General features: G+C 36.7%; 2 protein-coding genes and 1 pseudogene across 2 annotated transcripts; 2 read left to right on the forward strand and 1 right to left on the reverse strand.

Moving 5' to 3' along the window:
• Positions 1 to 18,067: 18,067 nt before the first annotated feature.
• On the forward strand, positions 18,068 to 19,681 carry LOC143611285 (eukaryotic translation initiation factor 3 subunit D pseudogene; annotated as a pseudogene).
• A 10,847-nt stretch (positions 19,682 to 30,528) lies between these two features.
• LOC143611287 (non-classical arabinogalactan protein 30-like) lies at positions 30,529 to 32,216 on the forward strand. Its single transcript, XM_077085522.1, has 2 exons — positions 30,529 to 30,910; positions 31,784 to 32,216. The coding sequence occupies exons 1-2, from the start codon at positions 30,529 to 30,531 to the stop codon at positions 32,113 to 32,115; spliced, it is 714 nt and encodes a 237-aa protein (XP_076941637.1). The 3' UTR covers positions 32,116 to 32,216.
• A 22,287-nt stretch (positions 32,217 to 54,503) lies between these two features.
• LOC143611280 (uncharacterized) lies at positions 54,504 to 54,869 on the reverse strand. The gene has a single exon (XM_077085520.1). It carries the CDS (start codon positions 54,867 to 54,869, stop codon positions 54,504 to 54,506), a length of 366 nt encoding a protein of 121 aa, XP_076941635.1.
• Between the last annotated feature and the right edge of the window lie 17,220 nt (positions 54,870 to 72,089).

The following is a 72,089-nucleotide window of genomic DNA, read 5'->3' on the forward strand; positions in this document are numbered from 1 at the left end:
CTAAATTAATTATTAAACTAAAGCGGACAGTCGATGTCAAGCATTTTAGAAAAAGATTAATTAAAACTAAACGATTACTTAAAAACGATTTGTAAACAATATTAATGAAAAGTATTCATTCTAGGTTTGATTAATGTGTTCTTCAACTTAATCCAAGATTCACTTATATTGATTGCGTAGTAATTACTAGACCTATTAGTTTGATTGTGATGACAAACGATACCTTAACCGAATTGTTGACACAATTGAACTCGATCTACACAATTACCGATTTAAGTTTTATGAAAACTAATTAAGTGACAATAGTTGATGATTAATAGTTCAATGACACAAGAGACTAACCCTAAGTGTTGATGAACAAAACCAAACAAGTGATGTACTAATCAATAATTGCAAACACAAATTGTTTAAACAACCAAGAAACAATTGAACAAGATAAAAGCAATGAACTAAATCAAATTCATAACATTAAGCACAATGAATCTGGTCTTAAGGAGAATTACACAAAACCTTAACCTAGAACGAACACAAAAGTTTAGCCGAACATTGACATATTATGCAAAATACTTATCTTTGATAAACATGCAAACCCGGAAGTAATCAGAGGCCTTGGAATGGTGTAAAATCACCCTAGAACCCCTCCTTTGCCTCTGGAAGTCGTAATAGTCCGAATGTGAGGTTAGTGGGTTTATATAGGAAAAAACCTAGATTTTTTCGGTTTTAAGGCAGTTCGCGTTGCGCGAAGTTGTCATAGGCTTCATCTTCGCGTCGCGTGAAGGACAAAATAGTCAGGCTTAGAATTTTGCAACTTCGCGTCACGCGAAGTTGTCTATCAAGCATTTCCGCGTCGCGCGAATATGCAAATTAACCAAAATAATTATTTTCTTCTCTTTACTGCCTCGTGATGCGTGCACCTCCAATCTCTCACTTCTAAATCTTCGTTCCAAGCTCGTAAAGATCCCCGATAAGCTCATTAACTTCCAAGTCCCTGAAAACACATAATAACGCTTGAAGTACCAATGTTCACTCATTTATTTACCTAAATATAACCAATTAATATATAATAATAACTAACTTTTACCCAACCATCACTACTCGAGATCGGCTCGTTAAAAAGCTCGATCGAGCCGAGCTTAATCGAGCCCGAGCCTAAAAATAACCTCGTTTAATAAACTGAGGCTTTGAAAACTGAATACCTAACTATTAAGGATCCACTTGTCCTTTGGATCAAATTGAAAGAAAGGTATGACCACCAGAAAACGGTAATATTACCGACAGCTCATTATGAGTGGATTCATTTAAGATTACAAGACTTTAAGTATATAAGCGAGTATAACTCGGCAATGTTTAGAATCACGTCACAACTGATTCTATGTGGTGAAATATTACTGATAAGGAGATGTTGGAAAAAAACATTCTCCACCTTTCATGCTTCAAATATGTTGCTGCAGCAACAATATTGTGAAAGGGGTTTCACCAAGTATTCTGAGCTCATATCTTGTTTGCTTGTGGCCGAGCAAAACAATGAGCTCCTCATGAAAAATCACGAGACCCGTTCAGCTGGTACAACCCCATTCCCAGAAGCGAATATGGCAACATATAATGGCCAAAGTGGAATTCGTGGACGTGGACGTGGTCGTGGTCGTGGTCGTGATTACCATCGTGGTCGTGGACGTGGATATAACCGGGGGAATCATCATTGTGTTCAGTTTAGAAACCCAAAAGCCCACCAAAAGTGGCATGATAATGAAAAGAAATCTAATGATGAACAAGCGAAACTACACCAAATGCATGTCATCGGTGTGGAAGTAATAATCATTGGGCTCATGCATGTCGTACGCCCAAACATTTGGTGGAGCTTTACTAACAATCCATCAAAGGCAAAGGAAAAGAAATAAAGACAAATTTCACATATGATGATGGAAGTGTTGATATCCCCGGTGGTCAAAAAGACCTTAATGAAGAAACTCGCATGGATATTGGTGATTTTACTAAGGATGCAACTAAATTGGATTGTGATGATTTTCTTATTGATCCAACCAATTTGGATTCTAGTGATATTTTGGCTGATACAACCAAGCTGGATGGTTGCAACTTTCTTTACATATGAATGATTTGATTTAAGTTTTGTTATTTGCTTGATGTTTCTTTTAGACTTTATATTTGAGATTAATACTGCATTCTCGGGTTTAAAATACAAAGAAAAGAAATGATAAGATTAGATAGGGGAAGAAAGGAAAAGAAATTATATATTTAAAAGACATTCTCGAGTTAAAATAAAAGAATAGAAAAGAAAGTGTTAATTACATTCTTGAGTTAGATAGGAAGAAAAAGATAGGAAAAAATTATAACTTTACAATCATGTCCTTATTATTGAGTTAGATAGGAAGGAAAAAAATAGAGTAAATTAGTAATATTATGCATGACTATAAACTTTCCTTTCAAATCAGGCCATATTTGGGTGGAAAGTTTTGAAGAAAAAAAACCCTAACTTTTCTTTCCATTCTCTTTCTTTTCTTTTAATGAAAAAACTCAAGAATGAAAAAAGGAAAATTTTCTTATATTTTCTTTTCCAAACCCTTAAATAAAAAACTCAAGAATGCAGTGTAAGTTTTCGTTTTGAAGCACACTAGACATTTTGTTTTGGGATATTTATTTTTATGCTTGAAGTATCTTAAATGTTTTATTTATGAAAATTCATTTTTTTTTTATTTTGAAGCATATGGAGCGGTTAACTAAACTCCCTATTCATAGTCAAGATACATGTTTAATAGATAGTGCAACTACACATACGATTCTCAAGCAAAGGAACTATTTTTCTAATTTAGTTATAAAAGAGGCAAGCGTAGTACTATATCTGGCAGCACAAAATTAATTGAAGGTTTTGGAGAAGCTTATATTGTGTTACCTGGTAGAACATAATTTAAATTTAACAATGCTTTATTTTCCCCATTATCTCAAAGAAATCTAATAAGCTTTAAAGATATTCGTCTAAATGGGTATCATGTTGAGACAATAAGTGAGGGGCATAATAAGTACCTTCAAATCACAAGTATGAAATCGGGTAAAAGCATGTATTAGAAAAGCTACCCGCACTTGCCTCCGGATTGTATTGCACTAAAATTATTGCAATTGAATCTAAGATGGTTATAAACAAGAAGTTTATGGACAAAGAAAACTTTATGATTTGGCATGACCGGTTAGGCCATTCCGGTTCAATAATAATGCGAATAATTATAGAAGATTCATGTGGACACTCTTTAAAGAACCAAAGGCTTCTTCAAACTAAGGACATTACATGTGTTGCATGCTCAAATGAGAAGTTGATTACTCGTCCATCACCAATTAAGGTGGGGACTGAATGCCTTACTTTCTTAGAAAGAATACATGGGGATATATGTGGGCCCATACACCTTTCTAGTGAACCATTTAGATATTTTATGGTGCTAATTGATGCATCAACTAGATGGTCACATGTGTGCTTACTATCAAGTCATAATATGGCATTTGCACGACTACTTGCCCAGTTGATAAGGTTAAGAGCACATTTTCCAGATCACCCCACTAAGGAAATTCGATTGGATAATGCTGGTGAATTTACATCCCAGTCATTTAATAATTATTGCATGTCTATTGGGATAAGCGTAGAGCACCCTGTACCTCATGTATATACATAAAAGGGGCTTGCTGAATCGCCTATCAAGCGACTTCAAATGGTTGCAAGACCAATGATTATGAAACCAAAACTACCAGTTACTTGTTGGGGGCATGCAATTTTACGTGCAGTAACACTAATTCGCATCAGACCAACAAGTTATCATACTTCATCCCCATTAAAATTGGTTTTTGGTCAGGAACCAAATATTTCCCATCTAAGGATTTTCGGTTGTGCTGTATATGTTCCAATCGCTCCACCACACGCACAAAGATAGGACCTCAAAGGAGGTTAGGAATATATGTTGGGTATGAATCACCATCTGTCATTAAGTATTTACAGCCATCAACAGGAGATTTATTTACGGCTCAATTTGGTGATTGTCATTTTGATGAAACAACCTTCCCAACATTAGGGGGAGATGAAAAACAGCTGGAAAATAATATAATTTGGAATGAATTATCATTATCTCATCTTGATCCTCGAACTAAAGAATGTGAAATAGAAGTTCAAGGATAATTCATTTACAAGAATTAGCAAATCAATTACCAGACTCATTTACTGACCCGAAGAGAGTGACTAGGTCACATATACCAGCTACTAATGCTCCAATAAAAATTGGTTTCCCTGATGGACAACCTCGTATTGGTAATGAGTCCAATGCACGCCTAAAGCGTGGCAGACCAATTGGTTCTAAAGACAAAAATCCTTGAAAGAAAAAGGGAGCAAATAATGTAGATGGTCTTGTCGAGGTAACTGCAATTCCCGAAGAGGAGTCTCTTGAAGAGACACTAGGCATAATGGTTCCAGAAGAACCTCAAGTACCTGAAAACGAAGAGATTTCAATAAATTATATTATGTCTAGAAAGGTATGGAACCGAAATATAGTCGACGTCGATGACAATTTTTCATACAATGTAGCGCTAGAAGTAATGGAAAACAATGAGGATCAAGAACCAAAATCTGTTAATGAATGTAAAAATAGAAATGATTGGCCACAATGGAAAGACGCGATTAAGACAGAGTTAAATTCCCTTGCGAAACGAGAAGTTTTTGGACCTGTAGTCCGTACACCTGAAGGTGTAAAGCCCGTTACATATAAATGGGTCTTTGTGCGAAAATGTAATGAGAAAAATGAGATTACACGATATAAGTCACGATTGGTAGCACAAGGATTATCTCAAAGACCTGGAATTGATTATGAGGAGACGTATTCTCTAGTGATGGATGCGACGACGTTTCGTTATCTTATTAGTCTGGTAATACAAGAAGGGATTGATATGCGTCTAATGGATGTTGTGACAGCCTACCTTTATGGTTCACTTGATACTAATATTTACATGAAACTTCCGGAAGGATTAAATCTAGTTCTCGAGAACATCTATCAATTAAATTAAACAGATCTTTATATGGGCTAAAACAGTCTGGACATATGTGGTATAATCGCCTTGGTGAATATTTGTTGAAAGAAGGTTATAAAAATGATTCTCTATGTCTATGTATTTTTATAAAGAGGTCAGAACCTGAATATGTCATAATTGCTATATATGTCAATGACTTGAATATAATTGGAACTCCAGGGGAGCTCCAGAAGGCAATTAAATACTTGAAACAAGAATTTGAAATTAAAGATCTTGGAAAGACAAAGTTTTGTCTTGGGTTACAAATTGAATATCTTAAAGATGGGATCCTTATGCATCAAGAAACTTACACAGAAAATTTACTCAAAAGATTTTATATGGAGAAATCACATCCATTAAGTACTCCGATGGTTGTAAGGGCACTGGATGTTGAGAAAGACCCATTCCAACATGGAGAAGAAATTCTTTGTCCAGAAGTACCATATCTAAGTGCAATTGGTGCACTAATGTTTCTTGCTAGCCATACACGACCGGATATATCGTTTTCTTTAAACTTATTGGCAAGATATAGTTCATTCCCAACCATGAGACATTAGAATGGGGTCAAACAAATATTTCGATATCTCCAAGGTACAAAAGCTATGGGTTTGTATTTCACTAACCAATCGAAAACAAGTTTGGTTGGTTTTGCAGATGCAAATTATTTTTCTGATCCTCATACAAGTCGATCTCAAACTGGATATTTGTTCACATATGGAGGTACTGCAATTTCATGGTGTTCAGTAAAGTAGACAATCACAGCTACTTAATCTAATCACGCAAAAATAATAGCAATCTGTGAAGCTAGTCGAGAATGTTTTTGGTTAAGGAGGGTAATACAATATATTCGTGGATCTTGTGGTATTTCTTCCAAAGATGAAGGTCCGACAGTTTTACATGAAAATAAAGTGGCATGCATTGCTCAACTTAAGGAGGGCTATATCAAAGGTGACAGAACCAAGCATATTTCACCAAAGTTCTTTTTCACACATGATTTGCAAAAGAGTGGAGATGTTATCATCCAACAAGTTCGTTCTAGTGATAATTTAGCAGATTTGTTTACCAAATCACTCCCGCCCTCAACATTTAAGAAACTGGTTCATGGGATCGGTATGCGTCGACTCAAGGAGCTTAACTGATTCTCATCAAGGGGAAAAAATACGCGCTGCACTCTTTTTCGCTTAGCTAAGGTTTTGTCCCACTGGGTTTTCCTGGCAAGGTTTTCAATGAGACAGCATAAAGCGTATGAAGCTGATAATCAAGGGGGAGTATTATGAATATAGATATTATTGTGTTTTTATTATGATTATCAACTACTAAATGTGGTTTAGCTTGTTCCTTAAATTCCCCCCCCCCCCTTATAAATACCTTTTGTTATTTCATTGTATGATACACAAATTAATAATAAACTCTTATTCTCTCCCTAATTCTCTTCTCATTTTCTTGCTAGTAGGCTTGTTACAAAACATTTTTATATCTTTATCATTACATTTACTTTTTCTTCCACTTACAACCACCTTCAAAAAACATTATAAAAATTATATATGATGAATAGTGTTTCTTAAAATTTACTCACAAACAGTAACTTTTTCTCATTCCTATAAACTTAGGACTACTTCATATATAATATAGAGAAGTTAGTTACATAAATGTAGAGAATTTGTTCTGAATGCTCACCTATACAAATGTTGGTCCTAAATTTATGATGATATAAAATTTTATGAATAATTATATAAGGTAGAGATTTTGAGTTAAAGATTTTTAGGCTCACAATTTTAATAATCAAGATTTTATGAATTGCCTTTTGAGGATATTACGAAAGAAATAACAAAAATCTTAAAAACATATAAACGAAACCTTTAAAAGCTATCTGGTTGTTCCTCACATCTTCTCAAGTCATCAGATTGTTTCATTTGTAAATGAAGGCTTCTCATGCATTTGACCCGAATTCACGTGCATGGGTTTAACCGAACCCAAATAGTCCTTAAACGGGTTATGACATCTCATTAAATTAAAAATTAGTGTCACCAAAGATTTGATATGTAAAACCTATAAAATAAGGATATGCTAAAAATTATTACATGATTTTTTAAAGGGATATTATTTATAATTAAGAATCAACTTTATAGTAAAAAATAACACAGATAGCTTTTAAATGGGTTATAACATCTCATTTATTTGGAAAACCCTTTCATCATCAAACACTAAGTGTATTATTAACTTCCTTACAATAAATAAAACTAAAATCCAAAAATATGTATTCACAATATTAGAAACGAAAAATGTAAAGCAACCCTCGTAATACGGGGATAAAAGCTAGTGGTTTAATAAATATGAATGCTACAATGTTACATTCTCCGACATACAGAATGCCTCGTTTAGTGCTAGCTAAGTTTTGATTTCGGTATCTATATTTATATCTACTTTATTTTATCTCTGTTTATTGTTTATACTTGGGATACTTACTAGTGCATCAAATATACGAGGTCATTTAAATACACATGCATACACAAGCAAGTAATCATACTAGAAGTAATACTAATACACGTGACAGTCAAAGGGTTACTCTGTGACATCCGTCATTTTCGGTTTATTTATTTGTATTTGTTTATCTGACCCGGACTTGTATTCGGATCTCTGTCATTAATAAACCACGTGCTTATTAGTATTTTATGCTGTTTAATTTATTTTATATTTGTTTGATGTTAAACATGTTAAACATTCTTAAAAATAATTCATTTTGGCCTAAAAATGTATTTCTGGAAAATTATGGGCTAATATAGCCAAAAATGAAAATCAGGTAAACCAACCCGTCGAGTAGCGCGATGGGGGTGACCATGATGTGGGCGCGTAGCAAGACCAGAGTGTCAGTTCAATTGAGTTTCGCGATTAGGTTCATTTTGACTCGTTTATCCTCAAATCTCTATCCTAACCTTGTCTAATGTTCATATTTTTTACTTTGTAATGTTCCTAGATGAAATTCTATAATAAATCAACAATCTTTGTCCCGGATGAACTAAGTTTAATCTCTAATTCATGATTATCTTATCATTTGTTTAAGTTCATAGTTGGATTACTTCTAAAGTTATGATAAACTCAAAGCTAAATCTGATCCCTATATAAACAAGGTTTATAGTTTGCTAAGCAACTCTCAATCCTCCCTCACTTTGATGAATTTAAGGCTCAATCAAGTTTTCTTCAAGTTTTGGCTTTCAAAAGTCAAACGAGCCTCTTAAGCATCAATCATCTCGTTTTTCTATCAATCCTCAAGTAAGTTTTGGTTTTTATTGTTAGTTATCAACCCTTGAACAAAAGCACTCGTCCAATTTCAATGGATTTGGGTTTCATGTTCAATTGAATCAATTTCAATCTAGGATTTATGTTAATAACTAAATTGGGGCTTTTCAATTACACGATGAATTAACCCGAATTAACTTCTGACTTTTTAATGTTTTATGTTTGTAATTATATTTGAACATGTTGGACACAAATCCGATCTCATAAGCACATTCGGACCGACTACGAACCAAACACTCGCTTAAGTTTTGTTTTCTTTATTTTTATGTTATATCTCAAATTTTATTAACGATTCTTGTTCGGTTTAGTTTAATTTTAATTTTGTAATATTTATTTAAATTTTAGGGCATCCTCAAGTTCGTGTGGTAAACTCGCTTAAGTCGATCTTCTTCTATTTTAATTGTCTTCTTTCACTCGCCAACTTTTAAGGTGAATAAATCGCATCCCTTTTTTATTTTTAAATGTTTTGGGGACAACATGTATTACATAAACCTCATTATTATTTCTCATCCTCAACTACAACCTAATATATTCGTTTACGTGTATTGCTCAATTATTTGCTACATGTAATGTGGTTATTTGTTTATTATTTTATTGTTGGTGGTCTCATCCTCATTAGTAAGATTTTACACCCATATTAATAGCTTGACCTAGTGTTATGATGAATGAATTTTTATTTGTTATTGTTTCAAGTTAATTGTTGTGATTGCACATCCGCATGAGAATTAGTTTTTATTATTAGATATATCAAACTGTGATTTTGCTCACCAACCTTGTTTTGAACAAAAATCACTTTTCATACATGTTGCAGGTTCATATCTTGGATGATTGAAGAGAGAAGCTAGTAGTTATTGGACTTTGGGATATCTATAAACTCAATAATTAACATGAAGTTATTTTGAATTTTGTTATTTGGATAATTTTTTGTTTTGGATATTGTGATGTACATGGATTATTTGAAGTTAAATAATTAGATAATGTCATGTTAATATTATTAGTGTCTTACGAGTTATTGTGCAATCAATCATACCCTGGCATTCCGTCGTAGATAGGAGTGTGAGAAACTTCACCAATAAACTTATATACACAAGCAAACAATCATCAAATATATGCAATCACACATATATAAATATACCTTTATGTGTGTATTCATTAAGAAAAATATAAAAAAAAATATACTACATTTTAACAAAATTTAATCTCCATTTGATTTTGTATTAACATATAAAATACATTATAATTATACCATATTATATATGATTTTAAAAGTCCCCAACATGATGAGACTATAAAAACATGACTTTTTTTTCCCTTAAAAAAAACACAATTTACCCGTAGTTACTATTTGTGAAAACAAAGGTGGATTCGATTAACATTTTCTTTCCCTAGATTAAAGAACGGTGACAATCCTATTGCGATGGATTTCAAATAGTAATAAATATTGACAATTAGTTTTGGAGTTGTATTTATTTGGGGTAGGTTGTTGAATGCCAAACGATAAGTGTTGACCGTGAGCCAATTCTTGGCTTTCACTACACGTACCCAATATCACACCATCACCGATAAGGTGCTCACGAGTCATGCCGCTTTACTTTGGTATTAGTTGGTGATCAGTAATAGTTGTATGAAAAAGTATTGAATGACAAATTTATTAACTGTGTTAGAAAATAAATAAATTCATAAATAAAAAGGTTAACCAACATTTATCAATTTTGACATGCTTGTAGTTGAAGTTTTCATGTGTTTCTAATCTTCATTAACACATATAAACTCTTAACTTTACTAACGATAAAGGTAACTAACTATATATAAAATATTTACAAAGAAACCTAATCAATATATAATAAATAGTCACAAATAGAAATATAATCAGATCTCTAAATCATGACATAAATGACTATAGTAAATGATGCGATGTGGAGTCTATAGAAAAGTTAAAGTTTTCAAAAGTTTTATTTCACACAATATCGAGTTTTAAATTTATAAAAATGATTTTTATCTTAATTATACCACACAATATTGGCAAGAACCAAGTATTTCACACAATATCGGTAAGAACCAAGTATCGATCCACGGACACTCTTGTTTGATTTTTACTACTAAATTGTTATAGTTATTTTAACTGGAAGTAAACATCATAGTAGTTTTGGTTTGACAAGTAAATTTTAAAAGAAATTTAAGAGCATAAATTAAAGACAATATTTTTTAGTTTTTATAGAGATGGTCAAGAATAAAAAGTGTATCTTCTTGGTTAAAACTCCTCTTAACTTGGTTTAGCAATTGATTGTGAAACATTTGATATGATCTTGCTATGGTGATTAAATGTGGGAATAACACCTTATTCCTAAGTTATGTTATTCCATAATAATTGAAGAAAGAAATATGCATAACTTCATGGCATCCGCTAAAACATCATTTTATGTAAACAAATTATTTATACTAAGTATTTATAAGATAACTTACTTTAAATATGAGACAACCCCTTAAATTACTAAGTGAATTGTCCTTGATATTTTAGTAAAAATAACCTTTTTATTATACTTAAAATACCAATTAAGATTAGTTAAGTTGTAAAGGATCAACCTTGAGTTACCAATTATCAACCCACACAACTCTTGGACAATTATAGAACTCATGTAATAACCATCCAAGAATTGATTAAAATAGGTTATGTTGCACACTCACTTGACAAGTAATTAACCTATTTTAGTGGAAGAACCTCAACAATCCGTTTCCACAACATTGCCAACATTCTAATTTTAAGATGATCAACTACTACTAATACTTCATTTGGTCCATGATCATATTAGGATTTATGTTTTTTTCTCAACCAAGCCTTTACAAGAATGGCAGTTCCCCGGCTTATCATCAAGCTCGGTACTCGTGTCTCTTTTAAAGGTTATTATCCAAGGCCTCACAAGAGTGGCAGTTCTCCGGCTAATCATTAAGCTTAGAATTTGGAGTATCTTTTAAGAGAATTTTAACATTCATCATCAAGTGATAATTACAACATAACCTTTACTTATTATAAACCGATCACATGTTTACCCAATATTATTAAACTTCAATTAAGACTCGTTATAAACCAAGATGATACTATGAAAGTTTAGCCAATAGTAAGCATAATGTTATACATCAAAGTTATATATGCAAACATGATCAAATTAGAACAATCTAACCAATTTGGATGACTAATCTTTGATGCTAATGACATCTTCCAAGAGCTTAATCTCTTTGATCTTCAATGTGGAGGATGGGTAATTCCCTTATTAATGGCGGTGAAAGGAGATGAGTGAAGTGGATTTAATGTTATTGAAGGTGTGTTGAATGTGAAAGATGAGTATTCAATTTATAGGCTGATCTGGGAGCTCAGCACAACCTGTGTTGAGTTGGGCACAACCGTGTTGATTAATTTGTTCTATTATATTTAATGCTCGTTGTCAGATGGTATAGTAAGAGAGAGAACACAACCGTGTTGACCTTTTAACACAGCCGTGGTGAGTCCAAAAGAGTCCAAATTTGTCTTTTCTCTTGTACTATCAACATAGGCATGTTTAGGTTAAACATGGGCCATGTTGAGTTTGAGAACCTACTATTTTGTCTTTTTATTTTGTACTTTCAACATAGGGTGTGTTGAGGTTAACATGGCCATTTTGTAACTTCTTGAATTTTGTCTTTTCTTCGTATATTCTTGACATGGTCATGCCTTGATTCACCATAGGGTGTGTTGAGTTTGTTTTCACAGTTTTTCTCCGTTTTTCTTCATATATCAGTTCGTTTTGTTCTTTAGTGCTATATTTACCTATAGATAGAAATTATAAACATTAGTGGTCATTTATTCTAATATAATTGTCAATATTATATTTATTTGGGGATATTTTAGTGCCGAAAAGATGTACAAATTTATATACATCAATAAATAAACAACACCGCCAATCTATATCTGTACTACTTAATCAATAAAGCTTTCATTTGCCACGTGCCATCTAATTAGCTCACTCCTCACTCTCAAAATCCCGCCTTCCACCACAATTACTTTACAATCAGCGCTCATCCCTTACCTGACCCATTCTGACGTTATAACCGATTGTCATCTATACATGCTTTAGATTTTCACTCCTAAACCTTCCTTTCCATTGATACCCTAATCCTTGAATCTTTTACATCTGTTTATTACTAATCTATCTTTTTATATTCTCTCGCTCCATCAAAATCCCTAATCGATCTTTCTATCTGCGATCTATCCTTCAACAACGTTGATACTTGGTTCGACGATTTCAATTTTTTGTTCTACATCTTTATTTAGGTTAGGGTTTATTTGCTTTATGTTTCAAGTGTTGATTTGTTAGATAGTGTTTTCTTTTTATAATCTTCTTCAATCTTTATATTAAAATCAAAATCTTATTTATTTTTTTTGTTAATTACAAATGTATTTAGTTTTTCTTTGGTCCTGTTCATTGACCATTATTTAGGATAAACTTAGGTTTAGATATTTAATAGGTAGAAATATTGATGTATGTAACATTGAAACCACATGAACTAACACAATTGAAAATAATGAATATTTTTGTGATTTTAGAATTCCAGACTTCCTATTGCGAACGGTCTCTCCTATTCTACTTGCCATTGAACTAATATATGGTTTAGTTTTTGCTGTTTTTATTTTTTATTGATTTAAATGTAAGTGGTCGAAATTACTTTTTGTGATGCTTGATGATAATATTTTTTAGATCGGTTAATTACTCGCATTCTCGTGTGAACATGTGAGTCCATGACTCCATGTTTTAGTTAATATTTTTTTGACACATAATTTAATGATTGAAGATTAAAGTATCTGTTGAAAAGCGTAAAGTTTTTTCTGAGACCAAACTTTTATACAGTAGAAACTCTATAAAATAATACACTTGGGACCACCAAAATTTATTAATTAAAAGAGTTATTAATTAATCGATAAATTAATAATTATTAATTTATATATTAATTAATATTTTATTAATTTATAGTAGAATACTTAGTTTACAAACACCTTTCAAGCTTCCACTTAATTATTGTATACAATGCATGTATATCAAATGAACGGCCCAATTTGAAAGAAACCTTCAATCTCCCACCTTATTATGCTTCTTGTGTTCAATGTATCACTTTATGGATATTAAAAATATTTTCTATATAAATACAAGATCAAAATAGGTTAACACAAACAAATCATACACACAACATGGCTTCCCATCTTAAAGGTGTGAAAAAAACAACAATGACAGACAAGATTCGAAGAGTATTATGCAAGCACAACAAGGATAATCTAAATCTCACTCAAAAGCAATTGCAAGAATGGGTTTATAGTAACTATGGTTTGCAGGTGAGTCAAGCGACAATATCGAATACAGTTAAGCGGTCTTTAGAGTACTCAAGAACTCCAGAATTTGATCAAAGAACATGACTTTTGAGAACTCAGATGAAAGTGGTGAAAGCACTCAAGAACTCCAGAATTTGATCAAAGAGTTGGGTTATCGCAATGCAATGGATGTCGAAGATGTTCTGACTCACCCAGAAAAAAATGTAGTTGCACAGTTGTTGACTGATTAAGAAATTATTGAAAGCGTTATTGGAATTAATAAAGATGAAATCGATGAAGAAGATGATGAAAGTTCTACAATGGAGCCCCTTCGCGAAACGAAGATATTAAAGCGGCAATCACATTGAACAATTTCTTGTTAAGCTATAAGAAAACAACACCAGAAGTTCTTACCATGCTAAGGAAAATTAGAGACGAGATTCAAGTGGAAATTGATTTCAACAAAAAACAAAAGACAATTGAGTTATTTTTCAAGAAACCTTCATAAATCATTCATATAATATGCTATAAATAAGGAATTATTAATTTATATTTTATATGGGGTCTAAAGAAATTATCAAAAATGTATTATCTTATAATTTTAGCGAATTATTAATTTAGCACCCTATCCCCGAGTCGGGACCGGCAAAAAATATTATCTTAGAGAGTTTATTAAATAATCGATCGATAAATTAATACTCGATTATTTAATAAACTCTCTAAGATAATATTTTTTGCCGGTCCCGACTCAGGGATAGGGTGCTAAATTAATAATTCGCTAAAATTATAAGATAATACATTTTTGATAATTTATTTAGACCCCATATAAAATATAAATTAATAATTCCTTATATATAGCATATTACATGAATGATTTATGAAGGTTTCTTGAAAAATGACTCAATTGTCTTTTGTTTTTTGTTGAAATCAATTTTCCCTTGAATCTCGTCTCTTATTTTCCTTAGCATAGTAAGAACTTCTGGTGTTGTTTTCTCATAGCTCAACAAGAAATTGTTCAATGTGATTGCCGCTTTAATAGATTCGTTTCGCGAAGGGGGCTCCATTGTAGAACTTTTATCATCTTCTTCATCGATATCATCTTTATATATAGATTAATAATTATTAATTTATCGATTAATTAATAACTCTTTTAATTAATAAATTTTGGTGGTCCCAAGTGTATTATTTTATAAAGTTTCTACTGTAGTATGCCATTTATTATGATGCAATTAAGTTCTCTGATAAACCAGTAATAGTTGTTATAAAGTATTTATTTCATAATATATCAAATGTCATATGGTAGCAAATGCAATTGTTTTAACATTTATGTTTGATTAAAAATAATTTTATTCTTAACAGTAGTAAATTCCTTACTATTATATGAACATCTATAATATATATAAATGAAACTCTTAAAATCTTACATGTCATGATGTGGTCGCTCCCCTTTTATGGAAGTCACCAGATTGCTTGATTTTTAAATGGATGCCTCTCATTGATTTAACCCAAATTCATGGGTATGGGTGTTACCAAAACCAGATAACTCTTAAACGGGTTATAACATCTCATTAAATTAAAAATTAATCTTGCCAATTATTTGATATGAAAATTCTATAAAATAGGATATACTAAAATTTAATATCCAATTTAAAAAGAAAAAGATATTATTCATAATTAATGAACAATTTTATAGTAAAAAACATAAGCGGGTCATGAATCCAGATAGCTTTTAAACGGGTTATAGCATATCATCTATAATATATATAAACGAAAGTCTTTAAAAGCTCTCTGGTTGTTTCCTAAATTTTCTCAAGCCATCATATTGTTTTATTTATAAATGGAGGCTTCTCATGAATTTGACCCGAATTCACGTGTATGGGTCTCACCAAACCCAGATAGCTCTTAAACGGGTTATAATATCTCATTAAAATAAAAATTAATTTTACCAAATATTTGATGTGAAAATCCTATAAAATAGGGATATACTAAAAATTAATATTCGATTTAAAAAAAGATATTATTTATAATTAAGAATCAATTTTACAGTAAAAAAAATAAGCGGGTCATGGGTCACCAAATCCAGATAGCTTTTAAACGGGTTATAACATATCATTTATTTGTAAAACCATTTCATCATCAACCCTAAGTATATTATTAACTTTCTTACAATAAAGAAAATTAAAATCCAAAAAATAAATATTAAAAACAAAAAAATGTAAAATAACCCCTGTAATACGGGGGATAAAACCTAGTATTATATAAACATGCGATATTTATTATATGTTATTTGTCGATTTATGATCAATATAGAAGTAAAAAAAAAAGAATAATTTATCATGATTTTCTGATATTAATATTTCAAAAGTTTTGAACTTCCAAAATTAAATTTGTTAAACTCGTGTTATATATTGGTACCTAACCTAGTATATTATTATATGGGAAAACACTATAAAATAGTAACCAAGTTTCAAGTTTGTTCCAATTAAGTTACTCATATTTTGTTTTGTCCCAATCAGGTCATTAAACTTTCAGTTTGTCTCAATTAAGTCACTTAAATTTCAATTTGTGTTGTAAATCAGAGGGACATCTATTATATTATCGTAAGCGATACATTTATTGATAAACAATAAAAAATGTTGGTTTTAATGACGTTTAAGTTATTTATAAACATATAATATGAAGGGAAAAAACATAGTATTTGAACAATTATTGAAAGTTGAGTGATCTAATTGAGCTTAAATTGAAAGTTGAGTGACCTAATTGAGACACATTGAAAGTTGGGTGACTTAATTGAGTCAAAATTGAAAGTTTAATGACCAAATTAAGGCAAAATAAAATATAAGTGACTTAATTAAAACAAACTTGAAACTTGGTTAAAATTCTACGAAGTTCTCTCTTATTATATCTAATACTATTTTTGCAAGTGAGATATTCACTCTTATACATGTTTTAGGTGTCTTGATGTGACCTGTAAGTTGTAAGCCGTTATATTATTCTTTTTTGGAACAATAGTGCATCTAGCAAATAGATGAGATTTGAAAACAAACTACAGAGAGCATTACAAACTTAAATTTAATTTACACCAAGAATCCAAGTTTCATGCAATCTTATATGGCCTATTTTTCAACCCACATAAACATATTCATCTAGATATATCTTGATTCTTGCACAACCCCACAAATGCCATAATGTTGCCTAGAGGATTGACTGTAACACTTTTTTCATATGATCCGTTTTTAAGGGCACTTTAGGCAACTCCAACACCTAAGCTACTGAGATGGTTAGTTTAACACAAGTTGCAAACACTAGTCCACACACGGATTAACTCGTTAATTAAGTTGTAATGTTAGAAACCATGCGAGTCTTGGGCTTAAGTCTAACTTAGAAATCATAAAAATTGTTCATACTAGACGTCATGTGTGCTTGAATTTAACTTCTTCCTTTCTTGAAATGTTTCTTTACATATGCATCACTATCGCAATTTTCAAAATATAAAAATGTCAACGGGCCTGGTCTAAATCTTGAGCAAAATAATGTGTTTTCATTTGTCAACGAGTAAATATCAATAATGACTCGTGAGCCAATAGGAGAATAGTTTAGAAATTAGTTTGCTTTCAAATTCAAAGGGAGTTTAATTATTAATAAACGGGAGAAAATAAAAGAGGACTAATAAGAGAAAATGACACATAAAGAAGTCATACTTAAAACGGCTTATCCTAAAAAGGGCCCGGACAAAATAAGGTTACTACTAATCAAAGATTTGGGAAAACAAATATAGTTGGACGCTCAAAATCATTATGAAACTTGAATATTTTTTTTGTTTGAATATGAAATTTGTTGGTAAACTCTTTAGAACACAAGATGTTAAGTGTGCATTAAACAAAGAGATTAAAAGAGAAAGACGATAAAATCGATTTATAGAGAGTTCAAATGGATGTTAATTAAGATAAAAATGGTGAAACCAATTTATAGAGGGTTCAGGTGAATGTTACTAATCCACTCTACGCCATCTCCCGAGTTATCCAATTGGCAGCTGCTTCTCAATTGGTTCTCTTAAAACAAAAAGGATCACTGATACAACAAGCATTTCACTATTCAAAATGTAGTGATTGCCTTATATAAACGATTCACTAGTCAAAGGTAGTGTTACCATCTACGTTTCATTGATCTCAAAAGTCAGTCATCACCAAACAACAATGGTGAACCCCTCATAAATCAACGCTAGTGACAATTTTAAGGCCCAATAACGAGAGACCATGGCTCAAGTACGACGAGTTATACTGTTAGGGTCTTACAGGCCCATTAACTTCCCAACTCCGGTTAGGGTTTTAACTTTTAACCACACACTCTCCGTCACCACAACCCACTCACCGGAAAACCATGGTCGCCTTCCAAATCAACGACGTACCATTCAACCTCAACGGCTGGGGCCCACCAGACTCCACCACCACCACCCCATTCTCCCGCTCCCACCGATTGGACCCGATCCAACAACCGCACCAAAAACGCCACCGACTCCGCCGGAGACGACGACCCCACCTTCCATCTCGTCGAAGGCAAACCACTACCACGTCCGAAATGGCGGTTTTATAATAATAATAATAATAATAACCGGAATAATCAATTACCCCAGCGCCGGGATGAAGAGGTGGAGGCGCGTAAACGTGAAGCCGAGAAGCAACGCGCTCGCCGTGACCGCACGTACCATGCACGCGCCGGTCATGATAATAATAATAACTCTAACTCTCGACGAGACGCCGCCGTGTTTAAATCGTCAGTTGATATTCAACCCGAATGGAATATGATTGATCAGATTCCGTTTTCGACATTTACCAAATTGTCGTACAATGTACCCGAACCCGAAGATTTAGTTACTTCCGGGTCGGTTGAATTTTACGACAAGGGTTATGATCGAACGACGCCGAAGAACAAAAGGCGGTTGGAGCGGTTCAAGACCCGGAACTTTTTTAAAGTGACGACCACGGACGATCCGGTTATTCGAAGGCTTGCGAACGAGGATAAGGCCACAGTGTTTGCGACGGATGCGATTTTGTCAACACTGATGTGTGCGCCTTGGTCAGTTTACTCGTGGGATATCGTTGTTCAGCGTGTGGGGAACAAGTTGTTTTTCGATAAACGAGATGGGTCGCAGCTGGATTTATTGTCGGTTAATGAGACGTCGCAGGAGCCGCTGCCGGAGGCGAAGGATGATATTAATTCCGCGCATTCGTTGTCGGTTGAGGCTGCTTATATTAATCAGAATTTTTCGCAGCAGGTGTTGTGTAGAGATGGGGAAAAGGTTAACTTTGATGAACCAAATCCGTTTGCGACTGAGGGCGTGGAAGCGGCGTCGGTTGGGTATAGATACAGGCGGTGGAAGTTGGACAATGACGTGTCGTTGTTGGCTAGGTGTGAGGTGCAGAGTGTTATGGAGGTTAATGGTAATAAATCTTATATGACTGTGAATGCGTTGAACGAGTTTGATCCGAAGTATTCGGGTGTGGACTGGAGGAGGAAGTTGGATACTCAACGAGGGGCGGTTTTAGCCACCGAGTTGAAGAACAATGCTAATAAATTGGCTAAGTGGACTGCGCAGGTGATACTAGCTAGTGCAGATATGATGAAGTTAGGGTATGTGACTCACGTTCATCCTCATGATCATTTTAACAATGTGATACTGGCGGTTGTTGGGTATAAGCCGAAGGAGTTTGCGGGTCAGATTAATTTGAATACTAATAATATGTGGGGAATAGTGAAGGCGATTGTGGATTTGTGTATGAAGTTGAATGAAGGGAAGTATGTGCTTGTGAAGGACCATCGAAGCCGTAAGTCAGGATTTATGAAGTTCCTGTTGATGCGTTTGAGAATGATTATGTTGAAGAGCCGTTGCCGGAAGATGAACAGGTTCAACCGCCTGTTGAAAATGGTCTTAATGTTGAAGGAAATGGCGGTGTGAATGGCGTTGAGACTGAGGAACTTAAATCTGAAGCGTAGATGGTAGCAATTTCTTATTGATAATACACAGCCCGTAGTTTATTTAGTCCATCAAACATCAAAAAACATATTTGCATACAATTTGAACTCAGTTTTCACATGGCTGTTTAGATATCGATTTTATAATTTATATGTTTGATATATTGATTTTAAGATTATGATTTTATTTACAGTTTAATCAACTGTTCATTGTTTCTATGCCTATTTTTTGTTAGTGATTCAAGCTAGATACATTGATTTTATATAGTTTATGACCTCTTTTCTGCTTTTGAATCACATGTTTATAGATGTTATACCTGATTTAAACGTGTTGTTACTTCTACTTGTTATTTTGAAGTATGTTGTAAGCATGTTTTTATATGTGCGCTATATAAGTGCCCTTAACAACAATTGTTCGTTTATTTGTATTTGATCTAAGGAATGGCCTGGTGAACAAAAATTATTTTTGTGATACAACAATGATATGGTTTTATTAAATCGTGTGTAAACCTGTATATATGACCAACGTGCTATTATTAATAATATTAACTGCTATGCTTTACTTGCTTAATTAAGAATCTTATTATGCGATTCTGTAACAAGTGTTTCATTTGTAACAGGTCCTCATTTTGGAATTTGAGTTGCAATGTTTAGCTGCTGGCTTTTCGGTGATGTTTTTGGGTGCAGGCCTCAAAATTTTCTTTTATATTTTTGCGATGACCCGTTTTGTCATATGCTATGGATCTAGTTGTTTGAGGTTATATTGATGTTCCCTGAGTTTAGAAAATGGTCAGAGCCTTCTAATCGACATTAATCTTCATAAATCAATCATATCATTTTATGTATAGTTTGTGCTTGAGAGATGAAGTATGGTTTGTGTTTGGCGGACAACCTTCGGGAGAGTAGAGTTAAAACTTAATCCAAAACGCTAATTACTTAAAAAACAAACACTAAAAACAGAAGACTGCAGCCATAAGCCTAACAAAAACCAACACAGAAAAAACATAACACGAAAACCTAAGGCTGCACCTAATCACCCAATTGATCAGTAAGGATCTATGATCCTGCTAGGGACGCCCAAACACCTCTTAATATGCCCCGTGTAGGGCTATACGGGGCGTATTGGGTCCCCCAATATGACTCAATATGCCCTTTATAGCTAGCTCTATACAGGGCATATTCGGGGGTGCTTTAACAAAAAGGGGGTGTCCCTAGAATTCCCTTTATATAACCTTTCTTTGTAAATATTAAAAGGCATGAGTTATTTCCACACCATGTAGGTTATTTGAACACCAGGGACGTCTATATATAGCTCGTGTAGGGGCTGGGCTGTATGAGCCGTATAGATGCGGAATTTTTGTCATTTTGTGTTGGAGAGTGTCAGTTGTTTGAAGCATATACGACTCATATAGGGGCTATATGCCCTGTATAGACTGAAAAAATTGTCATCATGTCGCCTTTGAACATATGTAAGGGCTATATGACTCGTATAGCCTCTATACGAGCAGTATAGAGTTGTTAACACACCAGGGGGTGATGTTTGAATATAACGACCCTATTCAAATCTTACGAAATCCGAAGGAATCTCTATGGTTGGATAAAACTTAGGTCAACGCCCAAGTCTATTGTTTGGTAAACTTTCATTTTTCTTGTTCATAGCTTATGTTTCTAATGAGGTTGCGCTAACGTACTTGTATTTTCGTTTTATGTTCACTATTCGCGTCTAATTATATACTATGGGTATGTTTAGTAAAACTAGCTGGTGGCTAGAAACTGGAAGCTGGTGGCTGGTAGCTGGAAGTTGTAAGCTGGTAGTTGTAACTTTTTAGATATATTTAGGTGTTTGGCAGAGTAACTGAAGCTTTTAATAAAACTAGTTGGGCGCCCGCGCGGTGCGGCCGAGTGCGCGCGCAACCTGACATCAACCGCATAATCAGTGTCGGTATGTGATTCACTTGATAATAGTGCACACATAACCCGATTGCAAACGCGTAATTCGTGCAAAGGTAGTAAGCGTGTAACCGGTGGCGAAAATCGAGAAACAAAACTGAAATATACAGTAATTTCAAATATATAATTTTTTAAACCAACCTCTTTTGATCTGAAACCCTTTCTGATCCGGCACCGTTTTAATCTTAAACATGTTATGACCTGGCCCCTTTCGACTCAAAACCATATCGACACAAACCGAACTACATTAACCCTTTTTGTGTCGACTCGTTCCGACGCTAATTTGGTCTTACACATGACCCGTGCTCGTCTGACTCGATTTGTTGTCAATCATAACCGGTAATTACGTAGTATACTAATTTTTTGAAGTTAAAAAAGTATAGCAATATGATACTCAAATTAAAGAGAATAAAATGTTCTTTTTTATGATGCAATTTGTTCAAAAAAAAATATTAACGTTTGAAAAGTTATAGTCTTTTAAAGAGTCATCGGGTAATTAGTTTTGAATAAAGGTAAAATATGTAACTATTATAAAAATTAACAAAAGTTGATAAAATTTCTGGTACCAAACTTATAAATTCAATTGTAAAAGCTTCTAGCTTTTCTTAAACGCTACTACTAATAGCGTTTAAACATGGAGCTTTTTCTCTAAAGTTAAAAGCTTGAAGCTTCTTCCACCAAACAAATCTTTTTATTGAATATGAGTTTTTTCTTAAAAGCTTGAAGTTTGAAGCTTTTAAAAGCTCCTAAAAGCTCTTACCAAACATACCCCATGTCTTTTGATTAAGTAAATAAAAAAGAAATAAATTAATATTGTATACAAATTAATAATAAAGTTGAAGGAGCGGTATAACGCCTCAACGGCTAGCCAGTAACCACAGTAGCAGAAGGCCTTCTCTATTCAAACACCCATTTTGCTATTTGGACACCTTGTCCCATCTATACGAGTCGTATAGCTCATACTACTCGTATAGGTGGCAGCTTTTTGTCAGTATTCGTTGACCAGTTAATACGAGAAGGCCTATATGAGTGGAGGCCTATACGAGTTGTATGAGCTATACAAGACAATTTGAATTTTCATGAGTGGAAGCCATACGAGTTGTATGGGCATACGAGATGAATTTTAAATTCTTTTCTACCGACATTAGTAGCATTTATTTGTAATAGATAAAATTGATTTTTTTTCAAACGCAAATACGAGTACTATTGGCTACGTGACTTAAATTATTAAACACTAGAAATTCTCACTATAAAAAACACTTATGCTACAACGTTTTTAAAATAAATATTTTATCGGATTTTTCTTATGATTAACTGAGAAATCAATTATTTCTCGTCTCATTGAACATATGGAATACTCTACAACATTCTAAACTCGTTTATAGCTTACTTTACACAACTGAATATTAATTATTTATTTTTTAATTAATTTTTTATGAAAAATACAATACTAGTTATTAAAAAAAAATAAACTCTTAGATTTTCAGTCTGTTTCTCTCTTTTTTTTTTAATTTACACCACTATGTCATGTCATATAATTAACGGTGGAATCTTGTTTCGTGTTAAATAATTTTCAGAATATTATATTGTGTCAAATAATTTTCATCATGCGAACCCGTGAGAATCTCGGTACGTATGAAATTATTACCCTATCTGTACAAGTCGTATAACCTACACTACTCGTATAAAACTAGTCATACACATGCTCTTTTAGATTATACTACTCGTATAAGTATTTCGTCAGGTCAAACGCCGTTTGAGAAGCTGGTATGTATGATTTGAAAAGGGTGCATAAAGATTAAAAATAACTCGTATAGGCTATACTAGTCGTCTAGTGGGTGTATGGACAGTATACGAGTAGTATAGGCTATACTACTCGTATAAATATCAACATCGTCTCGTATAAGTCATACGACTCGTTTAAGAATTTGGTCAAACACCTTTTACAAAAAGATGGTGAGTGTCAGAGTATGGAAGTCTATACGACTCGTATAAGCTATACGAGTCGTATAAAGGGTGTCTGAATTTTGAAGGTGAGTGTCTTATTAGCAGAACCCTAGCAGAATTAACCACGGTGATTTCAAATATTTAACCGTTGTAAAGTGGTGTGAAAACCCTAAAGTGCCCCCACTCTGTAGGGGTAGCCTGCAATAAAGTTTGCAAAACTACAAAGCCTGCTTCTCACACACCTGTAGGCTGTAGCCTTCTGACCACTAGAACCGTGCACAATACTCAATAAATAATAAAATAAATAAATAAATACCTTACATAGTTATGTATGAAACCCCGTTAAATCAATTATTTACAGTTTTTACCCTCAATGGTTGATTTAAGTATTTAACAGTTATTTGCGAGTCCCATTTTGATGGCCAAAACAAATTTGAAAATCTGAATTTATATATCGAAGATTGCTAAGCTAAAATTGATATTGAAAGGATATCTTTGAATTACCTAGAATGAATTTATGAGTGGTTGTTGCAATAGACAAACAACAGCTGTCCAAGTCATCAGAACACGTCTCGTATTTGAATTGGATGGTTTGAGTTTTCACCACCCGTTAGTTGAATGCTTTTAGTTTATCAAAAGATGAGAGCACGATCGTTGTACTCTTACCCTTAATTTTAAACTAGGTAGCAAGCCCTCCACGTTGCGACGGCTGGCACGAATTCGGTTGGTATCGGTTAGGTTCGCACTGTTACAAACATTAAATCCAAAACACAAAATAGTAAAACACCCAGAACACTCGTATAACATATGATACGAAAAAAAAATTAACATATTTAAAACAACGTTTATTCGGTCGGTAAAACACGGTTATTGTAACGGCGAATCAACATGAATTTTGTTAGTATCGGCTATTTTGTTACGGTTCAGAACTAAACCCAAATAAAAATTCCGTCAAATTAACATATTTAAAATAAAAATATGAGCGTTACGGTGGCGAGTCGACGCGACTTCGGTCGATGTCAGTTAATTCATTACGGGTACAAAAACCAAACCTAAAAGCTAAATTCATCATATTATCATAGTTAAAAAAAATAAACAAATAAAACATACTATAAAACAAAACTAATAAAAGAACCTAATACAACATAGTGAGTACACACAATATCTTAAATAACAAAGGAAAAACATAGTGAGTACACACTATATCTCAAATAACAAAGGAAAAAAAAAAGATCGAAGCTTCTGCTGTGGAGGCTCGAACTCAAGAGGATGCAAAGCACAAGTTATTTGTAAGGGTAGTCATTGCCACTAAACCTAAGCAGATTGTTTAAAAAAGTAAATTTTTAAAAGGCAAACAAATAGCTTTAAAAAGTTGTGACACCAAGCTTTCCTTTTTATCTATATACTAGCTTTTAAACCCGTGTATTACACGGGATTTGTCAAATAATAAAAATAAATAAAGTCTGTTATTAGAAAGAAATGAACAAAATTAAAGGTAAACAGAAAATAAAATATGTTACAAATAATAAGAAGTCTAAAATCTTAAATTTAAAATTCGAGAAAATCTCTTTATATACAATATCTGACAAGATTGTTTTGACTTATTACCCATGTATAGCTATGATGAATGAGATGAAAGATAAGAGCATTCCCAACCCATTCCTCAAAATTATGTGAGGATGGTTTGTAAATTATAGGATGGGGTTGTGAGTAGAGGAGAGAGAAAACTTACATGAGAAAGTTAAATTTGAGGTTTTATCGTAGATACTGTATAGTTTTTTAATATTTTCTTAAAGTAGTTGTGAATGAAAGAGAGAGAAAATATAATGATAAAGGTATAAAAATTATTATTTAATTAAACATGAGAGAGAAAATATAGTGTTTTTTAGTGTAATTATATGATATATATGGATATAGGGTAGGGAATGGGCTGGGAATGCTCTTAGAGAATTAAAAGAAAATTCTTAACTTATTTGTCAAAATTGTTTTGACCCATGACTTATGCATAGAAAGGATAAATAAGATGAGAAATTAGAGAATTAGAAAAAAAAATTATAATCCATTTGCCAAAATTACTTTGGCCCATGACACATGGATAGCTATAATGAATTAGATGAGATTAGAAAAAAAATTATAACCCATTTGTCAAAATGGTTTTGCCCTATAACCTATTGATATATAGAATGAATGAGAAGAGAGATTAGACCAATAATGAATGTGAGATTGTCACATCATGCTCATTATTTTCTTTTATTAGTATTGTTAGATAAGATGTTAGATATAATAAGATCATCTTCGTCATAGGAAATTATAGGCTACGTTGTCTTCTTGCCCTCTTAGGCTATGCACTATGGGCGCGGAATGAGGGGGGAGAGGGGCGCGGTGGGCATGAAACACCGTAGAGGGGCGCGGTGAGGTGGGGCGCGGAGAGGGGAAGGGTGGAGGGGACGATGGGCGTGGTGGGGGGCCCACCACTAACGGTCACTAGCCGTTTAAAAAAAATTAAAATTAACATTTCTATATAAATTCAAACGTTTTTCTCAATTTTACTCAAATAACTTTCATATTCACACCAAATTTAACCATCTTCACAACATTCATCTTCACACCAAATTTAACCATCTTCACAACATTCATCTTCACACCAAATCATGAATCCTAACTCGAACCCGAACCCGAACACGGGCTCAAGCTCAACACCGAACCCAAACCCGAACCCGAATCAAAACCCGTGGGATCCGAGTTGTATGTGGTGGGCTAGTTTGCAGCAAATAACGTCGACCTTAGCAACCCGTTCTATGCAAACCAACAACGACCGACGATTCCTCCACCCATGCCACCGTTTACCCCCGATATGTTCTTTCGGGCACCAATGCCGTATACGTCCTCGCAAGTACCACAAACCCAAATACCCGAAACGCAAGTACCCGAAACGCAAGTCCGGCGTCCAAAAAGAAGTCATAAAAAAACAGAACCCGGGTGACGTTTGAACAACCGAAAAGGGCGACGACATATGTGGGAAGCGGACGAGGTAATGGCGTTAGCCTTAGCGTGGATCGACTCTTCCGAAGACTCGATTCAAGGTATATTATAAAAATATTTATATGTTTTCCATGTTATATTTTTTTTGTTTACTAATAGACAGAATTACAAATTTTGTCCTTTAAAAAAAGCCAAATTACGGTTCGTGTCCTTTTTTTAGTTTCCTAACAGGCGGTGTACTTTAAACCTTTTTTTCTACACGTTATGTCCTTTACGTTAACTGGGTTAGAAAAACTCAGTTAAATGCCCTCACGTGAGACGCATGTGAGGGCATTTTTGTCTTTTCGTCTACCCTGCAACTTCTTCTTTAACTTAACCTACCCCTCAGCCCTTTCTCTTCCCAAAAACTCAGTACAATCTCCGGTGAACAATGGCTTCAGCTCCGATCAAGATAAGCAATGAACAAACTCCTGATCTTCAAATCACTTATGAACTGAAACCCTCCAAATCACCGGTAACCGATGTGACTCCTGTGGCTCAGCTTTTGATGTCTAAAACCTCGCCCCCTGCTCCGTTAACACCTTCGGTTGCATTATCGGTATCTATTCACTATTTATTATTAGTTTGCAAGTACAATTTGAGTTATTGGTGGTTGGATCTGCTGTGCTTTTAGGGCAAACGCAAAAGGTTGAAGCCAACCAGATTTGACTTTGCTTCCTTTAAATCCAAGAAGAAGAAACACCAACGCTTGATTTCAAAGCATAAGGTTTGTAATTTTGTTTTATATATTGTGAATTTGTGATGTATAAACCCCCAAATATGGAATTGAAATGTATTGGTTGGTTTTAATCATTTTATTCATAGTGTACGTGGTTCAGTTTTTATAGAAAAGAGAATGATAACTGATTGATTATTTTTTGTTTACAGGCGGAACATGATCCTTCGAGAACGAGTTTGAGGTCGGTTTGGGTACAAATACGCACCAAGTTCTGTACTTTAATGGGTCGAGGAGAGTATCGCGGGAATGACTCCGTCTACAACAAATGGAAGTCATTATGCACACAAATAACCGACTTCACAGCCATTCACACCCACGTTGTGAACAACAGAAAAAGCGGCATGGGCGATGCCGATGTGTTGGAGGCATGCTTAAAACAATACAAAGCGCTTTATAATAAAGATTTTAGCATGTTGGATGTTTGGAGACAATGCATAAGCTCGCCAAAGTGGCATACGGTCCCGACATCATCACCACCGCGACCGTCCAAACGGTCAAAGACAACGTCTACTTCGGCCGATCAATCACCATCACAGCCCATATCCGATGGTCGTTGTTAAATTAATCTAAACGAGTTGGATCCGGAATTAATTTTTGACGAACCGGATGAGTTGCCACGACCGGTAGGAAGAGATAAAGCCAAGGCGGCGACTAGAGGTGGAGGATCTTCGTCCAGAACCACATCCTCTAAGAGTTCCGACACGAGCTCGCATCTTGAAAACTTGGAGCGAAGGCTAGCCGAGATTGCCAACATTAAAAAACAAAAACAGGAGGGCCTCATGAAGGTGCACGAAGAAAGAAAGGTGATGCTTGCGGAATACAAAGCGATGCACCAAGAGCGAACGAAACAAAAGGAACTCGAGCTCATCACAAAAGATCTATCGCATCTAGATCCTATGTCGCGGGCGGTGATGGAAAAAAGAAGAGGAAAGATATTGGCTAAATATGCAAACGAGGACGAGGACGACGAGCATTAGTTATATTTTTATTTTTAGGTTTTTTTTTATTTGTAGGGTTTTTATTTTTATTGGTTTTTTATTTGTATGTTTTTTATTTTTATTTGTATTGGTTTTTTTGTTTTATAAAAAAAAAAAGAAAAAATGTTGGGCTTCGAAGCCCCCTCACCATAGAGGGGCATTATGCACTGGGGGCTTTGATGCCTCCAGTGCCCACGTGGCGCTGTAGAGGGGTTTCGAAGCCTCCCACCATAACACGTAGCCTTACTGTTTTTAAGAACTTCATTATACAGAGGCTGAAGAGATGACGTGGATTAGGTGCCCTAAATTAGCTTACGTTTCACTTTGTCACCATGAATATACAAATTAACAAAATACCACTTAACATTTTTACCTTTACGCTAGCATTCAAATCCTCCGCCATGTAATAAATGTGACATGTCGAGAAATAAATTTTTTTCTCATTAATTTAAGAATTGTTGTTAAAAGAATATAACGTAGCATTCAAGATATGCCATAATAACAACACTCATAGCTTGTTAACATTAAACTCTAAACCTTCAACCTAAACTTTTAACATAAAAGTTATAACAAAATAGCTTTAATTATAACAACATTTATTTCTCTAAAACAAAATAGGAAGTTACAATAGTTTTGATATATTTACCTTTTTTTTAAAACAAAATAGCAAGTTACAATAGTTTTGATATATTTACCTTTTATTTTTTTTTAACACTTTAGTTGCTTTTTAAAATAACCTTTTACATACCCATGACTTTGTGATTGTGGTTAATGGATAATTACCCCCTTCAAAATGAACGGTGGCGAAGTTTGGGCTTCGTCACGGTGGTGATCGAAGTCACAGATTTAAAAATTTTCGGGTCGACGATTCGGTTTGTGTCTGTGGTTCGGTTCGGATATAATATGATATCTATATATCTAAGTTTTTTTTCATTCATTCAAACGATTGTTCTTACAATAAAAAAAACTAGATAATTTTTTAACCAATGGAGACCTAAATTATTCATAATAATGCGAGAGCCGAGAAAAAGTTAGAAGAAGAATTACAAAGCAGCTCGACGATCTTTAAGATTCTTGAATTCCTTAATTATGGATTTTGAATCAAATGTTTCAGCAATTTCTTTTTCTATGTAAACCACCAAGCTATTCATGAGATACTCATCTGACATCTTATTGCGAAGGCGATTCTGAATATTTTCATTGCTGAAAACCCCCTCTTTGTTGTTGTAGTAGAAACTGGAATTGTCAAGATTAGCCGAACCACTCTATCAACCAAATAGTACGTCTCATATTTATGAGTTTCCACAAGACTTTTGCATAAATAAAAAATTCTTGAAAACACCACTTAGATTGGTATTCTTTGACATTTCAAAATTAAAATTCTGCAATTGATATTGTAAAAGAGTAATTTCCTGCTCCCTAATCCATCCCTGTTATAGCCTCCCTCAATTTGAGTTACGTTTTTTACTATTCGACTACTATTTTGTAGGGCTGGCAATTGGGTACCTGTTAAATACACGATAAGACCTGTTAAGCAAAAAAGTGCGGTATGTGATTTTTTAATTTTCTTAAATAATTGAAATTAGTAGGCTAGACTCCATCATATCCCCTTATTGGTACATGAAACTTAAAACTGTCTTATAGTCATGACATATAAAGTAGTTAAACGAGTCGTATTTGTGTTTGATACTTGTGTTTAGCGCGTCGCTCCATACCTGTTAAACCTGTTAAGACATGAATTGCCAGCCCTACTATTTTGTAACTTTTGTTTATAAAAATTGTGAGGTTTTATAAAAAAAATCAAATAATGGGGTATTATATTTAAAAAATAAAAAAAGCAATGGTGACCGTTAGTATTTTGAAAAAATAAATCAGGGTGACCGCGCTTAATACCTATAAAATATTTCAGGAAAAATCGTGAAATTTACCAATGACAGTGACCGAGGCCACCCCGAATCCTAAAAAAACTTCGCCATTGAAAATGAAGGTAGTGATTTCGGATCTTTCCAAGTGCAAAATTAGTGTAATATTAGTTGAAAACTGTTTATTAAATAAAACAACCTCTAAAATGTATTTATTTTAAAAAATTGAGCAGTGTTTTTTGGAAATCTTGTTTAGCTTAGGCCCACCCATAAAAAGTATGGTAAAATGTCAATATTACCCTCCTTACAATTCCTGCATAAATATCACCACCAGCTTTTCACCATTCACCAACACCTCAAAAACACTCCAAAATGGGTTTTAAAACTTTACTCTCACTTCTACTACTAACCTCTTGCTTCATGGTTAACACCTTTGGTCATGACACTGATGACACCATCAGCTGGACTCAGTCTCCACACCACGCACCATCATACCAACCGGTCGCATCACCCGCACCTCACCACCATCACAAACTAGCCTCTCCTCCCACTTCCCACGCGCCCACCAAGGCCCCGGTTCACGCTCCGGTTCACCCACCCACCAAAGCACCGGCTCAGCCACCCACCACCTCACCGGCACCAGTACTACCGCCGCTGCCGCCGAGAAAACTGGTGGCCATTCAAGGTGTTGTTTACTGCAAGGCTTGCAAGTACACGGGGATTGATACACTCATTGGTGCTAAACCACTTCAAGGTATATTATTATTATTATTATTATTTTATAAAAATATGCATGCATTGTAAAAGTGAAACCACTACATTGTTGGGTTGTACTGTACAAGTCAACGTGTGGAGAAGTATGGTGCAACTCGTTTATGCATCTGGTTGCGTTATTATGATGGCCCGTACAACTAACTTATGCATAAAAATTTAAGAATGTGTGTAAAATGTAAATATATAACGTACAAGTTGTTATGCACGCTATCGTTTTTGTTGGTCTGTGGGTACAACCCATCAATGCACTGTTGGGTTTTACCGTTTTGTACTTTCCATTTTTCAACACAATGTGGGGTGGTACTGTACTAGTCCATAATGCATAAAATATAGTTTTCAATTGTGTAGTATGGTACATTGGGACTCTAGAAGACCCATGTTTTAAAAACCGAATATTAAACAGGTTCTAGAACTTAAAAGACGTGGTAAATAATATAAAATTTTATTTATGTATATAAATCAAAACATAATATAAATATACTCTATATATTTTTGTGACGTTACAGTTTGAATAATAAATATAAGATTTAACTAAATAAGATATAAAGACAATGTGTCAAAAAAAAATATTTTGATGCAGTGATGAGTTGTACCGTGCAACTTAGCAGTGCATAAAAACAATGTGTTAAGTAAAAAAATAATTGAGGTACATGGTACAAGTGATGAATGCACACAAATGGCCACACCATGCTTTTTCTTGATAAAAACAAAATATAACGTTACCAGGATACAAGCGATCAATGCACAAAACTGCCACACCATGCTTTCTCTTGATAAAAACAAAATATGAGGTTATCAGGGTACAAGTAATCAATGCATGAAAATAGATTTTGAATTTATTTGACCATGACAGGAGCTGAGGTGCTATTAACATGCAACAACACAAAGTACCCACTGAGGGTCAAAGGTACAACTGACAAAAACGGGTACTTCTTCATCAAGCCACCCAAGACTTTGACCACTTATGGGTCCCACAGGTGCAGAGTGAGCCTGTTAACCTCATCCATGGCTACATGCAACAAGCCAACTGACCTTCATGCTGGGGTCAAGGGGTCTTTGTTGGTCCCTAGCAAGAAGCCACCATTGTCGAGCCCGGATGCGCACCCACTTCCCTATGATGTGTTCACTGTGGGCCCGTTTGCGTTTGAACCATCTTCTAAAACTCCTTGTAGTATGGAGGAGTAGTTTAGTGTTCGAGAGCGTGGTCTTTGAAGTTTTATTATTTTAGTTTTAATCTTAATGTTTATGATGTATGGACTTATTGTAATTTGTAAGGTGCCATTTGGTTTCTAGAAGATGAAAATCTTGATGTTATCTTTTCATCATCATCGTACTCAGTATATCCCACCAATAGCAATGCTATGGTAGGGTCTGAGGAGGGTAAGATGTAGACAGCCTTACCTCTATCCCATAGGGATAGAGATGCTGCTTCCGGTGAGACCCCCGGCTCGATAGTAGTTTTGCATCAAGCCTTGGACATAAGGCACATAGCACTCAATCATCGGGACACCGGCTGATCGGTGCATGTGCCCTTGTCTTTCGGCTATCAACGCCGCCACATGATGCCTGATTAGCCTTCCGCCACTTTTAACGTTATTTTCACGAGATTAGTAAAATAACGTCAAAATTAGTGCAATTTTACTTTTGCCCACCCGAGGGTTCACACATATATACATTATATGCGCGCACAGTGTGAAATTGAAATTGCTATATGTCCTTTGTTGTGGTTATTATTTTGGTTTTAAAATGAATCTTACTAACATAGTAAAACGTGATTGTAACAAGCTGAACTTAGAGCATGTTTGGGATTAAATGTGAGAATGCTTATTGATGATTTTAAAAACCTAATAAGTTAAAATGTGTTTGTTAATAAATATTTTTCAAACTCAATCCCAAACACGCTCTTAATATTGAAAATGCACAAATCAAAATTATAAAAATGTTGGATTGAGTTTTGGCATGTAGTTGTAAGGGACTAAACTTGTTCAAGTAATCAGTTATCATAACACGAGCTAGATTGTGCTCTCAATTTTAGTAAGTGGAGAATGTTGCGCAATACCATTAGCAATGATTAATCTTGATTTTTTTTTTGCATGATTCATTCGCTAAGTCATCAATCAAAGTCAATCAAAATGATGGTACCTAATATGAGAGATAGATTGCTTGTATACATTGCGAAGTACCACTTGAGTGAGAAGTTGGTGCTTCTTGTAATTCTATCGATCTTTTGAACATCCTTATTTCGTTAATAAAACCATCAATGCATATCGTTATCTCTCTGTATGTGTTTGAATGAGTTATGAGCTAGTGATACGCACTATCTAAATTTCTTAAATTGTTAAATTGTAAACTCAAGTATTGACTTGTCACTTCTGCCATGGATACACAAAGAAAATGAATGCTACGTGAGCCCATGCCAACTATGTATTGAATTTTGTCCGGTGAAAATACGTTTATTAACGATATGTGAGTGAAAAGTTGATGCTTGACCGATACTTAACATACAACATGACATTTACTCTAAACTGATAGAAAAAAGGTTTGTATGTAAGGAAAAACTGATATTTAATAGATTGACGGTAGATGCATGTCATTGTGATATAACAACGTAATTATAATCAAACACGAATATAAAAATGTTACAAGAAATTACTATATTTGGTATTTCCTGTACTGTTAAAAGTTTTATCACATTGTTTCACCATTTTTGTTAATTTATGTTAGGTTCAAAAGAATAGGCAATAATAATGGAGGTAGATGAAGATTAATGTCTCCCTAAAGGAAAGCATGAGCATGGGTGGAGACCATTTCTTTCACAACTTCCTATGGAAACTTTAACATCAAAATGTAAAAAGTAATCGAAAAATGTACAACTAAACCATGTAAGATTTGATATACCTAGTCACAAGATGAATGGGCTTCTCTTTATTTGTCTCACGTACCTTGTCCCACTCAACTTTTTTAAATTCAAAGTGAACCATAGTTCCCAAGAAAAAAACCAGGAAATTGTTGGTAATTGATTCCCTTGTAGTTGATAAATCTGCTAATTAAAAGATGGGTTTAGTATAAAGTTATTTGATTAAAATACTTTAATCCCGTTATAGTGAAAAAGGTCTCAATAAATCTATAAACAAAATATTTTGACACATAAAAAATCAAGCAATTCACAGGAATTGAAACAACTTTCCTACATTTATAAATTTTTGATTAAATGCAACCATTTTTTAAGAACCAATCATGATAACAAAGATAACTACTTTATTTATACATGGTAATTACTCTAGTTAAATGAACTAACCAGTCTACAAATAAAACAACTATTATTACAAAATGTAATTATTTGTATACATATAGTAACTATGTATGAGTAGCGTAATTACTCTTATAACTCGAGTAATTAGTTTTTTAACTAGAGTTTTTTTTAATAAATAGGGTCATTATTTATAACCAAAGTAATTATTTTATACGTAGAGTAATCAAGTCGATAAAGTTATAGTTTTGCAACACCTAGTTCAATTTGTATGCTTCGTATGGCATTTACACTTTGTATGTTAACTGCCCCCTCTGTGTGTGTGTATTTGACAATAGCTTGATTGTTATAAAGAAGTAGATTTCGTATAATATCATCCCAAGGCTGTATGAGTGACACAAAACCAACGAGAGGAATGAGAGGAAAAAAGTTAGAAATTCATGGTATTGGATGACCACATACGGAATCTATGAGGGAGAGTAGACCATACATAATCACTTTATTATAAGTTTATACCTTTTCAACTAGGTTGGTACAAATACCATATAAGATGCTTACTTCATGTCTTTTCTCATCAACGCCTCTCTTTCAATAAAACACGCAACACCTTCGAGTCTTGCTGAACGACAAAGGTCTTTGTTAAGTTAGTCATTAAGTTAGTAAGATTAGAACAACTTCTAGGCACATATCAACCTAACATAAGACAATGATATTTAAACTTTTTAACATCTTCAAAGTAAAAAATGTTGTTAGTGTGTTCTTGAAAACTAGTTAGTGTTAATTGGTGCAGCGAATTACTTTACCATGAAAGTTATATGTTATGTAACACTCGGTAGTTCTTAAGTCCCCAACATTGTATCACTATTATATATGCATCGTATTTCTCATTATTCAAACAATATATTGTGTAGTATTAATGAGAGTGTAGGTTGATATCGTCTAGAGGTATAACAAATTGACAATTACCGACTGAACATATCTGCCGGTAATTACCTAGGGATCTCCTATGGCAAGCAATAAGACCGAAACATAAAAATGCACCTTAAGATCAATTACCAACGAAATTTCTGCTCGTGGTTAAACCAACAGTTAATGACAGATTAATTACGAACACGTTTAAGAATTGTATAGTTTCATCGTTTTTGGATGGAATAGCTTGCCGATGGATGGTCCATCTGTAATCCGTAGCCAACTTTGAGGATAAGATTTTCAATTGGATTCACACTAAAGTTCTCAGTTGTTTTTCAATGTAGGCACTTTTCAATTAGATTCTCAATTAAACTTTTTAGTTGTTTGTGACTAAAACTTGCTACAAATAACAACAAAATGCAAAATTATGTTTGGGCCACGTTTAACCGGCTACAAGGCCATTTTACTTTATTGGTTCGGGCTTTAGAAACTGGTCCACTACATTCTTATTGTTAAATTTATGTTTTTATCTTTGAAAGTTACTTAGTTACTTCCCAGATAACTATGTGGAATCATGGTCCAGTGTCGATCGTGTTGGCTTGATTGGTTACGAATTGTCGAGTTGAATTCTTTAACCCTAACCCGGCTCATATACCTATTCGTATCGCACTTGACCCACTTAAAATCGTGTTGTGGCCGGGTTGTGTTCCAGGTTGACTCGTTTGATGTTTATTTATGAAATAAATACTGCCTAGTGACTTAGTAGCAATTTAAACATTTAATTCAACCGAAATGAAACATTTTTGTAATAATTGTTTTTGTTTATTTATTATTTTTATTAAAACGGGTCCATTACATTCCTTTGGACTACAAGACTGAAAGAACAAGAAAAAAAATAAAAAATCAGAGACTTAAAGAAATCTTTTGGATTAAAAACAGAAATTTGAGCAAACCTCACCTAAAGTAGTATTTAACAATTAATAGTACTTAACAGTTAACACTAATGTTTATTACATGAGCGGTGAGCCTATGTCAGTTTGGGCCCAGTTTAAATTGGTAACACAGCCATTTTACATCACTAGTTGGACTTGGGGCTAAAGAAACCTGCCCATTGCATTCTTGTTTACTAAATTTACGCTTCTAAGGATTTTCATATTAAAAAAATATAATAGTTTAGTTTTCTATGAAATTTGCTACGTACGTAAAATAAACAATGATATAAGGTTTGGACTAAACCCATTTCACTTAAATCAAGTGACCAATTTTCAAACAGTTTTCTTTTAAGGATTATCTTTTCTCTCACTTGTAGCCATCCAAATTATCATCTCTGCAAATGATATTATTTTATCCTTATCACAAATTTAAAGTTAAAAGTTATGGATTCTTAACGAAAACATAAATTTATAAGATGATTTCTATAATTGTTTTAAGAATTAGCAATCTTTAGTATTCCTTTAATAGGGTTTAACTACGTATGTAGTTACATAGTATTTTATCCTGTGATCAATGTTGTAAAAGTAAGTGTCTAAGGCCGAGTACTCCCCGAGTACTCGCTACAAGGTATGGCATCGAGGAGAGTTTTTTCAACTCCGCCTAGTTACTGATAATCGATCAAAAGTGGTCAACCCTAGCCAAAATTACATCTAGTCGGTTAACTTGGGCCGATTTTGACTTAAAAAGAAAACATGATTCATAGTTACATAATATTATAAAAAAATATCACTTTTTTTTAGTTAATGATTAGCAAATGTTAGAATAATTTAGTATTTGAAAATATATATTCTCTTATTTATATCGATATTCAACTTATTTTGTTATAAATATTAGCATACTTATGATATTTGACATATATTTGTTAGGGCTCGGATTTTCGGTATCCTTAGCAAGCAATATGTTCAGGATAATTCCATGATATGGTATCCTCCAAGGTAACAGGTATCCTAGATGTATTGTATAATTAACGGATTGTTTGCTCTCCTTCCTTATTTACCAGGTCAAAGGACGTTATCGTGATTGCCTAAAGACCCGGACTTGCAGCTAATAGATCGTGATAAAAAAGGAAACGCGCTTAATGGGGAATTAATGGCTAGTTAGATTCAGTCTTTTATTTTCTTAATTATAGGCCTTATTGTTAGCTTCTTTTTATTATAAATAGAGCTAGAACCGGATCATATCACACACACTAGACACACGAGACTTACTAGTACCCGCATTCTTTGTAATCACGATCGAGTTTTAGCTCCACACTTGTAATCACTTTACTATTAATAAATCGGTGGTGATAGTTTTCACCACCCGGGGTTTTTTTCTTGTTATCCTAGGAATAACAGGTTTTTTCCTCGCAACAAATTTCTGTGTTCAAGTCATATTTACAAGCACCTAGTCCCATTTTACTAATTTGGTTGTAAAATCACACTTGTCAATTTTTGACCAAAACAATTTGGCGCCCACCATGGGGCCATCGGTGCTTTAATCTATCAAAACCGTTTATTTCACTCTCAATTACTTTCATCCCTTCATTATGGCCTCACAACCAAAAAGTAGTTCCATTCTTGCTCCGGTCACCACTGCTTCGAGTGTTAACCCCGGTCCTCCGTCGGTCCCAAAGAAGAGCGCTCAACCCAAAGGATAACTTCCACCGTACCCGGGAACCTCTACACGGGTAGATCTGGTTATTTCTAACAATGATATTTTTTCTTTGATGAAACAGGTCAAAACTCACATGGAGCAACAAGAGAAGACCAACTCAAGGCTATTTAAGGAGATTGAAGGGATTAAGAAAAAACCAAGGCAGGAGGCTACTCCAATCATGCCCTGAGCTCTTGATTTTGGTTCTCCAGGATCATCTATCCTTCAGAACCTCTACACGGGTAGATCCGGTTATTTCTTACAATGATATTTTTGCTTTGATGAAACAGGTCAAAACTCACATGGAGCAACAAGAGAAGACCAACTCAAGGCTATTTAAGGAGATTGAAGGGATTAAGAAAAAACCAAGGCAGGAGGCTACTCCAATCATGCCCTAGGCTCTTGATTTTGGTTCTCCAGGATCATCTATCCTTCAGAATCCTGGATCCTTGGGGACACAATCAACAAGGACTCCATCTCAGCAGTAGTCAGGATACTGAGGAACTTATCCTCTGGTATACTCGGAGTTACCCAGACCAACGAGGCCAGAATCCATCAACATGCAGCCTCGTTTAACCATGCCAGCCGGCATATTCTTGTCAGGATCTCCCATTGTGTCCTCTGAAATGCATGTTGGAGATGACATCCCTATGCAGACGTCACCTTATCCTGAGGATACCCTTAATGGAGGAACTAGTCAGCAAGCCTCAGGATACCAGATACCTAACCACGATCTCGGTAATAGTTTACTTAATGCTAATTTATACACTAACCGTGGATCTGTGCAAGATAAGGGGATATCTCCAAAGATAGCCAGGGAATTGCAGAAAATGAAGGATATGATTTCCAATATCCCGGGGATAATACGTCCCATAGCTGAAGTTCCCGCAGGTAGCCACAGGATATCCAGGTTCACTTGGCCTATATGTGACGTGGAGATCCCCAAGAAATTCCAGACGCCCAGCATGAAGTTGTACGATGGCACTACGGATCCCGAGGAATACGTAGCTCAGTATAGAGAAAGGATGGAGATCAACCCCATCCCCATTGACATCAAAGAAGCTTGCCTATGCAAGGGATTCGGTTCAACCTTGATGGGGCCAGCCCTCAAATGGTTATTGAGTATTCCTTCCAACACTATTACTTCATTTTCCCATTTGATTAACTTGTTCAATAATCAATTTTCTTGTAGTAGATCTTTTGAGAAAATGACAGGTGATTTATATAGAATTGTTCAGCATAACCATGAATCCTTAAGGGATTACATAACCAGATTTAGTAGGGAAGCTTTGGAGATCCCCAACCTTGACATGGCAGATGCTGTCGAAGCCTTCAAGATGTGACTAAGGAAGGATTCTCCTTTCTATGGCGACCTTGTCATGACTCCATGCAGGAATCTTGATGAAGTCAGAAACATGGCGTTAAGATACATTCGGCTAGAGGATGACAAGAAAGCTCATGGAAGCTCGGTTATCCCGAAGTATGAATCTGCCAACAGAAAGTCAGACACTCCACAGAAGTTCTCTAGGCCCAAGCCATATTCCAAGCAGGATAATCCCAGGATAAATGCTGTGGAAGAAGATGAAGACGATGAAGAGTAACCTAAAATCTCTGAATATTGTTTTAATATTGATATTAGTGGTGTGATTTGTGCAATGCAGGATCTAGGTGATAAGGCCAGATGGCCTAAGGAAAATGAAAAGCCCGGATCCATCAAAGACAACTCCAAATGGTTTGCATACCATGAAGACTTCGGCCATCGCACTAAAGATTGCATAGCACTTCGGAAAGAAATAGGATATCTTCTCAGCAAAGGATACCTGAAGGAACTGTTTGGAAAAAACAAGAACAAGAGTCAGGATCCTGTCAAGATACCTGAAAGGGCACCTTCTTCTCCACCTGGAGCTAAGGTTGTATCCTTTATCTCGGGAGGATCTGACGTCTGTGGAACCTCATATTCAGCAGCTAAGAAGCGTTCAAAAGAAACAAAGATGGACAACGGAGAAAGACCTCTCCGCACTTCCACTCTGACAACTCAAAGGATCATATCCTTCGACGAGGAGGACCGATGTGATCTTGTGGATCCCAACCATGATGGTTTGGTAATCACTTTATGTATAGCTAATTGTTTTGTGCGCATGATACTCGTTGATGGAGGAAGCTCTGTGAACATTATCCAAATTGATGCCTTGAAGAAGATGGATATCCCGGAAACAGAGATTATTCCAAAAAATCTTCAGTTCTCGTAGGATTCAGTGGCAAGACCAAGAACACTTTGGGAGAAATAAAACTTCCAATATATATTGAGGGAACTAACTCTTTACAAAAATTTTGTGTTATTGACTCATTTTCTTGTTGTAATGCAATATTAGGCAGGCCCCGGATCCACAGCATGAAGGCAGTACCCTCAACTTATCATCAATGTGTGAAACTTCCAAGCCCTTGGGGAGTCATCAAAATTGAAAGTGATCAGCAAGATGCCAAGGAATGTTATGCTTCATCCATGAAGTGGACTATAAAGCCTACTCAAGCATAGCAATTACAGAAACAGCCAGGGAAGGTTCTGCAAGCAAGAGAACAGGATATAAATGAAGCATCTTTGGATCCTCAGGATACTGAGATCAAAGTATTATTAGGATCAAGTATTCCTGAGGATATTGAGATGGAATTGATATCCTTCCTAAAGAAAAGAGCTTCTACCTTCGCCTGAAAACATGAAGATATGACAGGTATCTCTAAATTTATAATTACTCATAAACTTGGTTTAGATAAATCTTTCAGGCCGGTACATCAAAAACGAAGGAAGTTTACCCCTGAGAGAAACACCATCATACAAGAAGAAGTGCAGAAGCTGCTCAAAACTAAGATGATAATAGAGGTCCAATATCCTAGATGGTTGGGCAACCTAGTTGTTGTCCAGAAAAAAATGAAAAATGGAGAGTGTGTGTGGACTTCACAGACCTGAATAAGGCCTGTCCAAAAGACCCATTCCCACTCCCACACATTGACTCAATAGTGATGCAACTGCTGGCCACGAACTGCTGACCTTCATGGATGCATCCTCAGGATTTCAACAAATTCAAATGGAGCCTTCAGATCAAGAAGATACAGCCTTCATGACTCTCACGGGTATATACTGTTATACTGCAATGCCTTTTGGACTAAAAAATGCAGGTGCAACATACCAGAGGCTAGTCAACATGATATTCAAAGACCAGCCGGGGGACACGATGGAAGTCTACATAGACGACATGGTGGTATAACATGAAGCTGAATCCAGCCAAGTGTCATTTCGGTGGCAAAGCAGGAAAGTTTCCTGGATATATGGTCACCAAGAGAGGAATAGAGGCAAGCCCTGAACAGATCAAGGCCATCCTGGACATCAAGTCACCAAGAAATGTTAAAGATGTCCAAAGATTGACCGGAAGAATAGCAGCTCTCAACATATTCATCTCAAGATCTTCAGAGAAGTGCAAAGAATTCTATGATATCCTGAAGAAGAATCAAAAATTCGAATGGGGAGAAAAGCAAGAAAGGGCATTGGTATCCTTGAAGGAATACTTATCCTCAGCACCACTCTTTATGAAGCCAGTTGATGGTGAACCATTATCCTTGTACTTAGCTGGCTCCGGAAGTGCAATAAGTATTGTCTTAGTCAAAAATCATAAAGGCCAACAACATCCGATATACTATGTAAGTAAAAGTCTACTAGATGCTGAATCCAGGTATTCTTATCATGAAAAATTAATTTTAGCACTTATAATGGCTTCTACAAAATTAAGACACTATTTTTAAACTCATGTTATTCATGTAAAAACTAATTATCCTATTAAAGCTGTTTTGAGAAAACCAGAAATGTCAGGTAGGATGACAAAGTGGGCTGTGAAACTTAGTGCATATGATATTTTGTATGAACCAAGGACAATCATCAAATCTCAGGCACTTGCCGACTTTGTGGTTGATTTTAGCTAGGATATACTTGAGGAAGTAGAAAAGGAAGTTCAACAATTGGAAGTCAAGGAAAGTTGGACTTTGCATACTGATGGCGCTTCCAATATGAGAGGAACAGGTCTAGGTATCCTGCTAAAATCGCCACAGGGGGACATAATACCTCTATCTATATCTTGTGAATTTCAGGCTACTAATAATGAGGCTGAATATGAAGCCTTAATAGCTGGTCTAAAATTAGCTAAGGATATGAAGGTAAGGTATCTTCAAGTTTATGTTGATTCTTTGTTACTAGCTAACCATTTTAATGTCTCTTATGCAGTGAATGCAGAAAACTTAGTAAAATATTTAGAAATAGTAAAGAAATTAGCTGTGTGTTTTGAAACATTTGATATAGTACAGGTACCATGGGAAGAGAACACTGAAGCAGATGCCTAGCAAATTTGGCATCAACTCTCAAGATACCAGGTGATGTCAAGATACCCATTGTACATATCTTGACTCCAGCAACGAAGGAGAACCAAGAAGTCCTGGAGACTTCGAATCCTGAAGATAATCCAATATCTTGGACCCATCCCATAATGCGGTATCTTCAGGATAATGAGATCCTAGAAGGAGAAAATCCCAGAGCTTTCCGAATAAAGATAACCCAGTATATTATCCTAAATAATATTTTGTATAGAAAATCACTTGCGGGTCCATACTTGAGATGCTTGGAACATCATGAAGCACAAGAAGTTCTCAAAGACATACATGAAGGTGATTGTGGAAACCACACTGGGGGCAGAGCCTTAGTATCCAAGATACTAAGGACAGGTTACTTTTGGCCAACAATGAAGAAAGGTGCAATGAATTTCTCCAAGAAGTGTGATGCTTACCAAAGACACAGCAACATCTTGCATCAACCAGCTGAACCATTATATCCTATCATATCCCCGTGGCCATTTATGAAATGGGGAATGGATATTGTGGGAAAGATGCCCAAGGCTCCTGGTGGAAAGGTATTTATGCTGGCCATGACAGATTACTTCTCCAAGTGGATCGAAGCAGAGGCATTTGTCCAAGTTAAAGAAAAGGATGTGATCTCATTCATCAAACGCAATATCCTGACAAGATTTGGTATCCCGGCAGAGATTGTTTGTGACAATGGATCACAGTTCATCGGTAGTAGAACAACCAACTTTTGTGAAAGTTGGGGAATCAAGATGGTGACTTCAACTCTAGTACATCCTCAAGCAATGGTTAAGCAGAATCTAGTAACAAGATCATCATCAACAATTTGAAGAAGAAATTGGATCCAAGAAGGGAAAATGGGCTGAAGAACTACAATTTGTTCTTTGGGCTGATAGAACCACTTCAAAAAATGCAACGGGACAAACACCTTTCTCCTTGGTGTTTGGGGCAGAAGCTGTTATCGCTACGGAGATGGTGATCCCCACAGCAAGAACCAGCATCCAAGATACTGAGTCCAGCAATCAAAGCCTCACTGAAGACCTTGACGCTGTTGATGAACTCAGAGATCTTGCTAAGGTTAGAATGGCAGCATACCAACAAAGGATAGCCAAGTCCTACAACAAGAATATTCGGATTCAAAGATTCCAAGCAGGAGATATGGTATTAAGAAAGGCATTTCAGAATACCACTAACCCAGCAGATGGAAAGCTTGCTCCAAAGTGGGAAGGTCCTTACCTGATTGATTCAGAAGCAGGAAAAGGGGCCTACAGGTTAATCACTATGGAAGGTGTTTCTATACCAAGAGCTTGGAATGCTATCCACCTTAAGGCATTTTTGTTAGTATCCCTAACTGGTATGTTCGCATCCTCAGGATAAAGGTATGTTCCATCATCTATTTTTACATTTTTGAACTTTATTATCTCTAAATCAAGTTTATTGACTTAAGCATCGGAGGGGTGTTAGCCAGGCTAACACCCACCCCTCATCAAGAGCTTAGTGTTTTGCAGATTATCCCAAGGATATGTTATCTTCACAACAGTCAGAGGCTGATCACCTCACATACGAATAAGATATCCCTGATATCTCCTAAGGTTTAAAGGTCTTCACCTTTCCAACGAACGCCAGGAGCGCACGAATAAGATATCCTGGATATCTTTTAAGGTTTAAAGGTCTTCACCTTTCCAACGAACGCCTGGAGCGCACGATGATTCGGATATAGTTCGAGGCAGGCGGACCAGACCAGCTGATAATCCGTTTGTTGTTGGCTATATACCGAATCCTTAAGATAAGTGGCAGATGTGTCACACATATGGTTTATAACATTTTCATGTTATCTAAGGTTTATAACATTTTCATGTTATCTCAAGTTTTTGCATTTACATGCTTGTACGTTTGGGACTTTCCCTAGTTTTATCTCAAGCACAGACATTTTCATGTCTCTCAAGTAAAGGCTTTATCGCCAGTACAAAGGCTTTGTCGCCAGTAAATGGGCTTTATCGCCAGGATTACCTAACTTTGTTTTGACAGATTAATCGAACAATCGCTAAATGTAAAGATATTGCAAAGTTGTTTTTAACTTAGCAAAATTCCATAAAGCATGATACCTTAAAAAGATCAACAGTTGGGGACATCATATCTAAGCTAACTAGATGATCTACATGAAGGTACTCTTTACACTTAGTTTTATCACTTGATTCATATTTCAAGGTATGATCTTTTGGTTTGATTGTGATAATTCACACAAGGCATAAGGATATATTATCCTTAAGATATTTTACTCCTAATAAGTCTTTTGATTAGGTCTTCTAAAAATATATAATCTTTAAAGTATTTTATGTTCAAAATATACGGTCCTCAGGATATTTTAAGAAAAAGTCTTTGAGATATATCTATATGGAAATATAATCCTCAAAATATTCAAGAAACACGTTTTCAGGGTACATTATCCTCGAAATAACTTATTTCAGAAAAATGAAGATAATGTAATATTCCAACTAAAACTGATAAATAATTGAACACAATGCTTAAAGCCAAAAGATTATATTATTACTAACGATAAGTGCAGATAAGCAAAAAGACAATGCCCGGATTTCATCTTCAACAAACGGAAGATCCCTCCACCCAGGCATTATCACACAGTTATGTTCAAGAAAACATGGGCTTTGTCTTCGAAAGTCAAGATCCCTCCACCTATGTTTCCTTATTGTCAGTTATCCTAAGCATAATTGTTCAAAACAGGAAAATAAAAATTGTTCAACAAACCATTACAACCCAACATCAGACCAACAAACACAAACATATAAACCTTATAAAAACCGAGCTCAGACCTTGTCTTTATCGCCATCATTGCCCTGTTGATCCTTCACCGCCTCGACAGTCGCCAACTTTCGCCGCCTCATCAGCCACCTTATCCGCCGTGCTCGGCCTCGGTTGTTCCACATTTTCTCCGCTCAGCTCCTTCACGATCTTCTCCCAAGCTGCCGCACCCCAAAAGGGAGTCTCCAGCCCAGCAACCTTAGCCTCCTAAGCCTGGACTTGATGACGGAAAGCTTGAGTTTTTTACTCATGGTGATGGAAGATGAACAGCAAAGTGAGAAAGAAATTTACCTGGATAATGATCGGGTGAAGGTTAAAAATAAACATGAGATAACAAAGGAGTTTTGACGGTTCTATAGACGATCGACACAGCAGAATTCAAGATTCAAAAAAAATAACAGCTATAAACCACCTTTTACAGCCGTTAATTTTGGGGACAATTGTTAGGGCTCGGATTTTCGGTATCCTTAGCAAGCAATATGTTCAGGATAATTCCAAGATATGGTATCCTCCAAGGTAACATGTATCCTAGATGTATTGTATAATTAACGGATTGTTTGCTCTCCTTCCTTATTTACCAGGTCAAAGGAGGTTATCGTGATTGCCTAAAGACCCGGACTTGCAGCTAATAGATCGTGATAAAAAAGGAAACGCGCTTAATGGGGAATTAACGGCTAATTAGATCTAGTCTTTTATTTCCTTAATTATAGGCCTTATTGTTAGCTTCTTTTTATTATAAATAGAGTTAGAACCGGATCATATCACACACACTAGACATACGAGACTTACTAGTACTCGCATTCTTTGTAATCACGATCGAGCTTTAGCTCCACACTTGTAATCACTTTACTATTAATAAATCGGTGGTGATAGTTTTCACCACCCGGGGTTTTTTTCTTATTATCCTAAGGATAACAGGTTTTTTCCTCGCAACAAATCTCTGTGTTCAAGTCATATTTACAAGCACCTAGTTCCATTTTACTAATTTGGTTGTAAAATCACACTTGTCAATTTTTTACCAAAACAATATTTAATATCCAAAAATTTATTTTTCTTTATATTCACCATTTCCGAGTACTCTTCAAGTACTCCGAGTACACCCAACTCTCCAGTCAGCTGCCTAGGGTCCGCCTAGCGACTTTTACAACCTTGCCTGTGATACAATCAGAATCTAAAATTATGGCGTTGAGTTGATAGACACTCGATTAAGCCACAATAAAAAATGGTGGAAAGTTTTTCTATTTACAAGCCACCTTTTAAACATGCACGTTTGTAATCGCTTCGTGAACATGTGAACCAGAACTCCAAATGCAATCGAAAATTACGTTTGCAACCACATATATTGATATATAGCTTTCATCACCATTTTGAATCCGTATGGTGCTAGGTTCGTTCAAAAGGTCTTTTTCTAGGATGTGGAAAAAAGTCCAATTTCCTTGTTACTTAAAGCTTTGTTTGTTGACTAAGAAAACAATAACTAAAGGAAACTAAATAATATTGTGTGTGGGGTTTGTTGTCTAAGAATAAAATTGTAAAATATCAGTTCATTTTATAAACATATAAGTTTATAAATTAACCTAATATATTTATGGTATGAATGATGGTTTATTCATTTTTATGTTCTTATATATGTCTTAAATTTTGTTACATGTGTTAACGCATATTTATTCTCATTCATACTCACACTTTTTGTGACTATAATCATTTCTATTTTATATGGAATAAAAGCGATTCATCTACGACTAGATTTAAAAACAAACTACACATTTTTTGCTCTTCAAAGCGATTAATCGACCTCACTACGTTTTTTTAATAGATTTTCAAAAATAATTGCGTTATTCTTAATCGTTCATGATTCTAGTCAATAATACTTAAAAGAAGCATTTAGTCTTCGTGTTAGTTAATTCACGACATATTCGAGCATAATTAAAGACAAGCATGTGAAGAAAATGAACGATAACATAACTTTCTAGACTTTAGAATTTTTCGCGTCATCTAGAAAACAATAAGCTAAAACATCTCAATCTTCTTGACTCTTCAAAGTTAAACTAATAAGTGATGTGAACAATGCATTATTAATTTCAAACGTTATTTTCAAGCGTAAGTGTACATGATTTGACATCTTATATATCAAATTAATTGTGTATTTGTGTATTTAATTTAATTAACTCTTAAATTGTACCAAAGATGTCTAAGTCAGCACGCAGTGCCAAGTTAAGCTCTAGTGGATCAAATCTACACCACTTAATCATGAGAGAAAGATGTATGTATATATGTGTGGTATAGAAGGAAAAAATATGAACAAATTACAAATAAGAGCTTTTAGGCTTTTAGCTAATCTATTATTATAGAAACTGACACGTAACATAAAGCTTGAAAATGACGGGTTTCTTGTGGCTACAAGTATCGACTGACTTGGCGTCGGATTGCCCATGAGATTTCAAGCCAGTGTGCCCTTTAATAAATGTTAATTAATTCAATCTACGTCATCTCTCTGATACTCCAATCAAGAATTGCACCATCGATTACTTTCCTAAATTGTAGGGATCATTAATAGTCCAATTCAACATCTTACTAAGCAAATGTAGTGATAAAGTTTTTATTTATGTCCTTTTTGGTGGAATTGTGGAAAGTCAAGTCCCGATCGATAAACAAACACGAATTAAACGACTACCTCTCGTTTATATTAATCAGAAAATCTAACTTAAAAACTAATTACAACTCTCACCCCCTAACTCGGTTTAACTCTTGATGAACCCTAACTCGGTTACATCATGTTCACAATCTGTAATGTCTAACCACAACTCGGTTTATATAGACTAACCTAACTTGCTAGTCAAGACATTACCAAATAGAATAAAACCCTAATTGCAAACCCAAAAACCCATTACATGTTAATGAATCCCACGGGCCCAATAGGTACAACCCAGCCACCTACATGTGGCGGGGCTATTAAGTTGGAAATTGCGTCCAACAATCATCCCCCTAATTTCCGACTTGAAACAAGTGGTCTTTGATTTAAACTTGTCTCCTTTGACCTGCCTGATTCGACACAAGATTTTGACCTTCTAGGCTTTCACAACCATTTTGGTCTTGATGTATCCGGAACTTCTCTTGATCCATAGATTTGTTTTTTGGCTCTTCCAAACTCCATTAGCTCTGTGATCCTGTCCCCAACCATTACCTCGGCCGTATGAACTCGCATATCCACTCCGTTGGTTCTGATTATTGTCATCTAATCAAGCGAACATCAATCTTCCTTGATCATCTCTCGTTCCCGAATCAAAACACGAGCACATCGTTCAAATCACAATCTTTGGTCAAAACATAACTCACTTAACCGTCCCGTATAAAAATGAACTCTGAATTGAATTCTCTTGTCCAACCCAAATAAAAAAATTCAGTGTTCAACCCAAACTTGTTGAACCAACAAAGTAAATTGAACCAACCTGTTTTTTTTTCTTGAATTCCTCATCAAAAAATAATTAAATAAAGCACCATGCTTTCTCTTTGTTCGTGGCCTGTGCAAAACAAAATAAAATTCTGCTCTTTTTCGTATATTACTTCTTAGCCCGCCAATATCACGGTCGGAAACCTACTGTCTTCCGAGTTGCTACTGCACAAACAACCTAGTCGTTGTGACGCTGTAACAGTACCCACGCCTGTGCTCCGGCGTATTAGTATTGCCTACACAGGTCCGACTTGACCTGCTAACAAATAGACCCTGATTCGGAAACCCAACTTGGTTCTGATATACGGCGATGATGGCTTCACCTCAAGCCTCCGCTCGCCGCCAACCACGTTACGGATTATCGATTTCTTGAACTCGGCTCTAATACCAATTCTGGTAATCAAAGATGTATTATAAACAGGAACAAAACAATACGAGCATGATATTTGGTAAACACCCAAACTTTATTGATCAAGAAATCTTAACTCAAAAACTTGATACAAATTGCCCCAGAACCTAAACACAGTATTTATAGCTAACCTAACACGTTATACTATAATCGAGATTCTAGTTAATCAATTCCATAATAATCATCTTTCTAATATGTATCAAATAGGAAACTAGATAACCATCCAAAAATTGATTAATATTATTTAATCATTAACTTGCATGCCAAGTTAATATCCTAGACGTCCCCACGCACCAAGCCACGGGCCGACTCGGGAATTCCCAACAATAACTCCTTGAATTTCTGAGTCGTACAGGGGAGATCTTCCGATTTTAGAAAAGCTTGCATCTCCTTGAATTTAAACCGCGCGAAATCAACTACAAGCCGTAACTTCTCCATTCGTGCTTCACCGGAAGAACACTTCTTTATAGTCAATCCTGGGTTGTTGCACATATCCTTTCACCACAAGCATTGTCTTGTGTTTGTTTATCTGATTCCGTTTTACTTTGAATGCCCGTTTTAAACCAATTGGTTTAACTCCTTTTGGTAACCCCGCTAAGCTCCATGTCTTATTTTTCTGGATTGAATTGATCTCAGCCCACATCACTTTCATCCACTCGGGTTTTGATTTTGCTTCATCAAAACTACTTAATTCATCATTCAATAACACTAGTAGTTCTTTGAGTTCTTCATTAGAATTTAACTTGTAATCACCAATATTATCGGATAGGATCAAAGGGCAAGTGAAAAACATTTAACTGGGGTTTGCACAACATCATTCACGGATACCTTACTGCAGTTTGCGACGGGACTTCTATTGTTACTGATGTTTTCACTTCCTTACTACAGTTAGCGGCAGTTTCATTGCAGTTAGCGACAGTTTTGTCGTTGTTGCTACCGTTTCCGACAGCGCTGCTGCTGTATGTAAAGAGGCTGTCGATGTTGCTGCTGTGACACTTTCGTCGTTGCTATTGCTGTAGTTTGTTTTAGATGGATTTGGTTTCACTGGGCCAGACCCGAAATCTATTGGTCTGCAAACACCTGAGAATATACCGGGTTATTTTGTTTATAGACAAGTTGCATTCCCCACATGTAGTCAGATTTTATAAAGCATGTTGGCGTTCCTCGGGACCTTCAGTAGTGCCCTCCCACTACTATCATGCATCGTTAAATAGTTACTTCTCATCCGTATATCACAACCAGACTCGGTTTCCTAACCCAAGCTAATCACGCTACTCTGTGAACCCGGAATATAATACATATTAGTCATTAATTTATGCTCTCCACTTTTACCTTTAAAAACAATCGAACCCTTTCCTTTGATCGGTACACACGAACCATCCTGAAACTTACTCGTCCGTCTATTTGTTCGTTTAATTCAGCAACATAGTCACGGTTTCCCGTCAACTGGTTACTTGCACCGTTATCTAAGTGCCACATGCAGATCTTGCCTGAATCAGTATCGTACTTTGTCGGATTTACTTTATCTTCGTTAAGGTATACAGTTCCCTGACACCTTCCATCATGAAAAACGAGCGCTAAACCATTCGTTTAATTTTCTTCTGTTCAGTTCTGATTTGCTTCATCTTTCTGAAATCGGTTTGTAACACCCCGGCTTAAACGGAAACGCCCGAGTGTGACGTACAGACTGTTCAAACACACGTGACACTATTTTGTGACCATAATAACATTAATTCATTAATAATCCAAGTAACACAAGTTCAAATAAGAATACAACTTGAAATCAAATCATAATAAAAACAAATGTCTCGTTTGTTAAATAACCTAGGTAATCTAGGTGTCTTCATACTTCATCCTCTAATCATCGTACATGTAACATATGTATAAAATAAAGTCAGCTATAAATAGCCGGTGAGTCTTCACAGTTTTAAATACATACATAAAAACCGTACAACTCATGGACAAGTGATAAACGAGCAAGTAAGTCCTTTCTAGTTGGTAACAACCAACGTACTTGTGTAATCGCGCAAGTAAGGTTCTTTCCAATTGGTAACAACCAACGTACTTGGATAATGAGGCCGTTTTCCACTCGATACAAATGGACCAGAGTGCAAAGGGGGGACGTATGATCATACTTAATGAGGCTTCCCAACGTGCAAGTAATATTCGTGCAAGTAATACAAGTAACACACAAGTCCATATACGAATTGTAGTTTTGTAATAGAAGATATCAATACTTGAATTTCAATATGGATACATATGCTACCCCAAAACAATAAAACATTAAAAAGGGGTGGTGAAAAACTCACCTTAATGATTGAGGCAAAAGGGATATCAGTAGCTTGAAAGCGTTTGAAAATGACCACAACCGAACACGTCACGTAAGCCGAAGCAAGCGATCTGTACTAACTAAATTGAGTAAAACAAGACTTAATCGATAATCGTACAGGATTGTTTTATTGTATAACTTGCAAGGAATTATTTTATATAATTTTTATATTTTTTATTATAATATTATTATTTATGTTTTAATGGAAAGTCGATTAATAATGTGATATAAGCATTTTAAGGACAAGGATATGAAGTTTGAACGTCCAAAATACTTAACCTAGCGTTTATAAGTTGAAAATAAAATTATTGTTTTGGTGAAACGATTTTTTTAGAGAATTAAAGTTTAATTTACGTTTAATAAACGATTTTTAAATATGGTTTACGAAAACGGGAAACTTGGTTTTTAAGTGCAAAATGGTGAGACATATTTTATAGTTAATTTACCTAATTTTTATTTAATTTAAAAAGGTTTTTATAAATTTATTTTGATTTTTAATGGATTAAAATGATTTAATTATTATTAATAAGCTGGAAAATGTTTAAAATAAAAAAATGGGATTGACCCGGGTTTCGAACCCGGGTCTTGGGGATATAGGATTAGGGTTTTATCCAACTGCTCTGCGGAAGTCATCCGTTTAGAACATGGTTTTAAATATTTATATATAGTATTAGGTTTTAACAACAACAACAACAATAATAATAATACTATATACATGTTGCTAAAAAAAAACAAAGACTCGCGTATGACCCGGGTTTCGAACCCGGGTCTTTCATGTGTTAACCCATGTGTCTAACCAGTTGATCTTGGTGAAACATTCGTTATAGGCTCAATAATATATATATATATATATATATATATATATATATATATATATATATATATATATATATATATATATATATATATATATATATATATATGGACCACTAGTTTTATTTTATGTTTTAAATGCTTAAAGATAAATAAGAAAAGTATTAATGCATGCTCCCTTTTCAATTAATATAACTAATAAATATAATAGTTATCTATTCAATTAATACAACTAATCAAATTATTATAATTAGAAAATAATAAGAATTAATTTATTTTTATAACTTATTTTTTCTCTCTTGAATTTTTATTCTACACAAGTACAATTTATTCATACATTAAAATTTCTTTCTATCCCAAATCAATTTCTTCCAACTCAATATATTAATATCCATCAATACGTAGTTACATTGTGATGAATAGTACAAAAACTATCTTATACGTGTTTGCATTAAATATCAACAAAAAATTACACAACCTACACAAAAACATATAACCTACACTTATTCTAATAATAAGAAAGCATATAACATACACACAAAATTCAGCATCAATAAACTATACACGCACACGAAAACGTATAACCTACACATGAAAAACATATAACCTACACTCTGAAAATTTTATCCTACACAAATACAATTTATTCATCCATTAATTTTTTTTTCTATCCAAAACTAATTTCTTCCAACTCAATATATCAATATCAATCAACGCGTAGGTACATTGTGATGAATAATACAAAAAACTATCTTACATATGTTAGCATTAAATGTCAATAAAAAATATACAACCTAAACAAAAGCATATAACATACACTTGTTCTAAGAATAAGAAAACATATCACCTAACACACGAAAAACATATTACCTACACACGTATAGAATATTTGTATCCATAATTAGAGAGTGATTTATTATGTTTATATTAGTTGTATTAATTGAAGAGAGAGAATGCATTTATTGTCGCATTTATATATTTTTCAATTATTTTTAAACATTTAAAACCTAAAATAAAACTAGTGGCCCATATTCATTTCTCACATTTCTCACAGTAATCTCATTTCTCTACTGAACTTAAACATATATATATATAGGGGATGGATCTTTTGAGAACCATGTTGAGTTGTAAAAACTTAAAAACTCCATTCTATGCCACACATTTAATTAGGTGGATTGGAATATGTGGTTGAGATTAAATCTGACAAAAAAGTCAAAGTAGGAGAGATAATAAAGATGTAAGTGGTTACACTAACTTTTACGTCCGTTACACATGTGTAAAATGTCGGCTCGGTGTGTAAAAAATTCTGTAATTTTTTTTATGCGTATGTAACTTAAATATATTACGCATGTGTCAAAAAAAATTCGAAAAAAAATCGTTACACTGAGTTCTTTCGAGTTCTTAAAACTCAAAGGGGTTCTCTCTCTCTCTCTCTCTCTCTATATATATATATATATATATATATATATATATATATATATATATATATATATATATATATATAATTTCAAGTTCTTCTTCAAGAAGAACCCTAGATTTTGCAATTGAGTAATCCCTTCCATGTTTGATCAAATTAGTTTAGGGCTATTGATTATCAGTTAGGAGAAATTAAAATGCACATATCAATTATCTACAACTGTTTTAGATTGGCCAAGATTGAGTTCGTCAGAATAAAATATTAAGAGCTCCCAATTACAGAGAAATCTGTGTATTAGAGGGGGATTGGAGAGAATGAGTAAGTTGTAATGAAGCTTAGGGTCCTATTTATACTATCAATTGGAGCGTGTACGCGTTAACTCCATAAATGGTGAATCCTGTGAAATCGGCGATGATTATGGGTCAATCTGCGGTTAATAAACGCAATTAAGTTGTTGGATATTGTTTAGTATTGACGGCAAATCGTTTTTATATATTTAATTTGGGTTAAAAATACGTTAAACGGGGACTGGGCAACCTCCGGCGCCGATTCCGGTGGCCGGAGGTGTGGCCGGAAAAGCGGGCAGGGGGGGTAGGGTTTTGATAATATAATAATATAATTTAAATAGAATGTTACAGATTAACCCCTGGAGTTTCAAGAACATTTTAAATGGAAATTGATTCTTTTAAAGTTAAATTAGTTTTCGATGTTTACACTTTTGGTTTTAAACTTTACAACCGAATTATATATAACATTTGGTTTTGGATTGTTTACGCGTTTAACCCTCACAACTCGATTAATGTTTATGACTCGGAATTAAATAATAACAATATCGAATATGGAACTTTTAAGTGTCGGAAATGCTTTATTAATGATAAATAATAATGACACGATATCCAAACGACCCAACGGGTCGGCTTTACAAATACAAATACTAATAGAAAATTGATGAATGTCACAGGTCGGGGCATCTTGAGACAAAGTGTCCATATTTATCGCACCTGTAACATTTAAAATGTGATAAATCTCGTTCTGTACCTTTTCCTTTCTTATCATCACGCTTCTTGTTATCATCTCGGCCTGGTCCCTATCCTCTTGAAGCATAGGATCCTCGACAACCCCTGCTAAATGGTTGAGAATTAGTGAACGCTAACTGACTTTGACTGTCCTCAGTTTGAAAATTGTCTTTCTTATCCTCTCTTCATAAGCTTTTAAGCGACCCACCACATCATCGAACTCAACCGTCTTTAAATCTAAAATTTGCTCGAGTGATGCCACGATATGAATAAAATGTCTCGAAAAACTCGTAAGAAACTTTTTTACCATCTTTTCTTCCAAAAATATATCTCCGAGTGTGGCGGCTTTTGATGAGTAGATCAATAACGTGGATGCATGCTCATCAATCGCCCCTGTTTCTTTCTTCTTCAACCCGTCGAACTCTGAGGTTAGGGTTTGGAGCTTCGCCTCCTTCACCCGTTCAGCACCTAGATGTCGGGTCTTTAACGCTTCCCACATCTCTTTCGCCCTGCGTATATTACCAACTTGTAAAATCTATGCTTCGATGATCGATTGAAAAATCAAGGCGATTGCAATATTGTTTCGCTTTGCATCGCCATTACCCAGATCGATCGTGTACCACACGCCATGCACATTCATCCGCATGCGCATGTGCATAGCCCATACCATGTAATTCGTTGTTGTTAGTTTCAGACATTGAAATGAGCACGGTTTCGTGTTCGTTTCTGTCATCGGTTGATCGCTCATTGCTAACCTATGTCTGGTTTGTTTATAGGTTACCGGTGATGTACCACTTTGATCCAGCCCAGTAATCGTGGCTGATAAAGATGTCAATGGTTAATCACAACAATATCTTATCGCGTTCTTGATGCTCCTAACGCACAAACACTTTTTTTAATAAAAGAATTGAAAGAATTCTTTAATACCAATTATGAAGAAACACTAATGGACCCCGGGCAGATTATGGATAATCTGGGGGTTAAATAGATGTTTCCCACGAGGGGTTAGATCCGGCGAAGATGGTTCTTCTGATAACCTGCAAAACAGACACCGTGAGCTCGTCACTAAGAAGGGGGGGGGGGGGTACCTCCTTGTGACCACCCTCCGGCGTGAGAATCAGACTAGATTGCTCTTGAATATAAGTGTATATTAAGAGAATGACTAGAGCAGATATCAGGTAATATATCAAGATATGAGATATGAGATAAGATAATGTAATGTGTCCATACCATTCCAAGGTGTTGGAGTATTTATAGCCGAAGGTAGGTTTCCAAGCAGGTACAGCCGGCTGAATAGTGTTCCTGTTCTGCCAACTGTGGGCTACGCACATGCCATGCTGGTGGTTGGTGGATAGGCAGCGGCTGATAGTGACCAGGCCGGCTGTGTACTATTCCTGTTCCACCAACTGCAGGCCATGCACGTCCTCCGACAGGTTGGTGAGTAGGCAGCGGCTAATAGTGACATACAGTACAAGAGCGTGCTGCTCGTCATACTGTTGTCAGTGAGCTGTCGTATCCTTGGTCAGATCTTTTGTCCATACCTCGTCAGGTACAGTACAAAAGATCCTCCAGTATCGTACGGACTGGCTCATTTGGGCGGGAGTTCTCCCGGCTTTGTGCGGGAGTGTTCCCGGCTTGCTCACTCCTTCTTCAGGTGACATTACTGAATTATTTAAGAGTTAAGTGCCTTGTGCGTGTAGCTTTGTTGCGCAGGTAGCCTTCCTTGATGGCTTGTATCCGCAGCTGCGGGAACAGGCGGAGTACTTCACCATTGGGAGGCTTTTCCTGCGGGAACAGCTTGCGTACTGCGCGTAAGAACGTCACGTCTCTGAGCATGGTGGGTCCTGCGGGCCCAGTTGGTTTCTACGTAGACGTCCCTCTTCAAGGGGTTGCGAGTTTAGCTTTAGCACAGACGTCCCTGTTGAAGGTGAGTCTTGCGGGTTCAACTGCGCAGACATCCCTCTTTGAGGTGAGTCTTGCGGGTCCAACTGGGCTCTGCTGGGACCTACCTCTTCAAGTCCCCCCAGTCCAATGTTCTTCTCATGAATTGTTAATAAGTGAGGTGAACTTTTGGACTTAAGCAAAGGGTTTCGAAAAGGGTTTAGTTTTAAGGTTTTCCATGGGGATTCTTCCCGCGGAAGTCCTAATGTCACGTGCAGAAATTCCCGACTTTCCTGCTTGATCTTTGGGAATGATGCGGGTAGGTCTGTAACCTCCTCGCAAGTCAGGAGCGTTGAGTCCCACTTGTGTAGATTCTCCATGAGGTTTTGGTAGTTTTGAACATAGTGATCAATTATGTTTAAACAACCAATTCCATCTTGGAGCTTCAAATAATCTAGTTCTCGACGTTCCCGCTATACGGGGATGTTATTCCCGTTTCCGCAAGCATGGCCCAGAAGATCCTTCTTGGTTTCAATTCCCTGCGGAGTGCTAGGTATGTGAAGGGTTTCGCCTTGACACTGTACCCGCACTCGTCTTATAGTTACTTTACTTCCAAGGTATTCCTGGCTTCAATTCCCTGCTGGTGCTTAGTATGTGAAGGGTTTTGCCTTGACACTGTACTCGCACCCGTCTTATGGTTACTTGGTTGCCGAGGTATTCTTGGCTTCAATTCCCTGCAGGTGCTAAGTATGTGAAGGGTTTTGCCTTAACACTGTACTCGCACCTGTCTTATAGTTACTTGGTTGCCAAGGTAAGGGGTATATTCCCGCTTACTTTTGAATCTTTTTGAAATTCGAAGAGTTGGTGAAAGGATAAGAACAGTCCAAACTGTTGAAACGTCGTCCGACGGTTTCTTCTGACAGTGCCAGGACGTGCAGGAAGTTATGGCGACGTGACAGTACATGGTCATTCCAGACGCTTTTTCAGGCGCGTGGGCGCGAGTTTTCGGGCGCGTGGCCGCGAAATTTATGGCATGCGTCCTTTCGACAGCTGTTGCCAGCTTGGTCTTTGCCACGGGTCATAGTTTCATTGCACCTGTGATTTCTCTCTCTTCCGCATTAAATTCATCGCATTTATTGCGATGAGTATATAAAGGGGGAGAGGGTCCTTTGTAATCCACACTTTCACTTCTATCTTCTCCTTCTAAGCAATTTCCGGCGAATATTCTTTCTGAAATCGTTGCCTTTCATCCTTCCAGAATGTCTTCTTCCCATGATGTTGAGGCTACTGCCGTGGAGTCTGATGTGTTCGTCGAGAATCCGTCGTCCACTTCCGATAAGGATGACAAGAGTACTGCTGGCGAGTGCCAGTGTGCTCTTCCGGCCGACCTCTATCAGTATGTCGTCCGGAAGTTCATGCTCGAGCCGTTCGAGCCTGAGTTTCCGGAGCCACACCAGACGGTGTAAGATGCCCCCAAGGGCAAGATAGGGGTGTACGCTGCATTCTTCGTCTATGGGAATCTCAGGTTCCCATTGACGAAGTTTGTATACCGTGTCTTGGAGAGGCACGGTGTGCATCTGACGGAGATACACCCGATGGAGATCGCCAAGATCCGCCACTTTGAGTGGGTGTGCCTCATTCTGGGCGTGGAGCCCCACGTTGATCGGTTGATGACCTTCTACTCCTGGAGGTGCATCCAGGGGTGGTACACCTTGGTCAATCGGATCAAGGGTTTGAAGATCTGCGCTACCGAGCGCAGTCTTCGGTCGTGGAAGCGGAGTTTTTCTATATCTCCGCTCGCGTCGTCCCCCTTGCGATGACGTTTAAGAATGGGAGAGCATTCCCCGCCCTTCACGCCCTCAACTACCAGGAGGTGGAATGGTTCGCCAAGATCTCCCGGATCCAGACTCCGGTGTACCGCTTTGCGGAGTCCGGGATGGTGATGCTCGGGATGAGCCGGGTGTGGAAGGAGGCGTCACAGATTCCCATCGTCCTTGAATACGGTTTGAACTCTGTCCCTTACGGTATGCTTCAAATTATCCGTTAATTTAGGGTTTTTGTTCTAACCGTTTTTTTCTTTGTTTACAGAGGGAAACGACTTGCAATCGCTTCTGCAGCCGCGGGAGAGTGATGGTCCCGCTCGGATGGGTACTCGTGCTCTAGATGAGCACGAGTTGCCCATCCTTGAGCAAACGGCGGATCGGTTCGTGGAGGTCTACCCGCCAGGCCACGAGATCCTAAGCGCCAGGCGGCCAGGTAAAGAACTTTTTGACCCTCGCCCTCTCAATGCTCAAACCTCTGCGGGAATTCCTCTAATTTTGTCATCTTCTGATGAGAAATCCGCAGATGGTCCTTTCTTGGCGAGGAAGAAGAAGGCTGCCGGCGGGAAGGGGAAGGCGAAGGTTGCCTCCACTGCCGATCCGGTGAATCGGTCTGACTCAGAGACCGAAAGCGAGGAGGTGGCGGGGAACCCTGGTGGTGATGAGACCATTGCTCCGGAGGTTGAGACGGCTGTCACCTCCGGGCAGACCAGTACAGCGACGGTGACCGGCGTAAAGAGGCCGGTTCCATCGGGTTCGTCCCCGCCTGTTCGTACCTTCAAGCTCAAGAGGACTCGTAAGTACAAACTTCATTTACTTTTAACTTTATATCTTTCCGCCATTATACTAATATATCGTCTTCGTGCAGGCGTGGATGCTACCGCATTCCAGGGTGGAGCGGGGAGGAGCACCTCCGGACCCATGACGGTAGGTTTGGTCAACCTACCTGAGGCGATGACCCAGGCGACTGCGCCTGCTTCAGTTGTTGGTTCAGTTGCTCACACCGGTTGAGCCAACTGTTCCAACTGTGACGACGTCCCCGCCGGCTGTCAGTGCCATATTCACTGATTCATTCACTGAGCCGGCGGTGAGTGTTTCTGTGGATTCTTCCACAGCCGTGGCCGCGGTTGTGAGTTCACCTCCGCTGGTTTCTACCGCGGCGGCCTCCGCTATGCCTCCTCCGGCGCCGGCGACTACGGCCGGTCCTTCAGGTATGTCCGGGGTTGGGGCGTCAAGCCAATCTCTGCCTCCTTCCCATCTGCCTGACCTCTTGGATGGGTATCCGTTAGGTTCGGGTGATGGGTTTGGCGGCTGCAGGCCTGTCGTCGACCCTACAGGTGCGTAGGGTTATTTTGGCCTTTATTTTATATATATATATATTTTTATCATCTTTTCCTAACTGCTTTTTGCTTTTGCAGTGTCGGATTCCAATGAAGTGTATGTTCCACGATGGAACATCCGCCGAGGAACAACCCTTCGGACGCCTGTAGAATGCGTCGAATGGGCGCGCCACGCCGCCCCCGCTGGTGCGCTGGGGGAAGCCATGTCCAGCTACCAGGAGGGTAGGCTGTCGAATGAACTGCGGATTCTCCTTGCCCGGATGCAGCCGCGCGTCGAGTTACTTTGTCGTGAAAACGACAAGTTAAAGACGGCGCGTAGCCTGGAAGTGGCTCAGGCGCGGGCCATCCGGGAGGAGAACAAGAGGCTTGCCGCAGTGGCTGCGGAAAAGGAGAAGGCCTTCCAGGCCCTTGAAGTTGAAGTTCAGGCCCGTCTCGAGGCCCGTTCCAAGGCTGCCCAAGCTATTAACGAACAGCTTCGGCTGGCTAAGGAAACTGCACGGAACGCAACTGAGATGGCCACCAAGGCTTAAGCTGTTGCTGAGCCTCTACGCATTGAGAATGAGGAGCTTAAAGCCAAGCTAGAGAGGCTCCAGCAGGCTCATGATGCCTTGGCTATGGAAGACGCCAAGAAGCTCCAAGAGATCTTGGACCAGAGGGGCGTGATTGACCACACTGAGCGGAAGCTAAAGGGCGTTGAAGAGGCTGCTGCTAAGGAAGTGTTGCTCGCCAACCTTAACAAAAGTGAAGCCGAACGCGCCCGTAACCAAGCTCAAGCTGCCCTCCAGGAGGCTCTGGTTGCCAAGGAATGGCTTCTTCGAGAAGCGTTGTCTCAGGTATGCGTAATTTCATAATATCTTTACGCTTTTCTTTGTACATAGAAAAGGTTTTGATACTTGTATTTTTTCTTGTAGGTTGTGCATCGAGTCTTCACGGACACATCATACGACGATGCCATGAGCGCAGCCCTCAACGCTTCTCATGAGGATGGGGAAAAGGCCGGCTTCCTGCTTGGTCTAGGGTTCGTTGAGAAGGGCATCCCGCCTTCCAACTTCCCTTTATATGATGTGGATACTGAAGCTGTATATGACCAAGCAGTGAACCAGTATGCCGCCTTCCCACATCCGGTGGTGGAGAAGGTGAACGAAGTTGCTGCTGCTGATGATGGGCTAACCATTCTTAAGACCTTCCTTGAACCGCCACAGCCAAATGATGGTGCGGGTACAAGTGGGTTTGGAGGGAGTGGTCCTGAAGCTTGAACCTTTAGATCCCTTCCCACTGTTAGGATAGGTTTACATTGTAGAGATTTATATTCTTGTAGGCGGGTAGATACCCGGCCATTCTTGTAATACTTGAATTATTATGGAATATAAATCTTTGTGCGGGTAGGACCGCTACTCTTGCTTTATAAACGTTGTACGACTTGCTCATGCATATAGTTTAATTTGGCACTTGTTTTGCCGCATAAACAATTTATGATTCGCTTGTGCATACTGTAGTTTAACTTTAGCAACTTCTTTACTTTGAATAAGTTAACCTATCCACGTGGCAGATAATAGGTTAAAGTTTTGCTTCCTCTTTCGTGATTGTGTGGGTAAGACCGTCACTTGCACTTAGTAGGATGGCTAAACTTTACCTATATCTGACCTGCGTGGAGGTTTTCCTCATTTTTTCCTTGAAGATATTTTCTAAGTGTTCTGAATAAGTTAACAGTTCGACGCGCGGTTGTCGATAGGTTAAAGTTCAGTTTCCTCTATCATGATTGTGCGGGTAAAACTGTCACTTGCATTTAGTAGGATGACCAAACTTTACCTATGGCTGACCTGCGTGAAGGTTTTCCTCATCTTTTCGTTAGAAATTTTCTAAGTGTTTAGAATAAGTTAACCGTTCGACGCGCGGTTGTCAATAGGTTAGTTCGGTTTCCTCTATCATGATTTGTGCGGTTAGGACCGACACTTTAACTTTACCTATAACTGACCTGCGTGAAGGTTTTCCGTTTACTGTGTTTACGCGGGTTTTGCCGCCTTCCACACGCAACGACTTACTTCCCCACTTATGTATGCGGTGAAGACCGGCATATCAGTGTAGAAAGTTCATAAGTATAAATGTAAGACCATCAGCGTCAATGTGATAAGGAGAATCATTTCCATTAGAAGTGGCTCTGGGCCTTTTCTTTTACAAGTTTGGAATTGATCTACATGCAGACTGTGTAATTGAGCTCCCTTCCATATTCTTGGGAGTGTCATCGAGCCTTTCGAGCCGATATGCACTTGGTTCGGAATCTCGTTGTTTACGCAGTATGTAGTCTCCGACATTGAAGCTGCAGTTTTATTCGTGTTTTACCCAACTGGGGTTCTACACGCATTAGCCTGCTCAGCGTTCATTACGCCACGAAGTGCGTGAGCGTCCCATCTCTGACAAATGCTTCGACGATGTCCTTCAAGTCTGTGCATTCTTCAGTGTTGTGGCCTTTTGTCCTGTGAAAGTCACAGTATTTGCTCCGATCAGCATTGTGACGATGTCGGATTATTGGAGCCTTTGGCCATGGGAGCTTCTCAGTGGCGAATATCTCGGTAACGCTTTTGGTGAGTGGCGTCCATCTGGAGTTCTGGTTCGACTGCACGTTATCCCTTCCGCCTAACCGATGTTGCAAGCCGGATGAGGTGTCAAAGTTTACCCTTGACTGCCAAATGCCTAGCTTCCGCTTTTTGTTTAGTCGGGCGGTAAGGACGTTGTCTTCTCTTGTTTTCTGGGTGTAGAGGTTTGTGCTCTGGGGGAGATCTCTACCCAGTTGCTTCTCCGTTTCCGCAAAGCGTTTAGCTGCTGTCATGATGGCATCCCATGTGGACGGCATGCCATCTTTACCCGTTAAGGTGCGGATGAGCTCTGGGTCTTTCGCGCCCTGGATGAAAGCAGCGCGAACAAGATCTTCGCTAATAGTGCCCAGACTTAGCTTCTTTGAATTGAAGCGCGTAATGAAGTCTAGTAAAGACTCATCTTCCTCTCGGATGCAGTTGAGGATTGTCCATTGCTCTTCAGTAAACTTTCTTTGTTGGCTGAAGTGTTGGCTGAACTTCTGCTGGAAGTCTGCCCAATCGTATATGTGGTGGACCGGTAGACGATCGAACCACGCTCTAGCTGCCCCCAACAAGCGTCATTTGGAACATGTAACACCACGTAGGTTCCGTCCAACTACTGACGGTTGCCCCCGCTATGAATCTGTTCAAATGATCGTCTGGATCAGATATACCATCGTAAGTGCCGATGTTGGACATCTGTTTGGCACTTTTCGGGGCGATTGCTTCCGCAATGTCCCTTGCAAATTTGGACGTTCCCGCATTTGCAGCAGTTGGTCTAAATGTTTTGGAGAAGTCACGTGGGTTTCCACCCGCGTTTTTTGGTTTGAAGGTTTCTCCAAAATGCCTTCTCGGTTGGGAGTCCGTTTCCTTACGCTTCCCTTTCGCCCTATGACAAGGGTTTGCGTCACTATCGGATTCCTCCGAATCATCGTCCAAGTACTCTCCGAATTCATCAGCCTGTTGGAGTGAACGTAAGCGTTCATCCAACTCAGCTTGGAATTCTTTTTGACGTGCTTCCGCCCACGCTTTAACTTCATCGAGTGTTTGGCGGGGGAGCCTCGTCCATTGTCTCTCTAACTGGGTATCGGTGAATCCCAGTGAAAGATTATTTACTGCACTTGCCCCAGCTCAGGTAACTAGGGTAGTGTTCGTAAATTTTACTGCACTTGCCCCGGTTTGGGTAACCGGGGTAGTGTTCGTAAAAACTGTGTAGTCGCCGGTATTCCCCCCAGTAGCTGGGGTTGTGGTTACCGGGGTTTCTTGGTCACTTGTTGGTTTTGGGACCGGAGTAACTTTAACCATCTTTCCAGAAGTTTTGAGAACTGAAAAAGACTTAAGTTCTAGCTTTTATGCACGGATGGCGCCAATGAAGAAACACTAATGGACCCCGGGCAGATTACGGATAATCTGGGGGTTAAATAGATGTTTCCCACGAGGGGTTAGATCCGGCGAAGATGGTTATTCTGATAACTTGCAAAACAGACACCGTGAGCTCGTCACTGAGAAGGGGGGGGGTACCTCCTTGTGACCACCCTCCGGCGTGAGAATCAGACTAGATTGCTCTTGAATATAAGTGTATATTAAGAGAATGACTAGAGCAGATATCATGAAATATATCAAGATATGAGATATGAGATAAGATAATGTAATGTGTCCATACCATTTTAAGGTGTTGGAGTATTTATAACCGAAGGTAGGTTTCCAAGCAGGTACAGCCGGCTGAATAGTGTTCCTGTTCTGCCAACTGTGGGCTACGCACATGCCATGCTGGTGGTTGGTGGATAGGCAGCGGCTGATAGTGACCAGGCCGGCTGTGTACTATTCTTGTTCCACCAACTGCAGGCCATGCACGTCTTCTGACAGGTTGGTGAGTAGGCAGCGGCTAATAGTGACATACAGTACAAGAGCGTGCTGCTCGTCATACTGTTGTCAGTGAGCTGTCGTATCCTTGGTCAGATCTTTTGTCCATACCTCGTCAGGTATAGTACAAAAGATCCTCCAGTATCGTACGGACTGGCTCATTTGGGCGGGAGTTCTCCCGACTTTGTGCGGGAGTGTTCCCGGCTTGCTCACTCCTTCTTCAGGTGACATTACTGAATTATTTAAGAGTTAAGTGCCTTGTGCGTGTAGCTTTGCTGCGCAGGTAGCCTTCCCTGATGGCTTGTATCCGCAGCTGCGGGAACAGGCGGAGTACTTCACCATCGGGAGGCTTTTCCTGTGGGAACAGCTTGCGTACTGCGCGTAAGGACGTCACGTCTCTGAGCATGGTGGGTCCTGCGGGCCCAGTTGGTTTCTACGCAGACGTCCCTCTTCAAGGGGTTGCGAGTTTAGCTTTAGCGCAGACGTCCCTGTTGAAGGTGAGTCTTGCGGGTTCAACTGCGCAGACATCCCTCTTTGAGGTGAGTCTTGCGGGTCCAACTGGGCTCTGCTGGGACCTACCTCTTCAAGAACTCAATTGTAGTCAAATCCTTATCTTCATGGTTTGGAAAACCCCCCCCCCTATTGATATTAATTCAAGATTATTATTCAAGATAAATATGCAATCAGCGGCTCCGATGTTGTCCGATCACCATTTTAAATCCGTTATGCTCTAGAACAGAGTGAGGATCTTCTGATTCGCTGATTCCTCAATCACACACTACCGGTATTCTTTGATGCAAGTCCGAATCGATTAAATCACAGCTCTGATACCAATTCAAGACTCGATCGATAAACAAGCATGAATTAAATGACTAACTCTTGTTTATATTAATAAGAAAATCTAACTCAAAAAACTGATTACAACTCTCAAGCCTAACTGGGTTTGACTGTTGATGAACACTAACTCGGTTACGTCATGTTCACAGTCTATATTGTCTTGCCATAACTCGGTTTGTATAGAGTAAACTAAGTTGCTAGTCAAGACATTACTAATTTCCAAATATCATAAAACCCGAATTGTAACCCATAAACCCTTTACATGTTAATGAATCCTACATACCCGATAGGTTCAATCCAGTCACTTACACGTGACGGGCCTATTAAGTTGAAAATTACGTTCTCCCAATGTATTATAAAACCATTTAAGTTTTATTAATTTTCTTTTGAGATCTTTTTTAGTTTTCCATATACATACATTTAGTAGCTTAGCTTTTGTAACTATGTTATCATCATAAATGTAAAATCAGTTACAAACTTACCGGCTAATATTTATGTCCCATATCTAAGTTATATGAAGTTTCTAATTTATTTAGTTCTTTTATTGTTATTTTTATAACTTGGCTAACTAATAAAACCCTTGAACTAATGCACATCATCCCTATCCGCTCTCGTCCCTTATCTGGTGATGTTGAAATCTAAGAGTGAGTGCTTGCGTATTTGGATCAGCCAAAGATAGTTGCTTCAAAATGTCTTTCCCAATATATTTGGTCGAGTTTTTTCCAAATCGTTTTCATTTTCTCATTACATGTGTTCGGTTATCACATTATCATACGTATTGGGATCATACACCTCAACACGAAAGCGACACAACAAGAGTCAAACAAATACAAATATAAAAACAAACCAGAAGCCAACGTTTGGTTGGTTCGGTCATTAAGTCTATTCACAAAGAAGAAATCTATTTAAAAGTTTGGAAATAACAATGTAAAGATACCGAACTCTTAACCCTTTATATTATCAGTTTATCACTAAAGTTTTCTCTACATGATATCTTGCATTTATATGTAAGAAACATAACTGATATTTTAGTATGACTAGAAATCAAAAGTTTAGTATATTTTATTAGGTATATGAAAAGCATCTATCACGTGTCTCAAGAACTCTTAAATGTTATGTTGGGACCGAAGTATAAAAATTTTGATTATGACATGTTAAAACGAAGACGTGACCAGCAGACATCGTTAGAAGTGGATCCTGGAGCACTATGCAACTAGCCAACTATGCAAGTGCTAGATATTTTTATATTATTGTTTGATCACCATTACATACTTTATAACTAACAGTAAGTTAAAGAAAGCGTTGAGTGATGGAAGTGTTCTCTTAATTTTTGCTTAATAAAAGATGCTATATTTTTCTTGGTTTAGCTCGTTTTACAACTCAAGATAAAATATATGCAACAAATAAAGAGTTAAGTTATAGAGATGGCAAAATAGATTTATAAAGGTTCAATTGGATGTTAACTATCCACTCTGTGTCGTCTCTCCAATTCTCAAGAGTTGCTTCACTGTTTTTTCCTCTAAATGGCATGGATCATCAATACAATGTCTCACTAAGCTAATGCAGTGAAACTTCTTCCACACACAATGCCAATGTAGTACGCTTTACAACTCTTCAAGCATTCAATATGTCAAGATAGTACCGAAACTTTTAAGTACAAAACAACACTACATCAAGATATTGTTCTCCTCAACAAGTCATCAGCAAATGATGATCACCTCCTAAATAAATCAAGGGAACAACATTGGTGATTCCCTTACTATATAAAAAGATTGCATGAAAGACGTGAAACTTCTTGATTTTGCTCTTCTTTGATATTTTCTTCAACTGATGCTTGAAAGATGTTAGAAGTAAGAGATATATGTTTTTGAATATATATGTAAATTAGTAACAGGAAAATAGGTGAAGATATAGGTTACACAACTTCCTTTTATAGGTCAAAGCGCATGCAAGATATGAACATTGTGGCCAAATGACCCGGTGGTCCATCCATGCGCTCGGTTCAACCGACCGTGGACGTCCGGTCCATATTGCTCGGTGTTTTGAACACTGTGAGATGTTTTTATTCATTTTTATTCACATTTTTTCTAAAAAAAATTATTTATCACAACATGTTTAACAAGTTATCATTTAGGGGCTGTTTGGCAACATCTGAATCAGTAAGTCTGAACCATTAAGCTGTCTGAATGGGTAAGATAATCTGAACCAGTTAAACATCTGAACCAATAAGAGCTGTTTTGTTAGACATCTGAATGACTGTGCAGAATTACTACTTTACCCCTCTGCAGAATTATGTACTGAATGAAATTTATTTGTTTGATCAAAAATCTGAATGACTATACTGAATGACGGATAATTAAAATAAAGAGAATTCATAACATAACCTTCAACAAACAAACATCCAAAAAATTCATAATATAACCTTCAACAAACAAGCATCCAAAAAGTTCATAACATAACCTTCAACAAACAAACATACAAAAAGTTCATAACATAACCTTCAACAAACAAACATCCAAAAAGTTCATAACATAACTTTAAACAAAAAACATTCAAAATAATCCGTATTTCGCTCCTGCGTTTTTCACCCATGGCTCACAAGCTTGCAGATTAAGAAGTAACCACACCCTCAAACAATTGAGTACATAGTTCGGGGTAAGCAAGTGGCACGGTTCTTAAGGCTTCTACATACTTGTTAGACTGTTTGGAAAACAATATTATAAAATTCTATAAGATTCTTGAAATATATTAAGAACTACTATTCAGAGAGAAAAGATATTATTGTTTAAAAAATACCTTCATCTCTGGTTGCCACTCTTCTTCCGACAAATTAAACATGTTTGTCACGGCATTATAAATATTGCCTGTTTTGTTTTTAAGCTTTCTCCAAGCTGAAAATTTTCCTTTTAGATAGTCATAACGGTTCCTCATGTGTTTTTGTTCCACTATGAAGTTATGTTGCATTTTTAATTTTGCCGAAATATTATTCCATGACAATGTTTTAAGGTTACCTCCCTCACGCCCATTAACGGTTACCTCGTGAATACATGTTTCAAGAAAAGTTTTCTCCACACCTTCTTGTTTCCAATTAATCCTAACTATTTCTTTGAACAATAAAAGCAAATCAACATATAAATAAAATTGTTAAATGTTAACCCACCGGAAACTTTAATCCCGATTATACCCCCATTTTATGAATTTTATTCTCTTTGAGGCATTTCATCAAACACCTTATGTGCATATATTTTATAGTCAAATCATCCAAATTTTCATTTTAAATCACATATTTTCATATACAAGTATTCCATTTCAAATCCCATGTAGTCCACATATTATAAACATGGATGCAAATACAAGAGCAGAAGATCGATTTACCTCGTAAGAACGGAGCGGTGGTGGTCGGGTTGGGAACGATGGTGGTCGGATTGGGAGAGACGATGGTGCTGGCTGGAGAAGCGATGGTGGAGGCGCCGATCGACTGGTGGTGGTGGCTGGAGAAGCGATGGTGGTGGAAGGAGATGTTAGGGTTTGGAGAGGATTTGGTTTCTCAGGTGATTTGGGGTAAAAGTGGAAAACAAAGATCTTTTTCATTCAGCTAAAATAAAAAGCTGGACCATTCAGATCTTATTCAGCAACTTTTTTTTGCGAACCAAACACGTATTTAGCTGACCGGTTCAGCAAAAAGTGTCTGAATGGCCCCATTCAGACACAAACAAACAGCGCCTTAATCTTATCACTTCAGAGAAGATCTAATATGGAAATGGCTTAGATCCTTTTGTATTTACCAACACACGTCATTTTGCATTCCCAATTTATTGTATCGTGTGTAGTGGGCGAGGAGATGGCGTGATTTTAGGCGATAAGGAGGAGGAACACCCCCCCCCCCCCCCGATAATAGGGGCGACAGGGGGGGGGTATTTTTGTCGCCGGCGATGGTTTGCAGAATATTATATTATTATTATTGTTATTATTGTTTTTTGGCTGTTGAAACGGTCATAAATTATATATATATACACATACACACACACACACACACACACACATATATATATATACCCTCTTCCTCTCTAACTTTATCTCCAATAACATCAATATTTCATATAAAAATACATCTCTTTTCCAAAAAAAACCTAAAAAAATAAATCCTAGAAACAACCCGAGCCATCCAGTCCTCACTTTCGGGCAACACCATGCTCCGCAAAACCAACTAAGCGTAAACTTTCAATGGTTCCCGAACACCGGAAACCAACTGAACCACAGCTATTAATTTCCTTTTCCCGGGTCGAACTTAAACATGTACGTCAACTTCCTCAACCCCCAAAACCACATGCCGGTGTTCGGGTCTAGCCAACTGGAGCCGATGACCGTGCCGGAGACTCAAACGACATGGACATCCGGTTCAACCCAAAAGGCCCGTAAACACAAAAAGAAGCAACCGGGGGAGCCGGCGGCGCTACGTGAGCAATACAAGCCAGGGATGGAGGAGGAGGAACTAGCTCTCACAAAAGCTTGAATCGCTATTTTGGAGAATCCCGACGTTGGTAAGTTAGTAATATTAAGTATTTGTTTAACTTTATTTAGTATTTATTTAAAATTAATATTAATTGTGAAAATAATTTTAATTGTCGCAAACTTTCAAGCTGTCTATATATTTTGGATGAAAATATTTGAAGCTTGGCTTAGGCTAATGGGCAAACTGGAGGAAGTCCGGGGTAAAGAAGCGGTTCAAGCCCATTGGAAGGTCATCAATCAAGAATATCAAAAATATGTTGGGATATACAACCGATTGAGTGAACACGGTTGGCATAGCGGTCAAAACGACGCCCATCCAATCTCTCGAACTCAAGGGCAACTAGATAGGAGGCAAGGGAAGCCATTTAAGCATTTAAGTTCTTGGGAGAAACTTCGGGTTTGCCTGAAATAGAACATGGCACCCACAGTTTCGGTTGCTCGTCGATCCGGGGCATAATCCCAGGCTTCAAAAGTCGAAGACCTCGCCTTCGACAAATCCGAGCACACCCGCAACATCCTTCGATGCTCGTAACTTCAACCTCGTTGACGAAGAAGAGGATGACACAATTAATTTAGGGGACGATAACGTACAAGAGTTGCCTCGACCCCACGGGAGGAAGAAAAAAGAAAACAAAAAATGTGAGGGGTTCGTCGTCATCACGAGCCGATGTGGGGGCCCACGAAGAATTCGACTTACTAAACGAGTTGTTCGGTCATTTCAAAACCCAAAATGTGGAACGTACCGCTTCCTTCCAACATAGCAACGAAATAAACGACCGGATTGAAATGGGAAAAGACTACGACTTCCTCGTCTCAAATGGGTTAAACGAAGAGGTCGGCCTATTGGAAGAGTGCCGAGTAGAAAAATGCGCAAATTTATGGTTTTTAGTTTTATGTTTTTTTTATGTATTTGTTTTTGTATTTTTTTTTTAAATTTTAATGTATTTATTATTTATTTACTTCAATGGGTTTTATTTGTTTAATTTAATTATATAAAGAAAATTAAAAAAGATAACATGGCGATGGAGGGGCTACAACAACATTACACTTCTAAAACAAAAATTCTCCATTTATTGACGGGGCATCACAGGTCAAAAATCATCACATTTTTTAACCCCTCTAATATACATAGCATTATGCAAGTTGGATCTTCTATGAAGGATCATATGGAATAGTTGCCCCTTAAAGTAGACTTCTTGATAGACCACTTTTTAATATTTTCTAATTAATTTAATTTTCTAGCAAATATATAATTTATGTGAGTTTTGTATAAAGTTGATTTTAAGTTATAAAAATCATTTCTTTGTATTTATTTATTATGCTACTAGGTTATTGACCCGTGCACGACACGGGTGGAAATATAGAAATTGTCAAGTAAACATATATACAATTTCAAACGATAAATTATTTTTTAATATATTTTTTGAAACAATATGATTTTTAATTGCAATTCATATAAAATGACTTTAATTATATAGTAGAATGTCTACGAAGAAAATTTAAAACTTTAAAACTTTAAAACATAAACTTTATAAACTTTAAAAACTAATATTAATATAAAACAAACAAACTTCACTAATATTATTCTTGAAAGCAAGCAAATCAGAATATAAGCATCTAGGAAAGATTTCCGATAAGCATCCAAGAATGATTCGGGCTTCTTTTATTCATGGACCGGGAACACAGTTGACGACATAAACATTCATATGCCAATCTAACAAACATAGTGACTAACTAACTACGAAAACTGGTTTTACATTTCATGTGAAAAGTCCCGCACCCTCATAAACAGAAGCACATTCAAAGCTCATTTAAGAACCATAACCAAATCTAAACCTTTTTAAAATGACATGTTTCGACCAGAATCAAATCGTTACGCTTTTAGAATGAACCATTTAAACACGAACCAAATCGATATCTTTTAAATTAACCCGATATGACTATAACCAAATCAATGCGATTTAAAAAAGACCCGTTGAAACCAGAATGAAATCGATGCCTTTTTATTTTGACTCGTTGATCCGAACTAAACTGATACTCTTTTAAAATGATCCATTTTGATCCGAGCCAAAGCAAATAAAAAACATTTCTAAAACGACTCATTTTCATAAAAGAAAATAATAACACACTTGCAGATTAAGAAGAAAATGAAGGGTAACATATACAACATTCTTAGCTTTTGAAATCCTTTCTACCAAATGCGAATTCATTATTAGTGGTTGTGAAGATTCAAAAAAAATATAAAGCTTCAATAACTTCAAAATATTTGAAAGTTAAAACCCATGTGAACCTTCCATATTATTTCATTTTTAAATAGATATTAAAACCAAACACCGAACAAACTTAATAAAAATTGAAACGAAACTAAATTGAAAAAAAATAAATTAAAACCGAAAACCTAAATAAAACCAAATACCAATAAAACTAAAACAAAACCGAAATGAAACTGAAAAACTAAAACGATAAATCTGAAACTAAACCAAAAACAAAAATTGTAAAAACCGAAACAAAAAAATGAATAAAGAAAACCCCGTCTAAAACGAAACTGAAACGAAACAATTTATAAAAACTAAAGCCGAACAAAAACCAAAAACCGAAATGAAACCAAAATAAAAATAACTACCATGAAACTTTGAAAACCTGATAGTTTTTAATTTATATTGAATTATATATTGAATGTGATTAAGTTGAATGTAATTTAATTCTAAATTATTTTATTAATAAGAAATTATGAGAATAAATGTTATTTATGGAAATAGTTATTGTTTTAATAGTATAGTAGATAGATGGTAGATGTTATGTTTTGTTTTTAAACACTTTTGATTCGCAATCCATATCTTCAATTTATTCTTTGATGTCTTAGAAACACACCTGATTAATTCCTTAAGATAGT

This window comes from Bidens hawaiensis, unplaced genomic scaffold, assembly GCF_021521415.1.
Source record: "Bidens hawaiensis isolate Kalapana, Puna unplaced genomic scaffold, B.hawaiensis_p1.1 tig00030473_1, whole genome shotgun sequence".
Taxonomy (NCBI): domain Eukaryota; kingdom Viridiplantae; phylum Streptophyta; class Magnoliopsida; order Asterales; family Asteraceae; genus Bidens; species Bidens hawaiensis.

Bases quoted from the DNA above. Each gene is read 5' to 3' on its own strand.
- LOC143611287 (XM_077085522.1), top strand. From the start codon at position 30,529: ATGGGTTTTAAAACTTTACTCTCACTTCTACTACTAACCTCTTGCTTC. The intron at 30,911-31,783 runs GTATATTATTAT...TGACCATGACAG, and splicing joins TGGTGCTAAACCACTTCAAG to GAGCTGAGGTGCTATTAACA.
- LOC143611280 (XM_077085520.1), bottom strand. From the start codon at position 54,869: ATGTGGGAAGCGTTAAAGACCCGACATCTAGGTGCTGAACGGGTGAAG.